The following is a 71,688-nucleotide window of genomic DNA, read 5'->3' as shown; positions in this document are numbered from 1 at the left end:
TCCACTCTCCAAATGGAAATGTCTGCTGTGATGATCTCAGTCCATCCACTCATGGTATGCTGTTGGGTGTCTGTGTGTGAGAAGGGGGATAGAGGATGAGATAACTTGTCTTTTGGTTCATAAAACTCTGAATCCAGGAAAGCAGATCAAATGTGAATGGATACAACCACTTTAGAGAGCTGTTTAATAGGTAAATACAAATATGATATGAAAAAGAAAACAAACTCCCATCCTATAACCTAGCAATTTCACTCCTAGATAAAAAATGCAAGAGTGCATATAGCCACCAAAAGACCTGTACAAAAATGTTCACAGTGTCTTTATGATAATCCAAAATAAGAAACAGTCCAAGTGCCCATCAATAGTAGAATGCATAAACAAATTGTGGTATTTATACAGTAGAATAGTACTCAACAGTGTACAGGAATGAACCCCTACTACATAATAACGTGGGTGAATCTCACAGGTATGAGGTAGTGAAAGAAGCCAAACATAAAAGGTTGTATACTTTATGATTTTACTTCTATGAAGTTCAGAACAGGCAAGCTAATCTATAGCATAGAACAGCAGCTATCTCTCTGGTGGGGTTATTGCCTGGGAAGGGGCACGAAGAAATCTTCTGGGGTGCGAGAAATGTTTTGTTACACTTCAACAAAAAATTTAAAATAAAGTGAAATATAAACGAAACAAGAAATGCCACGTCTGGATCTAACGTAGAGACACACACCCGCCCCTCTGGTGTGAGGGCTGGCACCCATGATCCAGAGTCTGGACTGGGAGACTAACGCCAGGAATGGGTTAGCATCCTCAGGTTACATGAGTGCATTTTGTACGCAGGAAAGAATTTGAGTCAAACATTTAGTGCCAAGAAAAGTGGGCTGTGATAGTTGTTACGGCTGTTTACAGATGTGTTGGCTCTCTCTTCTCCCAACCATGCAATAAAATTGAACTTCCTTGCCCACGTGAAGTTCGCTACAGCCATGATACTTTCTACAGCCAATGAAATGTGAGCAGCAGCGTGGTGAGTCCCTTGAAAGCCAGGGCCGGCTCTGCCACGTTCTTCCCTCTGCCACTGTGACTGGCAATCACCAGGCATAGCTGCTCCCTCAGCCCAGGCCAGAGGGAGAAGGACAATGGCCCAGCAGAGACCCCACTGCCCAGAGAGGGGCATGGACTGTGAGATGAGAAATGGACTTGTTTTGTCTCAAACCACTGAGATTTCAGTGGTTTTAGCATAGGCAGACCCTAGCCTATCTTGACAGAAACAACTATTAAGTAAAAAAGGCAAGTGCCAGGAAACCTATATTTCTATGCTTCCTTATTTGAAAGAAGGGAGAGGAATATGAGCAGATATATGTATTTGCTTACATTTTGAAAAAGAAACAGTGGAAGAATAAAGTAAAAACTAAGTTTTAAAAAATTATCAATAATGAAAGGGATGAAGCAGAGTTAAGAAGATATGGATGGAAGCCAGACTTCTCTGATTATACCTTAACATACAATTCTCACTTTTGAATCATGTAATTATCTTCCATAGTCAAAACACAAAAGAAAATCAAGAGAGGTGTCCTTGTAGTGACGGAACCATTTAGTATCTTGACTGTGATAAAGTTATTTCGAGTTAAATACACACACACACACACACGCTCAAGAGTGCAAGTAAAACTGGGAGAATCTGAATAAGATCCACAGATTGCATCAATGTTGATATTCTGGTTGTTCTATTGTTTGACAAACGGTACCACTGGGGGAAACTGAGGAAAGTGTATGCATGATCTCTCTATTATTTCTTACAACTGCATGCAAATCTATGACTATTTTATCAAAGTTTCAATTAAATGTCAAAATAAATCAAGAAGAATAAAAAGCATTCCCTAAGTCTTGAAAGCAAATTGAATGCCACCATCCAACTGTATTTCAAGTTAGTGACATAATCATAGGAAGAACACAATTATTTCAAATAACTTTAGAACATAGTATTTTGATTGACTAGCCTTAGTGAAATATATTATAAGGGCAAATGAAACTATAAGGAAATCTTAAACTTCATTGAGTAAGCTTATCATCATTAGTAATAGTAGTATGGTTTCAGAATAAATTTTTCTAAATTGTTATGTTAAAGCAACTAAGTTACTGTGTTAATTTTGTCAGGAGCCAAGATTTTCAGCATTCAACAACAAAGCTGCAAGTACAGAATCAAAAAAGTTAAGTAAAAGTCGAGTAGCATTGCATTAAAATGAAAATAACACTATGAACTCCTTATTTTCTTTTCAAAAGCTACATCTTTCTTAGTTTTTTCCACTTAAAAGTCCTGGAGGCAATGACGACCTGGGAGCAATGAGCACCCTAAGCAAACAGATTAGAGTCTCTAAAGATTATTCACTCCTCTCAGAGAGTTTTTGCAACTGTGGTCACCACAGCTCCCCTTGGAGTCACACGCTTGAGTGTTGCCTTTGCTCCCTGAGTCTAGACTTGGCCACGTGACTTGATTTGGCCAATGGGACATTAGCAAATATGATGAAAACAGAGGCTTGAAAGCACTTTCTCCTTGAGATTTATTTTCTTGCTTCTCTTGGGAACTCTGTGACCACCACCATGTGAAGAAGCGCAGGTGAGCTGACTGGATAATGGGAGAAACACGGCCCTTTTGCCCCTGGTGCCCTAGCCAACAGCTCACCAAGGGTCGGCCATATGAGCAGGACAAGCTATGTGAATTATGGCATTAGATCAAAGTGAAAATGTGGGACCCTTTGTTCAGAATACCAATAATTTCAAAAAAGCAATAGCAGAGCACTGGGAACAAGTATGAGGCCTTCAGAGCATGGAGCCCTGTGTGCCCGCAGAGGTCACAGACCTAGCCCTGCATGTGAATAAGGCCACCCTAGATTATCCAGCCACCTGTGCTGCTTTTTCAGGGATGTATTAGAGGGTTCAGCAGAGATGAAGTGAGCTGTCCCAGCAACCCACAGAATTATGAGCCAAAAAATTGTTTTTTTCTGCTGCTAAGTTTTGAGACGGTTAGTTGCACAGCAGAAGCTATCTGACACAAGAACTCCATGGGCTCCTTGGAAGAAGGGTTGATTCCAGGTCTGGGGCAGGAAATATACAAGAGGAGACTAAGACTTTTTTGCCTGAAAACAAGGAAGCTCTCAAATACTAACGTTTAAAGTATTATGAACGAATGTCTAAAGAACATAAAACAATTATAAATAAATATTGAAATCTAGTTAGTAATATCCACAATGAACTATTTAAGGCGAAATATACTCATGTATGAAACTTACTTCAAAATTCATCAGAAAAATAATAAGGATTAATGGAACAGTATAAGAGGGATAGATGGACACAAGTGACAAAGCAAATATACTAACACGTTAATAGTAGTCTCTAGTAGATGGTTATACAGATGTGCACTGTAAAATTCTTCCAATAGTTTTTATTTGTAAAAGTTTTCATAATAAAATCTGGAATAAAAAGCACATAGGAATCAAAAATTGATTGAAACATTAAATACATAAAACCCTGTGTATTCATAATGATATTCAAAAAATGATTTAAGACTGATCACCATTATTGACAGCTGGGTCACCAACTCTATCTGAAAATTGGCCAGTAAAGGGAAAGAATTCCACATCTATCCTTCCTTTCCTGTATGACCAATATTTACTCTCATTGATAAGGACAAGTTTATCTGTTTGTTTTTTTACAGGATAATTCCAACTAATCAAAGTGAATGGAGTGATAGAATTAGAAACCCACTAGTTCGCAAATCCTAATGAAATAATTGATTCAGGCAAACATCATCAATAGGTGAAACCCTTAGATGAAAAGTTAATGGGGATGGCAGTGGAAAGATCAGATTGTCACCACTTGAACCCCTGACCAGACTTTGCATCACTGAGAGTGGGCCTACCACACATGATGTGCTCCTGATGTAATGAATTAAGAAGGACACATGACCATCTATGTATTAATTGCACCAAATACAATTGAATCTGCCTCTAATCAAGCTTTAAGGCTGACTTCCTGTTTACATGGAGGGGTACAGAAAACAAGCTAAATAACATCAAAAGGAAGTAAACACAAAAATTCAAAATGTAAGACATTCCACAGAACAACTGGTCAGTGTCTTCAACAAACCAAGGCATGATTAGCACATTCTAGATTAGCAATGTGTGGGAGACCTAATGATGAAGGGTAGTGTGTGTGCTTGGTTGTTTCCTGCCTCAAACAACCCAACTGTAAAAAGATATTTTAAGGCAAATAGAGAAATTTTCATTGGTATTGGGCGTTTGAGGATAACAAGGAATTACATGTTTTGTTGGATGTGGTGATAGCATTGTGGCTATTAATAAAAATGTCCATATTTGTAAGGGTAAAATGATAAAATGTCTGGGATTTGCTTGAAATACTTTAGGAAAAAAGGAAATTAAAAAAAGTAAAGATGAAGTAAGTATAGCAAAATCTTGATACTTGGCATATGGGGGAACTTTTATTATGCTCTTTTTTTTTTACTTTTATGTATATTTGAAAAACTTGTTCAAAATGTAAATAGCAGTCCCCTAGACATTCAGGTGAAATAGCATATCATCACAAGAAATTTTTAAATATGCAAAATACAAGGAGAGAACTTCAGAAGCCCAATTGTCATGGGAAGCTCTAATACATTACTCCTGGTCGATGACAACAGAAAAAAAACATTTAGATTTGACTAATTTTATTATGGTTTGGATCAATGGGTATTTATGAAATAATAAAGGCAAAATTCTGCTTAATGACTTGGACAAACAAAAGAGGGTAAAATCTACAAATAAGTAGAGAAATTGCTTCTTTTGAAGAAAGCATCATAACATGGAAACACATCTGTAAAATGTACTCAGTGTTGGTGATGTCACAGTAAGATGAATTTTCACACATAAGCCTGGGGAATTGTAAACTCACTTTAATAACTGTAAACATTTAATTATTGTGAACTCAAATTGTCACTCATTTTCATTTAACCCATATCGTCTTATGTATAAGATAGAGAAACGGGTACAGATATTTTGATCCCAGCATTTTGACACTAAGAAGTTTTTAAAGATATTCCATAGAGTAGTGTTCAAAGTGAACTCTGTTAAGTCCATTTAATTCCTTGATCAATTTTCTATCGACCAGTGCTGTCCAATAGGACTTTGTGAGAGGATAGAAACGTTTTGTATCTGTACTCTTCAATACGTAGCCAGTAGTCACACCCGGCAATTGAGGACTTGAAATGTGGCTATTGTAACTGAGAAAGCGAATTGTTAATTTTATTTTGATTCATTATTATTAATAAGTTAATTATTAGCCATTATTAATTTAAATTGAAATAGTCACATGTGGTTCATGTCTACCACATTGGACAAGACAGCTGTAGTCAAACCATTACCAATTACTTGAATATTTATTTTTATTTTGCTAAAATAATTTTAATACAGATGAATTATTTTCCATTAGTATTTTAAAATAAATCTTTGATTTATTTGGCTTTATTTGTTTCTATCAAATTTTACTCATTATAGCTTCTGCCACTGTGTGGTTTTTGAAGTCATTCTTTCGACCAAGTTGACTTTTTCCTAGTAAAAATGTTAAGATCTATATTTTATAAAGAAGACTTAATTCTTCAATTAATTTTTATTAGAAAACAAAATTTAAGGCCCACTCTGGTGGCTTAGTGGTTAAGTTCAGCACACTCCATTTTGGCGGCATGGGTTCAGGTCCCAGACACAGACTTACACCATTTGTCTGTCAGTGGCCATGCTGTGGTGGCAGCTCGCATACCAAAAGAGGAAGATTGGCAGCAGATGTTAGCTCAGAGTGAATCTTCATCAGGAAAAAAAAAAATTATTTTTGCAATTTCAATTGTCAGTTTTATTTTAATGATAGTTTTTAGAGTAGACATCGTCATTACGAATTGAATAAAAGACTACTTGTTTATGATTATTTCTTAGACTAAGAAAATTGTGAGAATTTTTATGAGAGAAAAAGATATATAAATAACAAGATAAACATATAAAAAGACACAGAAGCAGAGAAACAGATGTACACAGGGTGAGAGATGACAGAGAAGGACATGGCAATGTGGAGAGACAGATATAGAAACAGAGGAAAGAGAGCAGGAGCTGTAGCATTCTAGGCCTAAAGTGTGCAAACAACGTATAAAAGGAAAGAGGAGGTCCCTCCTGGAAGCTGTCCCAAGAGCCAGAAGTTCTTTCTGGAAGTCTTCTGGAAATCTCCCCTTACACGTCATTGGGTCACATGTGGAATCTCTGTAGCCAGGAGAATGCCATGATCTGATGGGCTCAGGCTTGACCATCCTTTGACCATCCCTGAGCCAACTTTGTGTTCAAGCATGAGGACGTGATCTTAAATTGCTTAAACTAGTCAGACCCCAGCCCTGGCATCCATGTGAAATGAATGGTTGCTCCCTCATGGGGTTTGGGTGCAATGGCGGCTTGGAAGATAGGGTGGATGATCCCTGTTTATGCCTGTTGTCCTGGTATAATTATTAATATATCCCTCTATTTCACTTTCAAAAGTGACTTGGTTTGGATGATAAAGTATATGGTAATCCTAGCATTAGGAGAAAATCACAAGGGCTATTTTATTTACTACTCTTTGCAGATACTGGTCCTGTAATCATGGGAAAAAGTATTGTTATCTCCAGAAGTTACAATGAGAACATGTCATTATCTCAATTTTCAATGAATCTTGGTATTTATGTTGTTAAAAGAGTCAACATTTTTAAAAGTCAAATACGCTTGGGATTATGGTCCAGGTAGATAGTTCCAGACCCACCTTGACCACTCACTAGCTTTGAGATCTAGTCATTCTAGGCCTAAATTTCCTGAGCTCCCAAATGAAGCCATTGGACAATCATTTCTTTTCAAGCTCTAACAACCTATTCTACAATAAATATCCATTCGCCATCTGGGAGGCTGGCCAACTTTCGTTCTATAGCATTAAAAAGTGCAGCTTTAAGATTAGCATATGCCAATGCTAAGGAGGCAATGAGGCACACAGAAGAAAGAGCCCGGGCTGGCTTCAGACACCAGCTCCCCTCCAGGAGCTCCGGGCCGTGGGCAAGTGTGTGATGTATTCGCTGTCTCTAGACCACAAGGCAGTCTGTCACAGTGATAAAGTCCCTAGGATCTAGGAGTAGAATCAGTTTAGGCTCAGATTTTAGCCCCCTCGCTGGTTTGACATTGGCAAGGCTCTGCTCTTGCACCTCGGTCTACCTCACGGGGTTGCTTAATTTTTATTGTGAGGCTCCATCCCACCAGGTGACAGACACAACTGCCAGTTCAGGGTTAATGGGTCTCACCCGCCTACTACACACACATCCGGCACACTGCCTTTCCCAGAGATGCCTTTCCTTCTTCTTCGTTAGTTTTTGGAGGGCATACCTACTGGTGTGTGAGAAGAGATGGGGCAGGCAGGGGCTGGGGGGCCCTCTGAGCAGCCATCATCCTCTCTGGCCCTTGGTCTTCTATCCACGCCACATGGAGCGTCAATCTTGGTTCCTGTCTCCCAGACCCTGGCAGGACCAGACATTCTGTGGTTCTCCACGATACTGCAAAAGGCCCCATCTGCATAAAAACACCACACAGCTGCTTCTTCCTGGACTCTTTCTGCCTCCCCGGGGCTCCACCCAAAAAGCAAGATTCCAGTCCCCCCACCAGGGACAGAGTTTGAGGCTGGGCTGCAGGGGGCAGGGCACAGGAAACTTTCTTAGACTCCTACTCTCCCCTCTGCTGGCCCATGGCATTTTATCTATTCTCTGGGGCAGGGACTCCACCTACCAAATAAACACGTGCCTTCCCCAATCTTATTTCCATGACTTTAGTTCTTTGCTTTCTTCTCGAAAGGCCAGGATTTTGAAAAGCTTTCTTTCTCTCTCTCTCTGCTTTCCCTTCCTTGAGAAAGTAAATAAAATGCTCTGGCTTTCTGGATCAGATGGAGGCCAAAAGACACAAGGAAATATCACAGAAAAAATAGTCAGTTAAAATTTTACAGCAATATACGCCATATACAAAGTTAATAAGTAATCTATGTACAACACTCTGCACTGTGCCTCGTGCATTGGACCCACTCAACAAACCGAAGCTGCGATGATTACTATCTGCTCTACAGTGCTACTTTAAACATTGTTTATAATATATGCAAAATGCTTGACATATAATAAGTGATCAATAAATGCCACCCGTCAGATTGAAGAAAAGTGGTTTTGAGCTTAATATAAAAACTAATATTGGTTTGAATGAGGAAGATAACTAGAAATAATAATTTTTTAAAAAGCTTTGAGAATTTGTCTTTCCATTGCTCAGTTTTACCCTCCATAAACCACATCCTATGCTAACTCAAAGTATATACTTAACTGCCCTTGGCCTCTATTCTGGAAGATTGTATCAGCAAAAATAACCATTAGGCCTTTGGAATGACACATGACATACAACACCGGCCATTAAATCATCAATACATTGGGCTGAATGAAATTATTTCCTTCATCTAAATGTAATGGCAAGAAAATGGGAAAAGGAAAATTATAGATGGGGCTGCGGTGAGGGTAGATTCAGAGACCTAGGCTTCTGGGCATGTTCCAGAAAAGTATGAAAATGAATCAGGCATCTCAGATTTCTTCCGGTTTCTGGGGCTACTTTCGTAAATAGGATGTGTCTGCTGGAAATGGAAGCCACTCTGGTTAACTAATAGGACACAATCCTATTGCCATTGCCAATGGTTTGGGTCAAGGACACTGGGTTGGCCCCTGTAACTAATGTGTGGGACTTATGTGAGGAAAACCAAGGAACCTTAATTAAGTCTAGGAAGTAAGATTGGAATAATCATAGAAAAATACGATGTTGCTACGTAGAAAGACTAAATATGCCAAATTCATTAAGTTTTAGGCTTAACATTGTCCCAAGTAAAATTCCCATGAATTCAGAACTGGAGCAAATGATTCCAAAGACACTTTTTAAAAATAAATATAGAGCTAATTTTTTGAAACAGAAAGAGTAATGAGGAGGTGTTCCATTCACTATGGAGTAAAAAGCATTCCAATGTTGCAATAATTAAAACGGCATTGAACTGGTTCACGAACAGAAAGACGGATATTAGGAAAGACCGGCCTGAGACCGACCCTCGCATATGTAAGAATTTATAATGCAAATGTGTGTAAATAACTTAAATAGTATTAGGGAAATTAGTGAGGTACCTGAGGGAAAAAAATCATGTTAAGACTCTGCCCATCTATCACATATCAAAAAATGGAGTAAAGAATTGCAGATGGAGTAAAGAATTGCATGTAAAAACACATCAAGTGATAGAAAAATTGAAGAAATTATTTTGTTAATCTGGCAACATGAATAAGGTTATAGTCATAAAAATAAAATCAAAGTAAGAAATTCCAAAGAAAAATTATAATACATCTGGCTTCCAGCCTGAGATTTCAAAAAGAGTCAAGCTGAAACTGTTGTTTCTTTTCAAAATCAATTTTTAGTTTCTCCCCATAAATATTATACTTACTCTTCACTCATTCTTTTTAATGAGCAAAGATGTTCCTCTGATACCAACTTGGTGCAACATCGTCCCACGTCTTCCTCTTGGTTTAACCCTCAGGCGCTATGTTAGAGGGTGCATTTCTTTTTCTAATAGGAGTGATACTTGGGCCCCATCCTCTTGTTTCATTAAAGACAGCTTGCTCTCTGTCTCCTTCGTCATTTTGTCAAGAGTCTCCTGTTTTACTGGATAATTCCCATGAGCATAAAGACATATTTGATCTCTCAGTTTTCAGCGCACACCCACACACACACACACGCCTGCCTACACACACAGGCCCTTTAATCCGCTATCCCCCTCTAGCTATTGCCTCATTTCTCTACTCCCCTGCAGAGGAAAACTTTTGGAAAGAATTGTCTAGGAACACTGCCTCCACCTTCTCAGTCCATCCACTCTTCAGCCCACTCCCATCTGGCTTCTGCCACCAACAGTCAGATGAAATCGCTGTTGTCCTGTCACAAATGAATTCCATTTGCCACAATCATTGGGCCCTTTTCTGTCCTCATGCCAGCCATTGACAGAATGGATAACTCCCTCTTCTTGACACGCTCTCCTCTCTTGGAATCTGTGGCACGACATTCTCCTGATTTCCTCTTCAGTTTGGGTTCTCTTCTTTTTGTTGAGTACTTGCCCTGCATAATCTCATTCATTTCCATGGCTTTAAATACACTCCATCTGCTGATGGTTTCCAAATTTACATACTCACATAGCCATTCGCTTTCTTGCTCTCTCAGCTTGGATGTCCAATAAGTATTTCGAATATAACGTTGAAAATGGATATCTTGAGTTTCCCCCATAACCTGCCTTCACCTCACACAGGCTTCCTAATAAACATCCCCTGTGGTGCTCAAGCTAGAAACCTAGGAATCTTCCCTGATTTCCCCCTCTATCGCATCCTTACAAGTCCCATCTATTCTGCTTCTGAAATATCTCAATTTCCTCTAGTTCTCTCTATGTCCACTGCCACCTTCCTGGTCGGTGCTATATCATCTCTGGCCTGGATTACTGCCAGAGACCCTTGGCCTGTCTCCTGAGATTCAATCTTGCCCCCACCCCGCATGCATTCTCTTCGCAGCATCCCTGCCTATCACTCTAAACCAAATGCCACTCAGGACTCAGGGTATGTTATAGGAATAAAGTCAAGAGAGGTTGCTTATGCATCGTATGATGAGAAGGAAAGAGAAATCAAGAATGACTAGGGTTTTGCTAAAGCAGCTTCAGGAGAGGTGATGACTTTTATCAAGGTGGGAAAGTTTGGGTCAGGTACAGGTTGGGCTGATGCAGATGGTCAGGAGGGGTGATCAAGAGTTTTCAATGTGCTAACCTGAAATGTCAGGTAGCCAAGCAGAGGTGCTATAGTTGGATAGAGATACTAGACAGGATAGATATTTGTCCAATGAAGAAGTTAATCAAGCTAGGCTACCAGACAAGGAAGTTTAGGGAAAGATTTGGAAGAGTTGTTAAGCTGTGAGGCGACATCCTAATGGAAATCTGTAGTACTATTTGGATATACAGGTCAGATCAATAGCAAAATTAGACCTGGAAGCTTAGACCTGAGGGTCGGCCTGAGAGTTTGAAGTATGGAAAAGATAAGATGGAGGGGAAACTTCTAGGAAAAAAAGTATTTTCATGTCACATATTTTATTCAAAATATAATTAGTTTGAGTCCGATGGGAAAATGTTTAGCATCATCTCTGTCTTCTACCCACTAGAAACCAGTAGCACCCCCCCAGCCCCCAGTTGTGACAATCAAAAATGTCTCTAGACATCTCCCTGTCTCCTGGGGTGGGGCAGGAACGGCCCTCAGTTGAGAACTACTGGATTAGAAGAATGGCGATGAGAAAACCGGTACTTCCTTTTAGCCGCTGAAACGCTACTATTCGAGAATATTGAAGAAATACCTACAAAGGCAGTAGCATTCTGAGCTTTTATCCAGCAGAAAGCTCTTGAAAGGATTTGATAATTAAGGTGGCAGCGTGCACCTCAAAGGTGTAGGGTGGGGAATTAAGAGGGTCGTGGAGGGGAGCTCCTGCAGGAGAGCCACCCTGAGCCCCGGGGCAGAGGACAGAAGGCTGAACCCCTTCGCTCCGCCTGCAGATCCCTCCTTCCCCCGCGGGAATGCTGTCCGCCCTCCCCAGGGGACCGCGTCTGTAGAAACAGACGCAATGTTCCAGCATTGCTGGCCCCGACGGGCGCCGATTTCGTTGGAGACCTCGTGCAGTTCACCTGCTGCCCCCTAGCGAGGCGGCTGGGGGCTGCCCGGTCCGCTGTGGCCCCTGCCGGCTTAGGTTTCCAGGCTGCAACTGTCAAACTGGCTCTGAGCTTGAATAAGAGCGCCCCGAAGATCAGAACACGTGGGCCTCCTAGCTTCCCTCCCGTCCTTGCTCCAGATTGCATCCCTAACACTCACTGGCGACTTCACAAACGTGGAGAAGGGGAAGGCACAGGAGGTCAACGGGACAGGAGAGGAGCAGGGCAGGGTGACAGAAAGGCACGGGCCACTGCGGGAAGGTAAAGATAGCCCCGTGAAGAGTGGCTCGGGCAGCCCCTTGCACCAGGGACGTGCTCTCCGTTGCCCTCTGCTGCAGAAGCGAGTGAAGACAGCGCTGGAGGAGACAGCGTTCTGTTAGAGGCACAGATGAAAATGTTATGCGCCAATATAGGCCACGGAATGACACTGCTCCTTACGAGTTGCAGCTAAAGACAGAGCATCTATTTTTGTGTATGTCAGGAAAAGAAAAGCTAATCATAGGCTGCAGAGTTCCTTAGCACAGATTTAGAAATACTGAGGGACTAATGCTGCCCCTGAAACATGACAACTGCACATGCGAGGGCGGGGCAGGGAGAGGAGACACCTCTGAGGCCTGTTACAGTGATCCCCACGCCAGGAGAGTCTGAGAGGCCCTGCTCTCCTTTCTTCTTCAAAGAAGCAATAGGGAATTTAAAAGTCACACCACACAAATTGTGAAAATAGTATTCATATTTTTAAAAGATTTATCACAATTTCTTTAAATGGGGGTCACCCATAGTACACAAAATATTTTTGATTTACCAAAACAATTTATTCACAAGGTGTGTATGTGTATATATATATACGTACACACACACACACACACACACACACACACAGAGCATAGAACAAAAATCCTCATGCATGTATCTGCATGTTTCCTCTGAGTTCAGGTTTTGAATAAAGGAATTTGAAGAAAGGAGAGACATGACTTGACCTGTTCTGAAAAGATTCTGGCTGCTGGGTTGGGACTAGACTAAGAAGGCCAAGGTGGCAGCAGGGAGACCACTTAGTGGGGGGCTTCGGTGTTCTAGACAAGATGATGGAGGCTCTGACTGGGGTGGTAGCAGCGCAGTGGTGATGACTGGGAGAGAAGAGATTCTGAGCTGGAGATACCGACTTTCAGACGTCTGTTAGACATTCGACTGGAGATGCCAAGTAGGCAGTTGAATATGAGTCTGGAGTTCAGGGCCCAGGCCCAAGCCAGAAATATCACATTGGAAGATCTCAACATATGGCTGCTATTTAAAGCCATAAGACTGGAGGAGATCACCCAGGATGGAGTCTTGGGCACTCTGAAGTTAAGAGGTTGGGGAGAAGAGGAGGAATCAGTAAGGTGCCTGAGAGGGAGACTCAGTGAGGTAGGAGGAAAACAGTGAAGCCAAGTGAAGACAGCGGGAGAGGAGCAATCCATGCTGCGAAGGTGGTCAATAATCTCTGCTACACATGGTTATGACTCCAAGAGCCTGAGGGGTGGGGTGTGTACTTACTACACTGTGGTAGAAGGGGGGTGGAAAGATTGACCAGATCACGAGGACACCAGAGGGGGTTTAATTAGGAGCTTGGTTTTGATCAGGGGAGTGATATGATCAGAACTGTGTTTCAGAAATAATGGTGTGACAGTGTGGCCTTTAGAAGCATATACACCATGGTGGTGTGGTGGTAGAGAAATGATTTTTTTTTTTTTAATGATTGGCACCTGAGCTAACAACTGTTACCAATCTTCTTTTTTTTCTGCTGTATCTTCCCCAACCCCCCGTACATAGTTGTATATCTTAGTTGCAGGTCCTTCTAGTTGTACGAGAGAAATGATTCTTAACTTTTTGCTTATATACTTTGAGTTGCTTCATCAACTTCACTGAAGATGTGTTACTTTTCTAATTTAAAAATTAAATAAAGCTAATTAGAAATACGAGAAGACTGGAAACTAATAATTGGAAAGTGCATTTTAACAGCTCAGGAAAGATGATTGGGGTAAGAATAAGGACACTGGCAGGGAGATGGAAGGAAGTCAGACACTTTAGATTTTCAGAACCTGGTGCTCTGCTAGGGACTGGTTAAGGAGACAAGCAGGAGGGTGGTGCTATCGAGCTCAGAGGGCACGTGCACCTCCTCACCCACCTCTCCCACTACAACCTAACTTGAGCCCCTCCCTCCAAAAGTGCCTAGCAAGTGTCTCCACATCCTGATGTTGTAGGGTTGACAGCAAGGACGGGGTTCATTTCTAAGGCTGACAACATGAATGAATCACTTGCATAAATCATTTAATTCAAACTCATGATGCTTTTTTTTTTTCTCAGAGTAAAAACTAGAGGTATGAAGCGATAAAATATAAAGGTAACTTTGAGGGGACAACCTTTTCAAAAAAAGGGCTGACTCTCCCTTGTGACATGGCTTTCCAACAAGAACTAGACATCTGCTTTGGCTAACTTGGGGAGGCATTTCTTAATGTCTCTCTGTCCATGAATAGCACAGACAAGTGACCCTGCCCACATATTCTCACTAGGTCTACCTGCACGTACAGCTTTCTGCTAATTCAAAGGACAAAGGTGACGAACCGAGGGGGACACTTTGCAACCTGCTAGAGTCAACTGAGATGCCGAGTAGGCAGTGGAAGAGATTCAGGCACTTACCTTGTTAGCCTTTTTTTTCATGAATCACTGATTCCACGTCAAGTATATCGACCTTACGTTTGACATACAGCACTTCCAAGGCTTGTCAGAGTAAGAAATGATTATTGGCAGAGGATTGTCTTAATACGAATATTCAGATGACCAGTTCTTCCAGAATCTCAACTTTAAGCTTGGATTGAGCACAGCCTTGAAAGAGCTGTTTACTGGGATTCCAATACTTAGCAAGTTTTAAAGATTTGCTTTTACTGAATTGCACTGCAACATCTTACTGGTCTATACTGTGCCTTATGAAATTGGTCATTTTCCTTCTAGCAATGTTAACATGGATTAAGCATCACAGAATCCTCGCTATAAAGCCCCACGGGAGCAATGTCCTCAGGCCTTGGTACCAAGATAGTGGCACACTTCTGGATTATGTGTCTTACCTCGTGGAGACTTATCTGTGTAAGTGCTTTCCAAGAAAAAGACAGCTCAAAGTTGAATTTGCTGCCTAATTTTAATAAGTATTCAGGTTATCTTGGCATGCATTTTGTTTTAAATATATCCCTGAGCCTCCCTTACATATTTACCTTTGTGTTTTCATAAGCTGTCTTACTTTTATTCTTTTAATGAGGCAGGAAAGAAAACAGCAAACCTTGGGCTCAGGGTAAACACAGGAATGGGGGAGGGAGAAAGACACGTGAAATTAATTGTGTTAAGTTAAAGGGCCACTGCTATAGAGATAAAAATGCTAAAATATAAAATAAACTAAGAGGATATACTGGAAGGAAAAAGCAATACAACATCCTTAGCACATTTTCTGTGTACTACTGAATTCATTCATAACTCCTTTTAAAAACCTCTCCCCCAAAACTATAATACAAATCTCATGAGCCATGCAATGAATTCTGGATGTCATTTTGACTTAACGTAAAATGTCAAGAACCATTTCTATCATCTAAGTAAATTAACATAACACGTTCCGTAGAAAGTGAATTCCACCAAAGGCCACTTAATTTGCTAAAATGAAAAACACAGAATGAACTTTCCTTACTGCCACAACTACCATCTTAAAAAACAATACCAGGATTCAAATAAAAATCTATTGCTAGGCGCTACTTAAACGAAGATATCTGTGTTAAGTATCTTGTGTAAGAACCACTGGCAAACAAACAAAACCAGAGCCAAAACACATACTTCTTGTGATGAATTTTAAATTATTTGTTTTATTTTTCTGTCCTGGAAATGTTATGTTCACTTAGAAGAACCTTATAGTATAACGGAAACAGACATGAATTCACCGAGTGTCTGCACAGACATTTTCAGAGTTTACTCATGACATATTCTTCAAATTCCCCATACAAAACTAACTACTTAGAAAGAATTGTTTCAAACTAGATTGATGATTTAAAAACAAGCACAAAATCAACATAAAAACAAGAATCTTCCACTCTTTCAGGAGAAACATTTCATGTGAAATTATCCTCTTTGAACATCTTTGGTGTCAATTCTGGGTGAACCAGGACGGTCGCTTCCTGTCTCGTTCGATGATCCTCTTGCCCTGATCTCGCTCAGACGCTGCCTCTCCCGTGTACAGCACCACAGTCTCTACGTTAGGAGCCTTGAAAGGGCCGCCTTCTTGTTTCCCTATGTGTCTTCTGATTTCTGCAGTCTCCTTGCACACCTTCTCATAGCAATAGCCACAAAGGACATGTTTCTGTTTCAGGTGACCACACTCAGGACAAACATCTATATTGGTCTTTAAAAACAAACAAACAAAAACATATTTAACAAGAGGCAAAATAATGCACAAATCATCACTGACAGGAGTGATGCTTATACTTGAATTTTCTTGGAATGTTCATGATACTTGAGGTCATAGACCGTCTAGTTCAACCTCACTTTAATAGGGACACTGAGGACAAACGACGAGTTTGAATTAGTAGAAAAATTGGACTAGAACTCAGGTCTACTGACTCTGAATCTGGTACATTTTTACTTAAACACAGTGGTCATACTATGAAAAATGGTACTCTACTCCCCACCTTCAAATACTAAGCATATAATAAGGATTCCATCACCACGATGGGGAGATCCCTACAGGCAGCATCTTAAACAAGAGACTAAGGAAAAGGGAATTACTTTTTCTTTCAATCTATCCTGGGGAAAACAAGATGACAAACACATTACAGGTTGGCTTCCCCCGATTTATCAGTATAAGTCAAATTCCTGTATGAAGTATAGTTGATAAATGGTGTTATTTTTCTTGTTATGCACAAATGTTGATTATCCCTTAATGTAAAACTCCCTTGTTATGTACAATTTGGGGGTATTTTAATAAGTTTTATATATGTCTATCCAACTTTAATAAGACGATTATAATCTCTAAAGAAACATATCTTTTTGATATGTTCTAAAGGTAGTTTTGAAATATAAAGAAAAATGGTAAACAGGAGCATCAAAGAAACTCCAAACACTTCATAAGATTACTATATGGACATCTGTGAGGCAGATGTCCATATATTAATTATTAATAATTACATTACAATTATATTAATAATAAAGTAAAATTATTTTATTAAAAATAAAAATAATTATACTAATATATTATATTTATATTAATTAACAAAAAGAATTTCATTTTCTGAAAGGAACAAAAAGCCTTGCAAATTACTTGCCTTAGCAACTTGTCACTTTACTCTGCTACAGAGGAAACCTGACTGCATGTCCAATTGGAGGTATAGAAAATAGAGCCACAGTCAGCTGGTGCTCTTTTCCTGATCAAAGGCCCCAGCATAATATACACTATGAGGTAAAAAACAATTCAGTGGAGAAAATGACTGCGCAGGATAAGAGTTGTTCCTTTCCCTCAGAATAAATGGAGTCAGGGAAATCATGTGATAGATTGGTACAAGACCTCATTCCTAAAAATCTTAAATTCTCTTAACCAACTCTATGAGTTATTGTTGTTTTAATTAATGAAGTATTTTTCGGTTCCAGATTTTAAGTCCCAACTGTGACTCAGTAAGACTTTTTGGTTTAAGTTCTAAGAGTTTGGTTTGATACTAAATGTGGAAGCACGTGAAAGTCAATTCTGTGTTCTTGCACTGCTGTTGTGGAATGCTACGGAGGAAACCATAATTCAAAGCATGGCTGTTAAAGACATAAAGTAACAGATCAAAGGTAATAAACACTACAACTTTTGTTTGTTAGACCAATGAAGAGAGTGTACGCATGGCAAGGTGGGGCAGGGGAGGAATCTGGAATTGTCTGAGGACAGGAACACACACAAAAAAGTTTCAAGAGACGAACGTGAGCTCAAGAATCAGACCATCAGGGCTCACTCCTGACTCCACCACTTAATTCTTGCTGCCTCAGTTTCTTTATCCTAAAAATTAGCAAAGCAATATTTACTTTGGAGGGTTGTTGTGAGGATTTGACAAAATAATTCACATAAAGTACTTAGATGCATCAGAGGCACTCAACAGATATTAGCTTTTATTATTACTTCTCTAAGTATTTTCCTTCACAGTATTTTATCAGACACCATGAAGAATAGAATAAATATGTAAGGGCTAGTAAAACCCAAGATCCAATATGTCTACTGCTTCCGACTTTAATTTTAGGCTCTGCCATAGTTAAGAGATTTACTCACATATGGTTCAAAATCACATAGCTCAGGACTGGCACAGTTCACAATTCAAAGTCATGTAGGCTTTTCATAACCTGGCTCTCTGTCCAGACTCCAAACTCCCTCCTTGACTGTGTTCCTAAATTTAGGCTACAGGATAGGAGATATACATACATAATAAGAACACTGTATTTTATTTAGGGCAGGGAAAAGCAGACATAGAAGATCTGAGAATAATTTACCCATAGGCTATATGAACATACCAAGATACACCAATGCAGCGGTGGGCATGAAGAAAAGCACGCCTGCAAAAATCAACGTATTACCTTAACTTTAATAAGCTTCTGAGGGTTTCTTCGCCTACACCGGTTAACTTCAATGCTGCGTCTGCTTTTGGGAGCTGCCATCCAAAAGATACTACCCAAAAGGCTGGAAATCTCCTTACTTCCATTGGTATCATTTGCTGGTTCTGTAAACACACCTGGACCTTGGACCACTAAAGCTGGTCCTACAAAAGAAAACATGCAGATACAGAATCGGTTTCTAGCTTCTAAATGACTATTTATAGATGTCATTCTCCTTAACAATCAACAGTGACAGGCCAACAGACATAATACAAACAGTTAATTTAGAATATTACATTCAATAGACATTTACAGAAAACCTTAGCTATGAAATATACTAAAGCTCATACATAAAGCAATCAAGGAACACAGAATTTTTTCTTAGAAGCACCTGCTGAAATGAAATCAGTGAAATTCTACCAAGAGTTTCTCACCTTATGAAAAACAGAACTTAAGGGTTTAGTAGCAAACATGAATAAAAGTCTGAAAGGCACCTAATTTAAACAAAACAAACAAACAAAGCAAAAAAAAAAAACCAAAAAAACTAAACCACTCAATTGTCCAGTCTACTTGGGGGCACTACCTAATTATTTTACAAGTAAATCTAAGCTTGAAATTCCCAAAATGCACTTCCGACCTGCACTGAGATAACTGCCTATTGGCTCTTTTTTATTACATTCAAACTGAGTTAGCTCCTTTGTTACATAACGTGGTGGCCCTTGAAGTCACTTAGTTCTTCATAATATTAAACTTGATTCCTGTCTGTTTTCTAAGGAAAACAACTAATTCACCACTCTCTATTTACGACTATCAACGCTTCACTTCTGTTTTTCTGTCTTGTTTATAAAATCAGAGTCTTTTCCCCTCTCCTTGCTACTCCTCAGACTTGCAATACTTCTTTTGATTTTAGGAACTCTTAAAACGATACAGAGCCGTCTAACACTTGACAACTGATAGTCCTTTTCAATAGACCTGAAAGCGTCGCTAAGCATAGCCCAGTGGTTAACCGCACGGACTCTGGATGGCCTGGGTGACCTTGGAACCTTTCTGAGCCTACTTCTTCAGCTGAAAAGTGGAGATACTTAATGGGACTGTTGTGGAGATTATCCCAGGAAGCACACGTAGAAGGCTCTGGCATACAGTGGGCTCTCTGTTCACACTGTATTATCACGTGCGGAACCTTAGAAATCGAGTAGAATGTAAACGTCAAAGCAATGACAATCTTAACATCCGAGACACTTCCAATTAAAATTAGTTCCCGGGAGAAACACGGGGATCAGGATTCAAGTGCACAGAGTTCAACCACCACAGGAGGACAAATTGCTTTAGGAAGCGGGAGGCCCCGAAAGGAAAGACAAGAGGATCCAGGTAGTGGCGGCCCTTGATGTCAAGCTAACGCGCTTGAGTTACAGTCTGTGTACGAACGGAGCAATCAAACGACTTTTTCTTTTTTGCGGGGGATGGGGAAACAAAAGCAGCTGTCTCTTGCATCTAAGCAAGTCAAGGTCTGGGACAACGTCCCCTACGCGCGGGCGCGGATCACAACGCGGGAGGAGGGCACCGTATGCGCTGTGTCCACCACGCTGCCTGGGGTCCCCTCATCCAACCCCTTCTCCACGGCGGCCTTCTTTACCTACCCCACGGAGGACTGCACAAGCCTGGCTGGCTCTGCTGAAGTTTCCGCTGCAGCCGCTCCCAACAGTTCCGGAGGAGGCCCCGAGCTGCGGGCCACGGCGGAACCACCAGCACCAGCATGGCCGACGCCATCTTCCTCGCCCGAAGAAAGCTCCCACCCATCTGCTGGGTCCAGCCTCTACCTCGAGCATGCGCACTGACGCAGAGTCAGGCGCCCTCCACTCCTGGAACTACATCGCCCAGCATGCCCCTGGAGCGGCTCCGACTCTCCTCCAATCACAGAGAGAGAAAGGAAGGAGCGGGGAGGGGAAATGAGAAGAAACCAGCCGCAGTGCGCATGTGTGCGGAAGTGCTTTGGCTCTTTGGGTAAAGATGGCGGAGCGCGGTTACAGCTTTTCGCTGACTACATTCAGGTATGGAATGGGCCCTGGAGGTCCTCCGCGTAGTCGAGATTGCAGGAGCTCTGCCGACTCGCTTTTTTCCGTCCTGGTCTCTGGCTTGGTGTTTTCGGAGGGCCTGTTAGGAAGTGGAGGTGGGAATGCGGCTTTGCAAAGTCATTTGCCTGGCCCGCCCGGGGTTCCGGGAGCCCCGGTCCCGGGAGGCCGCGGGACCTCGGATCTGGGGATCCGGGGCGACCTCGGAGCTGCGGGAGGGTCAGGCCCTCAGCCAGGATAGGCTTTCGCTTTGGAGACTAGAGAAGAAGGCAGTTTTGTATTAGGTTCTCCGGCTGTCCCGTTCAGAACTTAGGCTATCTTTCCTGACCCAAGTAGGCCTGATTCGGGAGCTTCTGGACCTCGGAATCTTGGTCAGATCTGTGGGATCCCTTTTTCTCGAAAAGCCTCAACTTTACAGTTGGGTTTGAGTCTTAGTCTCCCTTTGGCACTGGTGTCTTTGGAAACCTCCTCCTCCCGCTTTCGGTTTCTTCGTTGCTCCTACTAAGGAGCATGAAGTCTAAAAATGAAAGCGCTAATTTTTCTATGGTGAGCCCTAAACTACAAGACTACAGTTGCGTTTTGGCCATTTTTTTTTTTTTTTTGGAGGAGTATATGTTTTAAAAACATTGTAGGCTTTTCTGTTTTAGAACAAGAGATTGAAATAATAAGTATAGTCTTCAAAATACAATTGAGATGAACCATCGTCCCCAACGTGAGGAAACTGTCATCGAAGGACTTAAAAAATCGACCAGGAAGGATTCCTTTGACCATTTTCTTGCGGATCAGTAATGCCTCGTGAAGTTAAAATGCAGTCCCAGCTGACGGCGGAAGGCAGGCAGGATCTAACTTGTTGAGTACTTTGTGTGTGGGATGCAGCTGAACCTCTCCGTCTCCTTCCACTACCTTGTGTGATACACGTTATCTCAACATCTAGCGGTGAGCTCACCACAGCTCGGACACATTGAACAGCTTGTCCAAGGTCATCGTGTGTAGCGGAGTTAACATTCAAACTGGGTTCTCTCTAATGACAATTAAAACACTTCCCATAACTTTGTCTTCTTAAAATGCTAAAATACCTTCCTTACTCTTGGTTTTCATTAATAAGTATGCAATAGTGTTTTTTTAACTCTCGAGTGAAATTAATTTAATTCTGTAATAAAAGATCTCATCACATACAATTCCAGAGTACAGGCTGTGCCCCAGGGAGTCACTGTTCATCTTTGAACAAAGCAAGTGTGTTCCCCAGAGATATTTGAACTAGGTATTAAATAATAATTGACAGCTGGTTAGACCCAGAAAGTCATGATATGATTATTGAAATAGTGACCATTAAAGGAAATCAAGGACAGCCTAATTTTTTAATTTAAATGCCTATTGATGTTATTCTGGTCTAGTCACCTACTTTTGTCGTTTAAGAGTGTTTAAACTGCTGCCTTTGGGCTTATTTCTTAAATAGATCTGATATGTCTCTGTCAGTCAAAAGCTTTCTGGGTTCCTGGTACTACGTTATGTGCTGGAATCCTGACTGAACAGATCTTATACTTCGTTGAGGAAGACAAATAATGTAAAAATAATTCAAGTATGATGACCCTTAGCCCAAGAGGAAGCACAGGACACCGTAGACCTGAATAAATAGCATTCGACCTCGTCTGGGTGGTCAGGGCAGCTTCCCTGAGGACATGACATTAAGGATTGGAGGGTGACCAGAAAGAGTTCACTAAGCAGTAGGGTAACACATTCCAGACAGAGGGAGGGGCTTGTCAAGCATGTTTTGAAATCTGAGTAGTCTGTGTGTCTGGAGCAAGGTGGCATTGTCCGAGTTGAGACTTGAGTGACAAAGGGAATATCCATAATTTGATGAAGATAAAACACATGACCTTCTGAAACTCAAGATTATCTTTTTAGTAGGAGACTGGAGATATAGACCTGGCTGTGTCACTTTAGACAAATTACCTTCACTCAGGGACTTTTTCTTTATCTATGAAATAAGAAGCTTGGTCTGCAACGTTTATGATGATTCTAACTCAACTTGATTGAAATAAGTATGACTTAAAAGGCCAGTTTGAGACTAGCATTTGACCAGCAAACCCATGGAACCAGATTTGTCAAGTATAACCAGCTCACGACTTCTAGAAATAGTTATATATTATATTGAAAATACTTTGTTTTGACTGACATTTAGGTCTTACATCATAGGCCATGTGTACTTTCTGAAATGTATGGCTTCCCCACATGAAATATATGCTATTGCTTGGGTTTTAACAAATACGTACATGTTCTTAATAATATTACTATTCAGTGTTTACGTCAGTGCTAATTTTGTGCCAGGAACTTTTATAAGCATCACTTCATTTGATCTTCACAACCTTGAAACAGGCAACTACTGTAGTACTATGATCCCCATTTTACAGATCAGAAAACAGACAGAGGTTAAGTAACTTGCCCAGTCACAAGGTTGGTAAGTGGTGACAGGCAACAGTGATGCTGCTGCTTTCAGTAACAGACTAGGAAAAAACCACCAAAGGAAAGAAGTGCTTCACTGTGAATATGTTCACATCTCCTGGTAAACTTAGTTTCTGTCCAACTTCATAATAAATTCCAAAGCTCACCTTTTCCTTGGTGTTTGATTAATGCTTTTGACCTATATATCTGCCTTGTCTCAGAGATGGTCCTGTAACAAATGTTTGAGAATGTGTGAATTTACCTTTGTTTCTTTTTAAGCCCGTCTGGTAAACTTGTCCAGATTGAATATGCCCTGGCTGCTGTAGCTGCAGGAGCCCCTTCAGTGGGAATTAAAGGTAATTAAATGCTTCATTCATTTCAGATCCCTGGTAATAGTTATCCCAACATTCTTTTGGAATTAATTAGTAATTAATTTATAAATAAACAGCCGTGGCAGCATGATTTTTAATAATTCTTTTTGTTAATTTACAGGATTCTGAGGTTTAAAGAAAGTAATAAGCTTTAGGTGATTAAAATTTGTTTTCAAAATGTAGTGCCTTTATGTATTAGTTGTGATAATCCATAAATAGTCTTTCCCATTCAAAAAACTGAGTATTCTTTTGTTTTTCCTCTGATTATATATCACTATTCTCTGGTGGAGAATCCTTCTTATAATTTAGAAAAAGTTAATTTTAAAACTTAAACTAGAGCCAGCCCTGATTGCCTAGTGGTTAAAGTTCAGCGCTCTCCCTGCTTTGGTGGCCTGGGTTCGGTTCCTGGGCGTGAAACCACACCACTCGTCTGTCAGTTGCCATGCTGTGGTGGCGGCTCACGTAGAAGAACTAGAGGGACTTACAACCGCAATATACAGCTGTGCACTGGGACTTTGGGGAGGGGGATAAAAGAGAGAGGAAGATTGGGAACAGATGTTAGGCCACGGTGAATCTTTCCCAGCAAAAAAGAAAATAGCCTATCTATTAAAAAAACCCAAAAACTTAAAGATATTATAATTGTTTCATATCTTAAGACCCTTTAAGAAGAAAGTCTGTATTATTGATTTTAAATTTCATATTATAGGAAGAGAAGGCCAAGTAGGCAGAATTCCATTACTTTAAAGCATGTGGACTCTCAGGTGTCCTAGAATGTAATACCTTTAGCTGTTGGGATTTCTTAGTGCAGTATAGATGACCAATGAAGGGAGAAATTGATATCCCATTCCTTAGGTAATTTTGATACAGAAATCCAGAAGAAAAGGTTTTATAAATAAGAGGAAATAAAAGAGTTTGGGTGAAATGCGTTCATGATTAGAAAACTTGAAGCAGAGTCTTTAAATGACTAAACATAATTTTTTTTTTTAAAGCTGCAAATGGTGTGGTATTAGCAACTGAGAAGAAACAGAAATCCATTCTGTATGATGAGCGAAGTGTACACAAAGTGGAATCAATTACCAAGCATATAGGCTTGGTGTATAGCGGCATGGGCCCAGATTACAGGTACTTTATCCTATTTCTTGTTTTTCTCACCATCTCATGAATTGCCTGTAATCTATACTTTGAGTAGAAAAATTGAGAGGTGTCTTTTCTTTAATCTCCCAACTTGTCGTTTTTGTGTTTTGTTGAGCAGCAGCAGCATCATGAGCAGTGGGATTTAGTTTGCCTCTATCGGACAGACTGAGGGTTACTTTAAGGACTCAGCGTGACTCCGTTGTAAGAGGAGATAGATGTAGCACTGGTTCCTCTTATCTCTATGTAGTGGTTTTTCCCTTCTGATTACGATCCCTCTTCTACCATCCAAGGGCTGGGCTTCAAGGGCTTTGCTTTTGTCAAATGAGTTTTAAAAATGGTAAAAGCAGTACAAGTTATAGTAAACTATATAAAAAAGTCATCAGGCAGCAAAAGGAAGCATCACCGTCCAGAGTTAACTTCATTATGTTTATTTCTGTTCTTTCTTAGCAATGGGACAAAATTCTTAAAGGCCACAGAAAGTTGCTCAGTATGGCGGCCAGTCAGAATCCAGATGCTCATAGAGTCACTCCCTTTATATTTCACAGGAAAAGAGAGAGTGATCCTGTTACATCAGGGTACCAGCAAGTTGAAGGCAATAGATCATTTTCTGTGTTTATCATTTAACAAGTGAAGGGAGTATTATTACTTCATTCTTGATTTTGTGGAACACGATCATCTGTAGAGCCAAATTTCGCTTTAATGAATTTAAAAGCAACAGTGTTGCTGGAATGGGGTCAGGTGTCACTGCGGTGGATCCTGGTCCTGCCCTATAGGAGGGATACTGCAGTGTGCTCCCACTGACACAATCAACTGAGAGGGACAGCACGGGAGTGTGGTACAGAGGGATAACGTGCATGGTTGAGATCAGTAGTACCTGAGCAGGTAAAGGATCCTATTTGTCTTGCTAATATATTTGATTGTTATATAGTATATTTTTAGTATCTTTTGACAGATTTTGTGTTTTTTAAGTCATAGGTAGTTTCTTGCTGTTTGTTAATCTCCATTAAAAGGTACTCTTTAAAGTGCAGTCTATAGAAAAGATTGAGGCAGAATGAGGAAAAAACGCCTGAAATTGTGTGTGTGTGTGTTTGCTGAACTGGGATCTAAAAAGACAGGGTGGCTGCCCTTGGGATAAGGTGGCACAGTCTTGAAGAGGCCATAGAGGGAGATAAAGCTCTCCTGTGTATGTATGCTAAATCTGTTACTGCTAAGCTAACTGGTACCCCTACTCCCTAATTTTCTTTCTTTTGCCTTGTCCATCTGCTATGGCTCAGTTCCTCTGTGATGCTCTGATATTTTCTTATAAATTAACTGGAATCAGATGACTGACTTTGAGCTGATAGCTACTCTTAAAGAGATACATGTAAAAGTTGAGCTGTACGTATACGCCTCTAGGAGAATGAATCTTAGGTGGTAGAGCATCGTAATTTTAATGAAACCTCCTTACTTTCTTGTTTGTCAGAGTGCTCGTACATAGAGCTCGGAAACTAGCTCAGCAGTACTATCTTGTTTACCAAGAACCCATTCCCACAGCTCAGCTGGTACAGAGAGTAGCTTCCGTGATGCAAGAATACACCCAGTCAGGGTAAGTTGATTTTATTACTTGAAATGTGTCCTGAATTAGGATGAAAAAGTCATTTTAGAAGAATAGATGTATAAAAAAAGAGGACCTAACTATTTTTCTGTATTTGCTTAACAAGTAAAGAAAATCACAATGATGAATACTTGTGATCTTAGAATATTTTCTTAAGGGAAAATATTTGAATGTTTTCTTGCTGTTCATATAACAGCAGAAAGCAGCTTCTAGATAGACAAAGTCCTTTTGCCAGTGATTAAGTGCTTCTTTTCAGGCAAATAGTCATTGCTGCTTCCAAATTTGTATCTTTCCAGTCAGAAGTGATGGTAAGCACATGATGAAGGCAATCGTTCTTTGACACATCCATATTCATGTTAATTCTCTTGAGTTTGGGGTGAACATGGAAAAGGTAGTATAAAGGTTGTTGCTGATCTGTAAATCCATTGGAAAAGCTGCATTTGTCGTTTTGTTAGGACACTTAGTGTTACTTCACACTTATTAACCTCAACATTTGTGTCACTCCATTTACCAAAATGATTTGACTACTGTTTCTTAGTACCATAAAGAGAACTCATTTTGACTTAATTTGTTCAGAAGGGTGTTAATACTTTTTAAGGAACTTACAAGTCTAATTCAGTTTACCTGATAATTTGCTTTACTTGAGATTATTAATAAATTCTTACCCTAAGTTGACGTTAACACCATGAAGATGCCAAGTAATTTTCATTTTCCTTTCTTCAGTGGTGTTCGTCCATTTGGAGTTTCTTTACTAATTTGTGGTTGGAATGAGGGACGACCGTATTTATTTCAGTCGGATCCATCTGTAAGTATCATTGGATGTCTCTGAGGGCTTTGTTAAAGTGCTCTTTGAGTATGTAATAAAAGCAATAACCATAAAAATTTTAAAACTTAGCATTATTTCTCTGTTTCATTTGGGCTTCAGAGAGTATAAGTAGTGCATATTCATTTGCACATTTAAAATGTTGGTAATTGAGTCCTCTGATGTGGAAGCTACATTAGTCCTGCCCTCTGTTCTTCTGTCTTGTTCATTAACTTCACATACTTGAATGATTGTGACTCTTCCCGCACACACATTGATGTAACTGTCTTGAATTCAGTGTTTTGCAAAATGAGTGAGTGGTCTGCTCTAAAGCGGAAGATTGGTATCTGAGTTAGAAGCTGTTCATAGAGGATACTGCTGCTCCTCATCTGTCTCATTTGCTGTGAGGAGAGCCGGAAGAAAAAATCCATGAGTAGGAACTGATCTTCATAGTTTATGAATCATTAGATAATTGCAAGTTCACTCAATTCAACTCTTAAATGATCTAACCTTGTAATCTGAAAAGGCAAAAGAAAAATATATGGTTGTTACTTAAATCAGAAAAATTAAATATTTTGGAAACTTTGACCGTGTCCAATACCCCATCTCTGAGCTTCTGAAACTAAATGACAAGCCCTCTTACTCTCCTTTCCAGTGGGTAGCAAAAGCCACCTTCACTGGAATCCAGGTCTCATTTTTTGCCCTTTTTTCCCTGTTGTATCTAAAAGACAGTTGTTTCTTTTAAGATATATTTGATATGTGTCTTTCAGTATTTTTTGTGTGTGTGCACGTGTATTTTTTAAACAGATGAGGCCATGTAATATATAACATTGTAGCTGCTTTTATTATCAAAACCTTTGAGGCTGCCAGCCCTGTGGCCAAGTAATTAAGTTTGTGCGCTCTGCTTCAGTGGCCCAGGGTTTCACCTGTTCAGATCCTGGGCACGGACATGGCACCACTTGTCAGGCTACGCTGAGGCAGTGTCCCACGTAGCACAGCCAGAAGGACCTACAACTGGAATATACAACTATGTACTGGGGGGCTGTGGGGAGAAGAAGAAGAGGAAAAAAAAAAAATTGGCAACAGATAGTAGCTCAGGTGCCAATCTTTAAAAAAAAACCTTTGAATATTTTTAATGAAAAGCTGTCTCTGCTTAATTTGTTCACTAATGATGATGAAGAGTTGCTCACCATTTTTCAGATACATATGACAGATTGTTAGAGCCCTCCAGTCCTCATAAGCTGAAATAATACTCTTGATTATTTGCTTTAAGTTAATCTCACTTTCTCTCAACTGGCTTTTTTACATAAATTGTGTACAGTAAATTGCACCTATTTAAAGTGTACAGTTTGATGAGTTTTGATGTATGTAAATACCTGAGAAAACTATCACCACAATCAAGTACTGAACTTTTCCATAACCTCCAAAAGTTTCTTCATGCCTCTTTGTTATTTATCCTTTTAACCTTTTAAAAAAAATAACCTATGTTGTGACATGTTCCATTGCATTCCAGTAGATATTCTGTGACCGTCTAGAGACAAATTATGGAGCTAAAACATAAATGGCAGGGCGAGATGATTAGATTAGTGTTTAAAAGAGTTTTTCTTCTTCCCTTCCTGATTAGGGAGCTTACTTTGCCTGGAAAGCCACAGCAATGGGCAAGAACTACGTGAACGGGAAAACTTTCCTGGAGAAAAGGTGGGCTCATGGCGGCTAGATTGCTCAGCAAACTTACTTTATGGTTTTCAGCTCTTTTTAATTAATACCGTGAGTCTAAACAGATGTGTTGTTACTACTCTGTATTTGAGCCTAGTTACAGATAAAACAAACAAAAAACTTCTCTCCCCCCTGGATCCCTAGCCTTCAATATACTAAGGGGTAATATTATTCACTTCTGAAGAACTTCTCTTTCTACATTCATATGGTTGTTTTCTCAATGTTATTTTTACTTCATTTTTCTTACCATCTCAAAAAAGAAAAAAAGACCATTGGATTTGGAGTAAACATTTCGGGAGGAAAATTTTTAAATGATTTAAGTGATAACAGTTTACATTATGACAGTTACAGAAAAAAAATTGTAAAGCCAAATACTTGGTTTGATGGTAGATTAAATATAAGATGTATGTGCTGGATAAAAAGTGGAGCGCTGTGTAAAAATCTTCTGTCCCTGCCGTAGCACAGCAGATTGCTGTCACTTATTTCCAGCTGCATTCTAGACTGAGCATTATTACTACAGTCCACCCAAAAATGCCCTACATTTTGAATGGGAAAAGTTTGTAATTGACTTTAACCAACAGAAAAACCTTCTCAGTACATTTTTCACATAATATTAATGTTAAGGTTACTAAAAACTTTTACTTGGGATTAATTGGTAAACTTAAATATTCTTAAGATCTTAAAGTACTTTCTGTTTCCTAGTACATATTATTAGTGAATATTTTGAACATTTCACATGATGTTATAAGAACAAACATAAGAAATTTTAGCAAAGATTCAATTTCTCTGCTTATTTTTAAAAATTAATATAATATTGCCACCACCTTCCGATTATATTAAATTATTTATACTTAAGGACGTTTCCTGAAATAAACTCACGTTAAGATTATACTCTTCATGATGTTGGCATGCACACCAAATAATTGTCAAGTTTTCATTTGGGGACAGCTATCTCAATGAGGTGACTAAAAGAATCTGTAACTTAGTATTTTTAAGAGTGTTTTAGTTGTTTAAAAGATCTTAATGCTGTTGCTTTCATTGTGTTTAAGTAGTCATGAATAATGTAAATAGTGCCATAAATCATTGTTTTCTTCAAAAAATTCTTTAGATATAACGAAGATCTGGAACTTGAAGATGCCATTCATACAGCCATATTAACCCTAAAGGTTAGTTTACTATCTAACAATTGGATTTATAATGATTTTATAATTAACTGCTTAGAAAGTTGACCCTTTTTCCTCCCTCTTCGATAGGAAAGCTTTGAAGGGCAGATGACAGAAGATAACATAGAAGTTGGGATCTGTAATGAAGCCGGATTTAGGAGGCTTACTCCAACTGAAGTGAAGGATTACTTGGCTGCCATAGCGTAATAATGAAGTGACTGAAAAATCTGGAATTTCAGATGATCTCTGTACTTAAACATGTTTAAAGTATGTTTTGTTTTGCAGACTTTTTGCATACTTATTTCTACATGGTTTAATGGACTGATGTTTTTAAAATGACACTTATAAATCATAATAAACTGTTAAATCCAACTTCTAGCTTTTTAGGAGTTAGTAAAATTGCAACATAATTATGTCCTGCTTTTTATCAGTTGATGTCTGGAAACTACATTGCAAAGCAGAATGGTGAAGTCCCTCTTTAGTCTTCGTGCAATTTTGGTTAAATCAAATCTTGTTACCCTCTTGACTACCAGATACTGTCTGTGCTTCAGTAGAGCGAAATGCTGATTTGGGTAGACATGGCTGCTTTCAGAGCTGGGAGGGTCTGCAGGCTCCCATGGATTCATGAGACACGGTAGGAAGCATAGGTGTGTTTTAGGCACCATTAGCTGTGGATCAGTGAGACCCTAGGATGCTCTGTGAGCCTGCGCTGGGGCTGTGAAGAGTGCTAAGCCAAACAGTCTCCTATTGGAGATAGATTATGTAAGTAAATAGAAAGTGGTCTGCTTCTCGTTGGTTTCTCCATCACAGTTAGGTAAATGTGTTTACAAAGAGCCCCCTAGATTCTACTAGACCTTTTTAACTCGAGGATGAACGTGAGTGCTGGAAGCAAAATACTTAGACTTAAGCGTCAAAACTATGGCTTAAGGCTCTCCCTCGTTCGTGTAGTCTCAGTTTAATCAGAACCTTCGCTGCACATGAAGTCCATACAAGCAAGCAAATAATGGGGTGTCTGAACTCTTTTCATTATATGTGAAGGCATATAACAAGGTGCTTAGTTTTGTTTCTGTGTTTTTTAAGGCATCCTAGGATAAGAGAAATCATGTCCTTGGTCTCGCTCACAAAACATAGAGTCTGTGAACATAATTATTCTTATCAACAAAGAGATAGTAGGCATTCCCATGATTTAAATGTAGCTCAAAAGATTTTGATTAAGATTTAGCCAAATTTAGGGGAAAACAGCCTTATCTTGGAGCATTTTTGTCAGAATTCCCAGTTCTACCCACTATTACTCTATCACCCCTATCTAAAATTATAGGTGACAGAAGCGTTATTATGAGAGATGGGAGACGCCGACTTGACCTCTATTTCAAGAGGTTTATCTTGAAGTCTTCCTCTAATAATCATTCTTGATGGGCTTTTGGTATGTTGGGAATCCAGCACACTAGAACAAGAGCGTACTGGGAAAATGGAATGGTTTTTGGAGTCAGGTCTCAACTCTTCGCTTGCTGCCTGAGTGACTGCACAAGGTAATTATCTCAGAGGATTTTCTAAGGGCTAAATTTGAGAAGACAAGTGAAAGGCCTGACATGGTTAATCGGTAAGTACTCTAAGTTTTAGCTCCCTTTGAATTTGCTTAGGCCCTCTGTAATGTCCAGTGTTAAAAAACCAGAGGATGCCAGAAGTCTATAAATCGAAGGGAGCAGTAAAGGCCTTTATACTTAAGACAGAAGGAAAGCATGTGGAGGTGCTTACTGGGTGCTAAGAGTAAGTCCTACAGAATAAAGGGGGAAGATTAGCTGAAGTTGATTTGTGTCTATTCTCTGTCTCTTGCCCCATTAAATACAAAGCCCAGTTCACTGAAGTTGCCCAGAACACTTCTCCCTTTGTTCTCAGTTTATTCTTTTCATTGACCTTAAAATTAAGCTGTTGCTTTTTGTCCCAGTTCCTGGGAAACTCAGTTCTTTCGTCTCACAACCCCCATTGCATGCGTCCCTAGACGTTCGAAAACTCTTCAGTCATTTCTAGCCTGCGGATTCTAGCTGCGTTTAATCTTACTTAGGTTTCATAATGCCCCTAATGTTTGTGGCCCCTCTCTATTTTTGGTTCAGTTTATATCTTCTTACTCTTAAAGATTTTACCTCCACTTGTTCTTTCCTTTCTCTTTTCCAGTTCCTCATTGAACCTTGAATTTAAGTTTGCAAAACAGTTATAAGCAATGAAACATGGAAATGTTTAAACTTCACAGATGTGGGAGCAGGAGGGAGTCAGAAAGGAAAGGGGAAATACAGAAGAAGACTAATAGTGACCTTTATCGAGTGCTGATTCATTGGGCACTGATTAAGTGATGAGGGTGATCAAAGGACTTTTCATTGATGGCTCAATTATGTGCATGGACTGAAACTGCCAGTTCTCAGTCTTTGACCTCACCTCTTTATCAGGTGTCTCCTTGCACTGTAGGCAGCTCTCTCAGCCCTCGTAAAGAAATGCCAACTGATACTCAGTGAATTGCCCGAGAACCTACAAGAGTTGGTAGCTCCCTTGGTTTAGAATTCTAATTTCCTGAAACCCAGTCCAGGGTCCTGTATTGTCACATTCCCTTGCGTGGTTCCTTTAATTCAGACCCTGCTCCCAAGGACCTTATAGAACCAGCAATACCTGGCTGCCAAGAAAGTGATAGCTTCCTAAACATGAACATATTTTAAAAGTTAGATAACTTTAACCCTTTATCAAAGGCCATGTCCCTGAGTTTCATCACTTGTAACTTTTTTAGGTATTCTATCAGGTACGGGCCTCCACGTTTCATATGGTTGTTTCTGATTCCTGAAGTGTAGCCACCATGTAAACTGACTATTCTGCACGATGAGAATTTAGAACTCTTACACCGCCCCCACTTCTGCTCTCTGCATCAATGTAATTAGATCGCAGTGTTCAGTTTAAAAGGTGGTTATGGCTGTGTAAGTATACTATGGTTATGTTTCCTAAATTTTCCTAGAGGTGATACTGCCTCACTTTTTTGTTTGCTTTGCTGTCTGTGTAGCTGTCACTAATTTTTCCCAGTTACAACAGGAGTGTAAAACCCTCTGCGTATTCTTCATGAAATTAACAGTCCTTGCCCCAACCCTCCAACCCTCCCCTCCACACACCATTCCAAGAAGTTTCTCTCTTGGAACCCTTTGTCTTCCTGCTCTAATCCAAGCTAGTTGCATGTTTGAAACTATCTTTATTGTCTCTTTTTTGATTAGCTGGGTTTAAAAATTCTAGGTTAGAAATAATTATCTCCACATTTTGAAGGCATTACTCTAGTCCCTTCTAGATTCCAGTGTTGCTGATGAGACGCCTAATGCTAGTGTATATGTGTGATGCTAAATCTTTTGTTTATAACTTTTCCCCCTCTGCAGCTCTTAGGATCTTTTATCTGCAGTGTTCTGAAATCTCACAAGGATGTGCCTTTGTGTAGGTTTCTGAATAACTGTGCTGAGCGCTCAGCCCCTTTCATAGTAGAAACAGATTTTTCACTTTTGGTTAATTTTCTAGTATTTCTTTGAGAAATTTCCTCTTCATTTTGTTTTTATTTCTAAAACTCCTATTAATTCGATACTGGACCCTTTTTTTCCCCCTGTGTTTTTCATCTGTCTTTTTATTCTACTTTCTAGTAGATTCTTACCCACTCTTGCTACTTTTCTATTGATGTTTTAAGATTTGGGATATCATTTTTAATTTTGAAGAACTCTTTCCTATACTCTGTCACCTCTTAAAAAAATCCTCCTCTTGATTCATGGCTGAAATATCTTTTATCTGAGGATGCTAGTTAAAGAATAATTTTAAAAACCATTTTGTTCTCCTTTCTGTTTTTTTCAAATTCCAAACAGAAAAATGTTTGAAGGTACTGTATTTGTGAGTTGTGAGTCCCGAACCTACTTACTGGGAGATGCTGAGTATCTGAATGCTGAAACCATTTCTCCATTGGCTTTCATGTGCTCAGTTTCTCCAGAGAAAAATAGGGTTGGGAGAGGCCGAGCGGGGCGCGAGGAGGAGTGCCGGCGTTCTAGGAGAGGCAGAGAAGAGGCCCATAGCATTTCATCATGTAGTAGGAAAACTTCCACTCCTTTCATGTGTCTAGAACCTCGCTGATTCCCTATCTTTAGCATGATAAACTCGAGTCTTCTGCCTGGGGAAGGATGGGTAACGGCTCAGCTGCCCTGGACGGAAGAGAGGACTTGAGTGTCTGTTCCTTATCCAGGCTTAAGCAATGCCCATTTTCACTTCTGCCGCTCTGCTCCTCTCCCTTCGGCCTTCCAGGCACCTGCAGCTCCAAAGCCTTTCTGGGCTTCTGCTTTGTGAGTGACTTGATGCAGACAGTTTTCTCCCCTCTGCTAGCTCCTCCAGCTGCAGAGGCTGCCTGCGTTCAAATAACCTCTCTGTGGCGGAATAACCTGTGAAATGTATTTACCTTTTAGGTTGTTAAAAGGATTGAGGAAATTAATATGTGAGAAACACTTAAAACAATGCCTTCCATATGGTAAGCATTGAATAAGTGGTATTATTGCTGTCTGTCTTCCACAAATGTGTTGACATATCTCTTGTGCAGTCATCTCCTGTGTTTTTGTGTGGTTTGTGTGTGTGTGTGTGTGGGGGGGGGGGTATTCCTTTTTCATCCCTTTACTGTCATTTAAGTAGCAGCAGGTATACACAGGATTCGTTGTAATTTGAAGTCCTCTTTGTTAAAATTAGTCTTGCTTTATTAAAGCCCTAACCTTTCTGGGTGACTGGACACTCCACTAGGCTAATATAAAGCTCCCAGCTCCTCGGAAGCCACCGGATCGTCTGTCCTCCTCGGAAAGGCAGCTCATCTGTATAATGTCACACTTTCTAGGGAGAGCCCAGGATGGTACAGAGGAAGGTGCTTTGGCTCGGGGTCAGAAATCCCGGCCCCAGCACTTAGCACTGTGTAACTGACAAGCCTCTTCAGCCTGTTTCTTCCTCTGTTACAATAAGCCAAAATTTTTTCTAAGACTGGCAGGGCCTGGTTCCCGGCAGGGGTTTGAGTTTGAGAGCAGAACTGTGTGCTTGGGTCGCAGCAAGGCGATGGGGCGCAACCGGGAGATTTTCTCCGCCAAATGCCGCCCCGGCTCCAGCCCCAGGCAAAGGCCAGTCAGGATTAGGTGGGGGGGCCCTGCGAGCTCCGCCCCTCTCCTCCCGGGGACCGCGGGGCACGAGCCGGAGCGGCCAGGCGCCCTCAGCAAACATGGCCGCCGCGCCGGCGTCCGCCCGCTGGGGGCCGCGCTGCCGCCTGGGAATCGCGGGCCCGGCGTCCCGCGCGGTCACGTGACGGGGCGGTGCTCGCGGCGGCCTGCGGAGTGGGGGCCGCCGGGCGAGCTTCCCAGGGGGCCGGGCCTCGCGCGTGCACGTGCCCGCTGCTCGCGCTCGCCGTCCTGGGCGCTGCCGGTGAGGAGCCGGGGCCGCGGGAGCGGGGGGAGTCGGGGGAGCGGGGCGCCGCTGCCGAGGCCCCGGGGGCCGGGCCGGCCTGGGGGTGGGGTCGGCGGGCCTGCGCCCCTGCCGAGGCCCGGGTCTCCGCGCCCGGACGTTGGCCGCGGGGCTGCCGGAGCCCGAGCTGCCGAGGGCCGGCCGGGCAGGCGCACCGGTCAGGGCGCGAGGGCCGATTTCCTCCCGGAAGGCCGCGGGCGCCCGGGGAGTTCATGCCTCCTCGGGCGTCTCCTGAGTGGGCGCGGGCGCGGCGCCGGGGGCTCCTTCGGCCTTTCCGGATGTGCCGGGTTGACGTCCAGTGCAGGGACGAGCCGTCTCGGTACCTCGGCGGGTGTGCCGCAGCCCTGGGCCGTCACGAGGCGGCCGGGTACCCGGGCCCCACTCCTGAACCGGGAAGGGGGAGACAGGCTTCGCGTGCTCAGTTGGGGGGACCGCTCTGCCTTTGGACAATTTGCTAACCAGCTGGTCTCTGGATGTTTTTTTAATCATTTTGTCTTTACTTTCAGAGCCTTGTATCAAAATTTCCTTATAACCAAAGAGTAAGGCCGCTGATAGGGAATTCCTTATATAGCAGATTGCTAACTCCTGTATTGTGTCCTGAGCTGGGGCGTGCTGTGGACCCCATGATCTTCACACTGAAGACGTGAAGATCTGAAGTGCGTCAGAGTCCAGCCTACCTAAAGAAAAGTTCAAAAGGATAGCCATCATCTTCTCCTTAGCTGCCAGAGGAGGCAGGCACTCCAAAATCAGACTTGCAGAAGCCCAGGTTCATAGGCTCAGTCTCTGTAAGCTTTGTGGCTAGATTGGTTTCATAATCCTCAGAGAAGAATTGCCGTAATTTTTGAGGACTGTTTCAATTTGCCTTGTTCCTTTTCTTTTTGCAGGGAAGAAATAATGCTCTCAGCATGTCTGCACACTCCATGCTCTGTGAACGAATCGCCATAGCCAAAGAACTGATCAAGAGAGCAGAATCACTTTCTAGATCAAGGAAAGGTGGCATAGAAGGGGGTGCAAAACTGTGTAGCAAACTGAAGGCAGAATTAAAGTTCTTACAGAAAGTAGAAGCTGGGAAAGTAGCTATTAAGGAATCCCATTTACAGAGCACTAATCTAACACACCTAAGAGCCATAGTGGAATCCGCTGAAAACCTGGAAGAAGTTATTAGTGTTCTTCATGTCTTTGGTTACACAGATACCTTGGGAGAAAAGCAGACCCTTGTGGTGGATGTAGTTGCAAATGGTGGTCATACTTGGGTGAAAGCCATTGGTCGAAAGGCTGAAGCTCTGCATAACATTTGGCTGGGCAGGGGCCAGTATGGGGACAAAAGCATCATTGAGCAGGCTGAAGACTTCCTCCAGGCCAGTCGCCAGCAGCCAGTGCAGTATAGCAATCCGCACATCATCTTTGCATTTTACAACAGTGTCTCCAGCCCCATGGCAGAGAAGCTGAAGGAAATGGGCATATCTGTGAGGGGAGACATCGTGGCCGTTAACTCCCTTTTAGGTCACCCTGAAGAGCTGCAGCCCAGTGAGAGCGAATCCGATGACGAGGGCCCTGAACTTTGGCAGGTGACCAGGGTAGACCGAGAAAATATACTGGCAAGCGTTGCCTTTCCAACAGAGATTAAGGTCGATGTGTGCAATAAAGTAAATCTGGACATTACTACTTTAATCACATATGTGTCTGCCCTCAGCTATGGAGGTTGCCACTTTATCTTCAAAGAAAAAGTCCTCACGGAACAAGCAGAGCAGGAGAGGAAGGAGCAGGTTCTCCCACAGCTGGAGGCATTCATGAAGGACAAGGAGTTATTTGCTTGTGAATCTGCTGTCAAGGACTTTCAGTCTATTCTAGATACCTTAGGAGGACCTGGGGAGAGAGAGAGGGCCACTGTGCTAATTAAGCGAATTAATGTGGTGCCAGACCAGCCTTCTGAACGTGCCTTGAGACTCGTGGCCAGTTCAAAAATCAATAGCCGTTCATTAACGATTTTTGGGACGGGAGACACCCTAAAAGCCATCACGATGACTGCCAACAGTGGTTTTGTCAGAGCCGCCAACAACCAAGGTGTTAAATTTAGTGTGTTTATCCATCAGCCCAGAGCACTCACTGAGAGCAAAGAGGCTCTAGCCACCCCCTTACCAAAAGGCTACACAAATGACAATGAACACTGATGCTCTCCTTTAAATACTGTAATGGGAATAAGTTATTTATACCAAAGGCTGGGTCTTTCCATCTTAATTGGAAGGAAAAAGAAGTTCTATAGTAAAAATAATACTTAGAACTCTTAAACCAGTGGAGTTGATTGAGTGTTTCATCTGTAAAATATATAATCTCCTGAAGTAAAAAAAAAGCACTGGAGATGACCTTGCTTACCAAACTGTATGCATTATAGCAATTAAGAGCGTAAATGCCTCTATATAAGGCTGTATCACAATACTTTGATTTGTTTGGTTCAGTAGGGCTACAATCCCCCTACTGATAATTGCATTTTCTGGGATATGGCTACACTGCATCTTGCATTAAATATCTGGAGAAAACTGAAGCTTGTTTTTCGTTATATTGGTTTATCGGTTGATAGGAGTTGAAGCTGGAAGGTAATAGTTTATAATTGATTTTAGATTCTAAAGTTATGGCCATTATTAATGAAAAGAATCTTATTGCTATGTCAGGCACAATCTGGTGGATGTGTTCCCAAAGAGTCCATTCATATAGAAGGAAATAAAGTGAGTTCTGATCACATGAGTCTCCTGAATCTGTTGATACACTTGTGAAAAGAAGGCCAACAGTCACACTACTATGAACCTAGGACATTAAAGGTAAAATACTGATTTGAATAAATTGAAAAAGAATGTATAAAACATTTTAAAAGAATTCAGATTTTACTTTTAAGGACAAAGAGTCTCCATGTTGCAAGTATTTGAATTATGAATACTACCTTGTTCCTTTTGCAAGTGACAGGTGACGACTGCCTTACCTGACTTTCATGAGATAGTGGTGGGGGAGATTCCTTGCCTGTTGCATGACCCAAGTTGTAATTAAAAAGAAATTTTTATGTCTCAATTGCATTAGGTGCTTTATTAATTTGCAACAAAGCAAGGAAACGAATTGGCTAAGTACCTATGCATTCACCACGTTTTAAAAATTGGTAAATTGAGCCTTAGAGCTTTAAGTATTAACTTAACTTAAGCTAAGGGTGGGAGCCAGTATTAGAACTTGATTTTGTGTCCTCACAGCCTGATTTCTTTCTCCTCTGCCAATTTTCCTATTTTGTGAGAAGGGAAACTCAATTTCCAGCCACACTGTTGGGGAGGTGGAATTTGATTATTGGGGTCCATAAACACCCAGAAATGAATGTGATATTAAGTGTCTGGGAAGTTCCTCTTGGGAAAGATTCTGTTACTAACTCAGAACACGTTTCCTAGGGGAGAAGGCCATGATTGGGGTTCCAATTTAGTGTGGAGAGGTATATTTAACTTGTATCGCAACTGAAATTGTCTAGTGTTAGAAATTGGACTTAGGTCTTTTTGAGCTCCCATTAAGGAGTACCAAGCATTATTATAATAATTTAGTGTGAAAGATGAATAATTGATCTTTGCTCTAAGGAATTAGTCTGAAATGGAGGTAAACAACTCAAGTGTAATTAATGTAAAGACTAAACTAGAACTAAACTTTAAAAGAATTATGTTTAAAAGACTATGGGGACAGAGTAAGGAAGGAAGTCTTGTATGGGGTCAGGAAGTCAGAGAGGAAGTGACATTTGAGGGTTTTTAGTGGGAGATTTTACAAGATGCGTACAGGGAGTGGATGGAAAAGTGCAGAAGCGAGTGTGAATTCGAGGGCCTATTCAGAGTCGAGGCTCACATGGATAGTTTATAAAACTGGAGATGAAGCTGGAAAAGTAGACAGTTCTCTGAAGAGTCTGGCATTCGAGAGCCATTGGCAATTCTTAAGAAGCAATGGGCAGTGACCAGCTTGCTTAGGAAAACAAAAACCTGTAGTGTGGAGGAAGAATTAAAGGAAGGAAAGATGAGACTACATAATGGCCTTGGGTAGAGCAGTAACGTGATGTGAAGTCACGGGTGTATGCTACATTTCTTCAAGGCAGAATTGACATATTTATTCATTCGTTCATTCACTTAATAAATAGTCATTAGTGTCCGTCACGTGCCAGACACGGAATGAAGGGCTGAGCTCTCAGGGAGTAGCGGGAAGAAGGTAGCTTGCTGTCCTTGCCCACTGTGAAGTGATGCCCAAGAACTTAGAATCTGCCAACCGGACTGTGTACAGCACAGCAGTCTTTGAGGAAGCTGCTTCCTGAAGTGGCCATAGCTGGGCCACTTTTTCTTATGTTTAGATATCAATCCCGTTGCTCTAAAAAATAATATGGAGCACAACACCATAAGTACTGTGAAAGTATTTAACATGGTAAGATGTGTTCCATTTACTCCCCCTGTCTCTGTCCCAAGATGAGAACTTTGGCATGCTCTTGTTTGGGGACAGGGGGTATATCCCAGTTTGTGTACTAGCAGCCTGGTCATCTCAGATCGTTACTGTATTGGGAAGGGTTTCAGATTCGTTTTATGTTAAAATCCAAGGAGGCAGCCTTAAAAAAGTTGTAGCATGGGGCCAGGCCCTGTGGCATAGAAAAAAAGCTGCAGCAAAAATTCAGTTTAAGAATATACACGCAAACATCCCAGATAAAATGGGTCCCAGTCGCCCTGTGGGAATCTTGTTCCCAAGAGGATAAAAGGCAGAGATGAGTCCCCAACCTTCATATGAGGGACTCGGGGCTTAACCTCCATGCTGGCTAGAATCAGAGGCACGAGGCCTCCTTGAGATAAAGAGGTAATCCCAAGACCCCCACATGAAGCCAGGACAGTTGAAAGGCCAGAATATTTTACGTGATACTGTGTTCCTCATTTTAATTACGCCAGGGACCGTATAATATCTGGTTGTTCCACTGTTAGTGATGTTAAGTATTGTCCCGTGAATAAGGTGGTGACAGCCAGAGCTTTCCATTGTAAAGTTATGTTTTTCCCCTTGGGACTAGTAAATTAATAGGAAGTAATATTTTTGTACGAATGTGAATACTCAGCTCCTCACTGCCCTTTCACCTCGTGATTTTAGCATGCGTTGAATCTGAATCAGTTATTTCATTCAGAATGACAAAATGATGATTTCCCTAACTGCCATTTCCTTCACACTTATTAGCTATCATTCTTCCATTACAAAGAGCTTCCCCTATGAACTGAGGCCATGTGGTTCCCATGTAATACAGCTCTTTCTGGAGTGGCAGGATATATCCTTAATTCCTCCTCTCACAAGTGATTTTTAGAGTAAGGGGTTGGTGTAATAGTCACCTCCAATAGCAGCAGTGAATTTTTTGGAAAGAGATTCTATTTGTGAGTACCATATCAGACTTAGGAATTACATACTGTCATGCATTGCTTAACGACAGGGGCACATTCTGAGAAATGCGTTGTTAGGTGATTGCATTGTTGTGCGAATACCATAGAATGTATTACACAAACCTAGATGGTGTAGCCTACTACACATCCAGGCTGTATGGTACTAATCTTATGAGACCACTATTGTACATGTGATCCAATGTTGACCAAAATGTCATTATGGGATGCATGACAGTATTCAAATGTGCCCAAATCAATTACACTTATTATTCTCTTTTTGTTATAATGATTTAATTCATTTTATTTTATTTTTAAAATAAGGCTTTTTTTTTTTTAGAGCAGTTTTAGGATTATAGCAAAATTAAGGGAAAGGTACAGAGATTTCCCGTATGCTCCCTGCCCCGGCACATGCATAGCCTCCCCCGTTATCAACATCCCCTGCCAGATGGTACATTTGTTACAACTGATGAACCTACCTACATTGACACATCATAATCACCCAAAGTCCATAGTTTACGTTAGACATCACTCCTGGTGGTGTACATTTTATGTGTTTGGACAGATGTATAATGACATGTATCCATCATCATGATATCACAGGTATCACAGAGTATTTCACTACCCTAAAAATCTTCTGTGCCTCCTCATCCCTCCCTCCCATTCCAAGCCCCTGACAACCACTGATCTTTTTACTGCTTCCATAGTTTTGCCTTTTCCAGAATGTTATATAGTTGGAATCATCCAGCCTTATCAGACTGCTTCTTTCACTTATTGAGGTATATTGGACATACAGAATCGTAATATATTTAAAGTGTATATGGTAGTGATTTGATATATGTGTACATGGGAAAGGATAACCCCCATCTAGTTAATTAACACACTATCACACATATTTATTTTTTTGGTGAGAACATGTAAGTTCTATTCTCTTACTAAATTTCACTATATTATTAACTATAGCAACTATCGTCACTATGTTTTAGATTAGATCCTCAGACGTTATGCATTTTATAGCTGAAAATTTGTACCCTTTTACCAACCTCTCCCTATTTCCTCAACCCGCAGCACCTGGCAACCACTTTTCTACTCTCTATTTCTATGAGTTTGACTATTTTTTAGATTTCACATATAAATGATACCCTGTAGTGCTTGTCTGTTTCTGCCTGACTTATTTCATATAGCATAGTGCCCTCAGTTTCCACCCATATTGTTGCAAATGGCAGGATTTCCTTCTTTCTCATGGTTGAATAATATTCCATTGTGTGTGTGTGTGTGTGTGTGTGTGTACCTCACATCTTCTTTATCCATTCATCCATTGATGGACACTTAGGTTGTTCCCATATATTGGTTATTATGCATAATGCTGCAATGAATGTGGGAATGTAGATATTTCTTCAATATCCTGTTTTCATTTCCTTTGGGTATATTCCAAGAAGTGAGATTCCTGCATCATAGGGTAGTTATATTTTTAATTTTTTGAGGATCCTCCATATTGTTTTCCATAGTGACTGCACCAATTTCCATTGCTATAAACAGTGCGTAAGACTTCTCTTTTCTCTCTCCACATCCTTGCCAACACTTGTTATTTCTTATCTTTTTCATAATAGCCATTCTAATAGGTGTGAGGTGATATTTCATTGTGGTTTGCATTTCTCTGGTGATTAGTGTTGTCAAACACTTTTTCATGTACCTGTTGGCCATTTGTATGTTTTCTTTGGAAAATGTCTATTCAGGTCTTTTGCTCATTTTTTAATCAGACTTTTGTTCTTGAGTTCTTTATATATTTTGGATATTAAGCCCTTAACAGAGATGTGATTCACAAGTATTTTCTCCCATTCTCATTTTGTTGATGATTTTCTGTGAGATGCAGAACTTTTTTAGTTTAATGTACTCCAATTTGTTTATTTTTGCTTCAGTGTTCTTTGCTTTTGGTGTCAAATCCAAAAAATCATTGTCAAGACCAATGTCAAGGAGCTTAGCCCCTGTGTTTTCTTCTAGTAGTTTTATGGTTTCAGGTCTTAAGTTCAAGTTTTTAATTCACTTTGAGTTGATTTTTGTGTATGGTGTAAGATAGTGGTCCAGTTTGAGTCTTTTGCATGTGGCTGTCCAGTTTTCTCAAAATCCCTTAGTAGAGACTGTCATTTCCCCCTCGTATATTCTTTTGGCTCCTTTGTCTTAAATTCATTGACCATATATGCGTGGGTTTATTTCTGAGCTCTCTATTCTGTTTCATTGATTTATGTGTCTGTTTTTATGCCAATACCATACTGTTTTGAATAATATAGCTTCATAATATAGTTTGAAATCAGGAAGAATGATGCCTCCAGCTTTGTTCTTTCTAGGATTGCTTTGGCTATTTGGGGTCTTTTGTGGATCCATACAGATTTTACCATTGGTTTTTCTACTTCTGTGAAAAATGCCATTGGAATTTTGATAGGGATTGGGTTGAATCTGTAGATTGCTTTGGGTAGTATGGACACTTTAACAATGTCAATTCTTCCAATCAATGAGCATGGAATATCTTAACATTTATTTGTGACTTCTTCAATTTCTTTCATCAATGTCTTATAGTTTTCAGCATACAGATCTTTCACCTTCTTGGTTAAATTTAGTCCTAGGTATTTTAGTCTCTTAATGCAATTGTAAATGAGTTAGTTTTCTTAATTTCTCTTTTATTAGTAAATAGAAATCATTATAACTTCACATGCAATTGTAAGAAATGATACAGAGAAAATCCAGGTACGCTTTACACACTTTCCCCTATAGTAACATCTGGCAAAACTATAGTATAATATCACAATAAGAATATTGACATTGATTATATCAAGATATAGAATATTTTTATCACCACAGGATCTCTCATGTTGCCCTTTTAGTTATTATTCTTGTGGTTTAATTCTGTGGATGTTGACTGGTAGAAATCCCTTCGAAGTCCCTGTGTCCTTTTGACATAATCCCGTTATCTTTGGTTTCTTCTTTTCTGAACAAACAAGATTTCTCAGAATTACCTGTACTTTCCTACCAGAGGGATCTGGAATCAGCTGTTTCTTCAAGGAGACTTTAATAGCCAATGGCATTTCAAAATAAAATTTTGATGGCGAAGCCTACTCATCAATACTTTGTTGTCATTTCTCCTGGCCTTTCAATGCACAAAGGTGGAAATGTTTATATGTTTCAAAGTACTTAATTATGTTGGTATCTTCAACTCAAATCAGCATTGTAAGATTTTTGCTTAACATTAATTTTAAACTCTTTTCTCTTGCTCTGCAAATCTTCTTTCCTAACGTAATTTCTTGTTTGATTTATACTATGGTATATATGAAAACTTTTCAAAACACTAATATTACTGATTACAATAAAGTCCCTAAATGAATGTAAACATTTCTTCTTCTCATTACATCCCATAAGGATATATGGTTAAAGTACTGTTTTAAAGTCATATAAATATTTTTTTCCTTGTGAGGTTATGTGACTAATTTGATGTACAGTTAGGTTCATGGGTATGAGTTTATTATCAATTTTAGTGTTTTTTAAACAGTTTTATTCTTTAATATATATAACATTTATGTAGTTCAAGAGTAAAAACTAGGGGCCGGCCCTATGGCTGAGTGGTTAATTTTGCATGCTCGGCTTTGGCACCCCAGGGTTTTCACTGGTTTGGATCCTGGGCGCGGACATGGCACTGCTCATTAGGCCACGTTAAGGTGGTCACATGCCAAAACTAGAACACCCACAACTAAAAATATACAACTATGTACTTGGGGAATTTGGGGAGAAAAAAGCAGGAAAAAAGTAAAAACTATATTAAAAAATGTCATCAGAAAAGTATTCTTTCTGGATCTTTCTTTCTACCCCAACATAAATCCATTTTTATTCATTTCATAGTTTCTTTTCCTTCCTTCCTTCCTTCCTCCCTTCCTAAATGTCCTCTCCAGGCCTAAATTAATCACTTATAAAACAGAGAGAGAGAACTAAATGAATTATCTTCAACTTCAGTCAGTGGCTCCATTGTTTCAAGTTTTTCTTTTCTTTTTCCAAACAAGGCGAGTAGAGAGGTGGTTTCATGATCTGACATTAACCCCTGAGGATCCACTAGTCATTTGTGAGCCCCTCGATGTGAAAGACACTGTTCCTGATGCCAGGAAGGCAAAGGTGAACGAGGGTGTCTCAGGTCCAGTCCTCATGGAGCTTTATGTATATCCCCATAATTCTATTCTCAGGACTAAGATGTGATCGTGCTAATTAGTCCTAACATACAATTCATAAATCCAGCTGAATGAATTGCTCTCCATTTCATGAGATCAGGATACTTAGGAATCAATTTGTGACATGGATGTATTTTCCTAACCGTCGTGCAATTAAGAATGCTGGAGATAAAAAGCACTGTGGAGGTCATATTTGCCCAACCCATCTTATAGGTGAAAACAGTTCTAGAGAAAGGGTCAGAGAGCCAGAATTCAGTTTGCTAGTTACCAGCTCTTCCCACTGGGAGGCAGCACAACGTAATGGTTAGACCTTGGCCGTGGAGCAGGCAGGCCCTCATCTGATTCCTCATTTACCCCTCTCTGTGGGAGCCCTGGGCCAGTAACCTAACCTCACCAAGCTTTAGCCTCCTTATCCATAAAATAAGATAGTATCTATTTCATAAGGTTGTTGTGAGGGTTAAAATGAAATAAGATACCGTATGTACACCATTTAAAGCAGAATCTGGCACAAAGTAGAGGCCTAGTAACCATCAGTTCTTGTTAATTATACTTCCTGTACCTTTTATATGTAATTGCTTTTAATTTTCATACTAATTATTTGGTCTTGGAATAATTTGTACATTTGCAAATATACAATATAACATTTATAATAAATATACTATACTGTACTATACTATGCTATACTATACTATAATATATATGCTACACACACGTGTGCACACGCACAAACTTTCGGAACCTTTTCTTTCGCATCACTTGACCGTCTATCAATTTGCATCTCAACTACTTTTCATTTTGAGAATTCCAATTCCTTCTGATTGTCTGAATCCTGAAACAATTGCTCCCCTTCCCTTAACTGCTGGTAATGATTCTGGCAATAACTCAGACATTGCAAGTAGAAGACCATGTGAGGCTTGAGAATGACGCTCCATGACCGTACACTGCCCAGAACAGGAGTGCTAACAATTTTTAAAGAAGTCTCTTTTCTGTTTCTGTGATGAAGAGCACACCGGTTTGGGATACCTTTCCTCTGTGTCTGTGTGTACTTTGGGCGGAAGGTGTGGCGTTGGGAGGCTGGAACTTTTGTGGGCAGGTAAATTGCATGTGGGGGGAAGTTTCAATGCTGATGGCATACAGTTCCAGCACTCCTGGGTGTACAGACAGATCTTGGTCCCCAGATTCAAGACTGGTCATCTACACATATGCCGCTTGCCACCTGTTCACCTGATTCTGAGTTTTCCTCTGACCAAACACACTGGAGCCCTCGAGGAAGACAGTGATGGGAGGGATGATGAAGCCCCCTACTCCGCCAAGGTCACCTGGAGAAAGCAAGGAGAACTATGTGACATTTAGTTCTTAAGGACCAACTTCAGTTCTGATTCTAGTTGAAGTTCTTGTCTTTGTTCATCCTTTTTCCTTACCTCATAAGCCACCCTAAATCCTTTTCTCAATCGAAGTGTTGGTACAAGTAAAATAAGCCCCTACTAAATATTCTGTGATTTTAATAACCATCAATTTGTTATTTAAAGAGATGTATGACAAAAGGAGTGAATCATACAGTGTTGCCAGCAGAGCATTTTTGGATGTGATGTGTGATTCTATTTTCCATATTTTACCATGAATAATACGAAGGAAGTGAAAATTTTTGGTACATAAGCAGAATTTGGGAGGGGGGAACCATCTCACAATATTTATATTCCCTGTGTCATTTTCAGACTTGATGTCTGTGTCGTCAGTTCTAGTTTGCTCCATTATTAATACCACCATCTGGTGAGATTCTAGTCCTCCTGGCATTTCTGCTGTTGAAGATTCTTGTGATCTTAGTCCATGAAAGAAACAAATGGGCAATGCGTGAGTTGGGACCAGAAAGTAAACTTTGTTCTACTGGCTTACGAGGGTGTCTGTGCATTCTCTGCTGTTCCTCTTCTCTTTCTGTTTTGCACAATGTGTACCGAACTAAGGGAACATATCATACTCTTCCATGTGATTTCTAGAATACGGAACATTGATTCAAAAGAAAACAATGTGACAGTGGGACAAGGTTACAACCCTAAAGAAAATCCTGCAGGAAGAAAATCAGATGGGAGATGCTAATAGATTGTACTCATTTTTGAATTTCTGAGAACTGAGTTGGGCCATGGTTTCACTACAGCAGAGTGGTTGTTTTTCTTTCCACTTTATCGAGGATAAGATGGGAGCCAAGCAGAGTGGTGGATTAGAAAAGTGCATGAATGAAGAGGGAAAACCAACAGAAATAAGCTAATCAAAACAAAAGCAAAACTCGAGCTGGAAAGCCAACCAAGTGTCTCCACGTAAAGTTAGGGAGCAGAGTGTGCTCACGGGCAACGGAATCCCCAGGTAGGTCTGTTGTTGGTGTTTCCTCAGTGGGGTCCCTGGACTCCGAGCAGCTGTCATCCAGGTTAGTAACATTGTTGATGTCTGATTCCCAGATCAACTCTTGACTGGTCTCCTCAGTAGAGAGGGGTCCCTCCGTGGTTGCTTCATTTTCAACTGGCTCGGTAACCACAGTGTAATCATCTGCTGAGCTTTGGCTAGGTGGAAAGTTATTTCTTCTGTAAGCATTGGACTTATGTTCTCACGGGGCAAACTTCGAGATAACTCTGAAAAATAAGTGACACGTGGCTCTATATTAGATTGTTTTCTTCATTCTGCTAAGTTTATCCCATTTTTAAATCAAGGCAATTAAATAAGAGAAAAGGGACAATGACAAGCTATTTTAGGAAAAATTTGCTTTCCCTTAAGAATCATGCCTGCATCACAATGATCCAATTAAAGCAAGCCCCTCTTCCCTCCCTTTGGCAAGAACTGCTCTTGAGCTCTAAGTATTGATACAAGGTGATCAGATAACCAGGTCTGGAAATTAATGAATTTGTCAAATCTGTGCATTGTAAGGCAGTTGATACATTAAATCAAGGCATTGTCTTCCATAAAACCAACATTGGTATTTGAAAGTTTCAGGAGAAGAAATCATCTTTGCTACATCTAGAAATCAGCAGAAATATACGGCAGTCAACCCAACACAGTTAAATTTCACCACAATTTCCCTCACGACCCTTGCTTTTCCTTGCTCAAATCTGTCCAGACAGTGGTTTAGGTGACTGAAGTGTTCTGTGCCTTGCCGGGGATGGGACTGTGACAGGCCAGCAACACGGAGAATGAACTTTTCATTAAGGAAGAAACAAAGTCACAGTGAATAAATTTTCTTATCAATGAACTCCCAAGTGGCAAAGTAGAGAACGACAAAAAGTTTTCAACTTCAGAATCAGCATAGCAAAATACAAGCTGGCAAAGACAAATAAAGATTAAATTTACCTCGCCCCCTTTACTGATACCACCCAAATCAGAGCTGTTAAACCCAAAAGGCTCAAAATAATGCCTCAGTGTTTTGGCAAATGTTTGAAAGTGTGAGGAATCGAATGGAACTGAAGCACATGGCAGCTAATTGAGTCAGATTAGACGCATTTAATGAGACTCTTGTCCTTTAGTATTAGTTTTCTCCACCCATTTTGAAATGTTGCTGCATGCATGAATAGACTTTGTAAGTAAAAGTTCAGATTTCTTCCAGTTCCATCACCACAGAAAAATCTGGAAGTTTCACTTAGTTCCCACACAGAAGAGCTCGGGTGAGGTCAGAGGGTATGAGAGGAGAGGTGGCCAGCAGGATGGCAACTACAGAAAAGGCCAGGAGGGGGCGCAGGCCAGGAGATCAGGGCATCCTCGTTGGTGCTGCTCTAGGATGCCCTGGATGGAGCAGCAGTTCACCATGGATGAGGGAAGCTGAGCTTCCAGAAAGTCTGCATTTTGCCTCTGCCTCCTGTGTGACCCCATCTCCTCAGGTGTAGGTGACAGAGGTAACCACTCCCCGGAGGAGTGGGGGTCAAATGAGCTGTGCCCATCCAGGGCCTGATCCTGTCACAGGCTTGGTGAACAGGGCCTGTTCTCTGCTCAGACCAATGACAGGTGGGGCATAATCCAAAGACAGCAAGGCCCCATTTTAAACTGTATATTTTTCCTGTAAAAATTGATTTCTAGCACTTACGGAATCTACACAAGGTTGGAAACTGGACACAGACCATTTCGTTTTTAATCTCTGGTAATGGCCATTGTGCCACAGTCCTGATTTCAGCTATAATTTTTAAACTAAAAAGAAAAAATTACTAGTAAATGATAATGACAGAAATAATCTCATTCAATGTAAAAACCGATGCTATAATTCCACAGGTTTTCTCTTCCCAACACTTTTGTGGGGCTGGCTACTCAAGGAGGCACCAGAGGCAGAGGATGATGGAGTTCTCATGACTGTCCACTTCGCCCCTCCTTCATGCTCTCCCACTTTTGCTCCTGCGTATTTTAATCACGAGAAAGAGGTGTTGGCCATTAGAAGTCTGCGTAGCCCCTCTCAGGAAGGTGCAGTCTGCATTTCATGTTGAGAGGCAGCTGTAGGATTGAAGACAGCACCAGAGTTGAGGATCACGTGTCATGCTATAACAGGTCGGGGCTAGACCACTGCTGAAACTATGGTCAGACCAGGGAGTGAGAGCAGACTATCGGATAGGAGCATCTGAGCTGACGTGTATGTGTGTTGAAGAGGAGGTAGTATTTGATATTATGCAATTTGCTATTGATTGCAATAAGTAATTATAATAATTAAAAGTCTAATTAATACATACTCCAATAATTTAAAATTACCTATGATTCTAAAATCTCATCTAGAGCTCATTGCACTGTTGAGGGGGGAAAACAGATTTGCAAAGCAAATTAATAATGTGAAAGGGAAGAAAACCAACAGGATGTGCTGGGCATAGTGCCAGACAATTTCCTGTCCATTATCTCCTCTAATCCTGACTAAAGCTCTGTGAATTGTTATTTTTATCCATTTTTTTGTAGATGAGGAAACTGATGCTCGGAGAGATAACTAAAGTTAATATTGAGTTAATACTGAGTGGAACCTGAAGCCCATGGCTTGTAAGTCCAAAGCCTAAGTCTAATCATTTTAAGAATTATGGACAACCACCTGTTTTCAGACGCTAAGTCTCTATGTGACAACACAGCAAGTACTCATTACAGTATTTTAAAACATGGTTGATAGAAAGCTAAGGTGTCTGGCAGCCAAAAGTCAACTAGAATGTAAAAGCACTACTTTTTGAGGTCTTGAACATAAATTCATTTGCTCTGAAAATGTCAGCTTCTCTAAAGAGTTCCCTGTGAGTAGGAAATGAAAAATTCATATTCAAATTTGGCAGCAACTCAGTTCAGGTGCTGGACTAGGGACTTAAAGATACCAATGGTAGGCGAGAGGGATGGCTGCCAGGAATTATCTTGCTCCGGCAGCTGATAATTGATATCGTGCTTCGTTCATAACGTCTGTGACCTAAGTCAGCCCGGGCAATCATTCATCAACTACCTTTCCCTCCACCTTTCCTTAGTGGGGCATGAGGGAACCACCTCCAAATTTATCCTGTCTGGGAGGATGTGTCCGGAAGGCAGAGGTGTGAGGGAGATAGATGAGGTGTATCTTTTGAGCTCAGTCTTTATTCCCACTTCTTCTCTAAGTTGGATATTTCTTCCCAAATCTAGTGAATAATTTCTCCTGCCTTAGTAGCACTCCTGAGGCCACCTCCAGTGTTCAGAGCGTTTCCTCATCTGCTGCAATGGGGTTGCCCTCCAAGGACAGCAGGCTCAGCCTCCTGTGTGCCACGCCCCTCGCACCCTTCCTGAGTCTTGTTGGATCCTGTTGCCTTTGCAACCCAAGAGGGCAACGGCCCAGGGTCAGAGACACGCATTTAAAGAAGCACAGTCCAACGGACGGGAATCACAAGAGAGGACATTGAAGGAATTCAGTTCTTCAACCCTGAAGCACTGTGAATACCTCTTTCTGACCTTCCCCAATTCTTTCACACATGGCCAATCCACAGTCCTTCATTCTCCATGTTCCACCCTCACCCTCCTGTCTTCTACTCTTTCTCCACTGGCTCTCACTGTCTCTCCCATTCTCCTTCAATCTCAGCTCTCCTCCGCTTTCTCCTTTTTCTCTTCTTGCTGCCCTTCCCTGGAACCGGTCTCCTGGGGCAGACCTTCCCAGTTAGCCCAGGGGAGGCTGGATGACAGCGGGATGGAGCGTTGGATAAGGGCATAGAATGGGGAGCTGAGGCTGATAATGGCATGACTCTCTTAGGCAGGCAAGAGTTGGGCAGCTTGTCAACATTCTCCAGTTAATGAATCTATTGACAAAGGCCTGCTGGCAAAGCCCCCCTGCCCCTTACCTAGCTTAGCACTCTCCCCACCGCCATGGCTGTCCCTCTGGCCTGATGGGTGACGGCATGGTCACAGCAGGGCTGGGAGCAGAGGTATGGTAGGAGCGAGCCTCCCAGCACATGGGTCTTGCCATGCGGTGTCCACCTTCTGTACCTCCACGCAGGGCCAAGCTTTTCTAGCCTAAATGCTTAGTGGGCAGATTCCTCTGCTAGTTTCCTTTGTGTGGGCAAGTCTGTACTTGGAAATGAGATTTTCAAACTCAACCTATTTCCAATGCCCATAGTGTAGAGGGCCTCAAAGTAATTCCAACTTAAAAATCTTTATCCTCCCTTTTTTTCTGATTACAAAAGCTTAAAAATGGACAGAGAAACAGAAACAGGTAAAATAAGACCTTGAAAGTTCCCTTTTACTCTCCCCCTCAAGGGTATTTTTTGTCAATTGTTCGGTTATACATCCCTCTATACGTTCATCTCACATGTGACGTTATCATTATAAAAGAGGGAAGCATTGTAGCTATTGCTTAGCAATTTGGTTTCTCCCCCCAGTTAGAATACATATATCTTGGGCATGAATCATCTCCATTGCAAAAACCTTTCTTCAGGCATCCTAGGGAAAAGGGCCAATTTCTTCACAGCAAAAAAATTTTGTTTTTTTCCTGTAGAAGTGTGCCTTTTCCTTTTTAGAGAAGATTTTTGTGTTATGTAAATAGAGTCATTTCTGGGGGGTTTCACCATCACGTGGTGCTGACTGAAGACCCTGTACATCTGACCTTTATCTCTAGGATAACGAGGCCTGAACAAGGATAAAGTAAGAGCCTTTCTGAAAACAACTCCCCCCACCATCCCCAGACCCAGTGGACTCCCATTTCTGAAAGTTTTATCTTTTCTTTCCCTGAAATTTTAGATACCATTAAGAAATTCAAAACATTATTGTCTGCTCTCAAAGTAGCAATATATTTTCCATAAAATTTGTAGCAATTAATAGACATTTGTGTGATCATTAAATATTTCAGGAAGGTAACATTCCAGACGGGCTGCTTTGTCACATACATTGAAAGAATCCGTGAGAATTCTGAATGGAGCAAAGAGTCAGCATTGTACCCAAACCATTTTTGATTTCCTTGCTGAAACTTTTGTTATCTATTCAATCCAATCTTGCTGTCACTTAGCCTGTGAGATTGTTGCTGATCATGCCGATTCTGTCAGAGAAATCTCCTCCTTAAGAGGTTACTCAAGACATCTTTAAATAAACCAAAGGAAAGTTGAAAAGGGCATGAAGACGGGCACTGTGAAATGGCTCACCAATCAGCCATCTGGGTTACGGATTCAGGATATGTGAGTGAGGGAGTCTGGTTTACGAGTACTTTATTTTTCCTTTGAAAGATTATTGTTGACATCCCCAGCCCCTAATGTGCATCTGATCCTTCTAGAAGATCTCAGTTGTTGGGGGGTTTGTCTTGCTCCGTAGACATAATAGAAACCCTTTAACTCTTTGAGTGGCGATGTCCATGCTCTGACCAGCCCAGCGTGTCCTACCGAAAGGTCTCACATTTCTCTCTGCTCTAATCCCATCTCACACCTGGGAAAATACACACAGCCGCATCCCTACCAGCGGCTTTCTTATCACAATATTTTAGTAGGGTGTCTGCGGAGCCGGGCGCAGCAGCTACAGCTCTTCACCTACAAATGAACCGGAGACCCTCCCCCATCGCACGGTCCCTCAGGCTCCTGTCTGAGCACAGCTGTCTCTGCTTCACTGAGAGGAAACAGGAGCTGCGCCAGACGTCCTGAGCGGCTTCTCAGGAACTTCAGCCGGGAGCTTGCCAGCCACTGTTCTGTCCTCGTTGTCCCAAATACCATGGCCCTGCCTGTGTCGCTGGTCTTATCGGAGACTGCTTTGTGAATGCTGTCTCTTTATTCCTTCAACTGCCCACTGCTTTGGGAAAGGAGACAAGCAAGTGTTCCTCCAGTGCATTTTTCCTTTCTCCAGTCTCTCCTTTGCACCCATCAAAGTCCCTTGTTTCACAGCACGTTGTTACCTTCTGCAGCTCTTCTGGTTTCTGTGTTTTGAATGTCTTCTCAAAGCCTCTTGAAGGTACTGTCTGCTCCCGGGGTCTCTGCGCTGTCCCCTAGAATTAGTTCATTTCTCAGCGAAAGGGACAGAGAAGTCACAGCCGCACTAGAGGTGACCAGGTCAGATGGCTCCCTTTAACAGACACGGGGCTCTCGCAGCAACGCACCGAGGGCTCAGGACTGTCCAACTCAGTTTTCAGGTGAGGAAGCTGCAGCTCTGGGCGGGTGAGTGACAACCCCACAGTGACAGGGTCCTCAGTCACGCTGCTGGGACTGGCGACTCGCTCCCCTATTCCTGCTCACTCCATTCTCACCGCCTTCTGCAAATACAGCTCTGCTGAAGACACATAAAACCAAGGCGGGATGGGAACATTTGTGTTACAGAGAATTTTGAGTTCAAAACACATATATGCTTCAGAAATGATGGAAATGTACATGTGTCTCTAAATCAGAAAATTCACCAGGAATGTAAGACTTCACCAAGTGACACTTTCTATTACTTAAGATGTGTGTATAGACAAGGGTTTGTTTTTCTAAGAATTAGCTAGAATTCTTTTCTACTGTAGACAACACCTAGAAAGATATCTTTAGTCTCTTAATTATAGATTTCTACTACTCTGACAATTTCCAAGTTCCTGTCACATTTAAAAGCATTATAATAGATATTTTTGTTTTTGAAAATTCAAATTTGGAACATTGTCTCTAAAAGTGCCCTGTTTTACTGGTTTTAGCCAGGTTTCATAGTTAACAGGCATTAATATATTAAAATATATAATTCTGTTTATTTTTATTTTTCAAATTATAAAAGCAATGCGTGTTGGGGCCGGCCCCGTGGCTGAGTGGTTAAGTCTGTGGGCTCTGCTTTGGCAGCCTAGGCTTTCACCGGTTCAGATCCTGGGCGCAGATCCCGCTCATCAAGCCATGCTGAGGTGGCGTCCCACATGCCACAACTAGAAGGACCCATAACTAAAAATATATATATATATACAACTACGCACTGGGAGGCTTTGGGGAAAAAAAACGAAAAATAAAATCTTTAAAAAAAAAAGTCATATGTGTTATAAGAAGAAATTCGGAAACTGTAGAAAGTAGAAAGAGCTTTGAAACATCCCATAATTCTACTCCCATTGTTAACATTTTATTACTTTATTCTAGTCTTTTGTCTTGATGTTTAATACTATATATGTAAAAAGTATATTGTATGTAATATATATAATTTCTATGTAAATTTCATATATATGAGAATCACTGTGTATATGTGTATATATGGTAATTCACACATTTCTAATACTAATAACATTAACAATAAAATTACCCAAATGTTATAAAAATATAGATAGGAAAAAGAGTTAGTTTTTAAAATAAGGAAAATGGTTAAAATGTTTGAGTTTGTCTTCAGATATAAGTAATTATACTGATGAACTCAAATAGCTATATTTAACATATGATAGAGAAAAGTTGTACTTAGTACAGAAGTATAAATATATGCATACCAGAAACTTAAGGTGGAATGTAAATAGTCTCTATTTACAAAGCACTGTGTTCCAAAAGTTCATTTGTAGATGGTGCTCAGACATCAGAGATCGGAACTGGGAGCCCGAGAATACCTCCCCCGAAGAGGGGTGGGTACTTCCATGTCCAAACACTGGTTGAGGGCCCGGGGTTGGCCTGGCCCGGCTCCAGAGGTAGAAGCAGGTGGAAGCGAGGAGCAGGCAGAGGACGCTGAATAGAATAGGGCTCAAGGGAGGGTTTTCTCTGTGGGCGCTTCTCCTCTTTGCTTTCCTCCTTCCCTCCCCTCTCTCCTCCTGGCCGCTTCTGAGCTCAGCACTGAAGTGGTGGCGGTCAGGGAAGGCAAATAGAGGCAGGGTTTCCCTTCCTTCTGTCCTGTCATTGTCTTCTCTCTTTCTTCCTCTCCCCTTTTCCTACCAGATCAGCCTACGGGAGACTCAGAGTGCCTGCCCCAGGACCCAGGGATTAGGGCGAGAGAAGAGCAAGGATGGTGACAAGCAAGGACGGTGGTGGCGAGCTTGAGTCTGCAGATAGGCAGCAGGGTGGGGCACAGGGAAGAGACCCTCTTGGGCTTCGGAGAGAGAAGGGGGGTCATTTAAACTGCCGTATGTATGCAGACAGCCACTGATCTATAAGGCGCACGTGCGAATTGTGGCAGACAATCCAAGCGAGTCACCCCAAAATCCTGGTCACATCAGTCAGTAGGGACTGAAATTAGTAGGTATATCCAGCTCCAGGAGGTGAAAAGAAAAATGCTAAATTCTACAAAGTACAGGGAATCGAGGTATTATTCAAGAAGTTGAGAGCAAATTGGAAATTTCACAGATTTAGAAGAAAGTGACTCAGACCTTACAGACTGACTGAGGAAATTTTAATTGGTTCTTCCTCAATGGTTCTCACACCCCCAGCCTGCTCGCCATTTTCTTTTAAGAGATTCCGGTGTGTCATCTTTCTCGGGTTTAACGTTCTTGTTCATAGATGCTTCCTGTCATGTTTGGCCAGATGACACCAAGTAATTAACTTTGTCCCAATTAACTCTCCAACATCACTGAGGGCCCCGGGGGGTCAGCCCTTAAGTTGTGTCACAAAGCATCAGAAAAAAAATTATAGTGGGATAGTTGAGGGAAAAAAAAGTTAAAACATTCTATTATTTCCAGATTCTCCTGAGGGTGGAAGGAAGGTAGGGAACAAGTGGTGATGTGGCCTCGCAGGAAAAATTACAGAGCTTTTGGGTGAAGAGGTTCACTTACAAAGTTGAACTGAGACAGACACAGAAAATGCAAAAATTATTGAAATCAGGCATGAACAGCCAATAACTCTTTCCTAAGTGCCTACAATGTGTTTAACGTTGTTCCAAAGATATGATACAAACTGTGAAGAAATTGTCCCAAGTAAATCTTCCTAAACGATTTGGTTGGTTTTATGGTGTTGGAAAGAAAAAAGCATCTTTACTGAGTCTCCGTTCCGAGGCAAGCAGATCTTGTTCTTGGCTGGAAAACTGAAGTGAATAAATAAAGTTCTGAAACAGTGAGGCCTTGGGGAAGGCCAGGGAAACTGCACTGAAAAATCCGACAAACATGGGTTGTTTTGAAGCAATGGTTCAGGCAGCCTGGCCCCAGGGGGCTTGAGGCCCAGCACTGAGTTTGGGTCTCAGCTCTGTAGATCTGTACATTTAGTCTCATCTCCATCATGGGCAGAACTGCCATAAACAAATCCACAAGAAAACGATGACAGCCAGGGATGCTCAAGTCCTAGTCTTTATCAAAGATTATGGCTGTCAAGCTGGCCAGAGGGCTCTCGTCAGCTGATTGCTTGGTGTCAAGGAGGCCCTGACACCCAGGATGCCCAGGACCCCTAGGAGTCCTGGGAACGAGGGATCCCTACTTAACTGGATGCTTGTCACGACTCATGCTGTTCCCTGGAGAGGATCAGAAGACAAATCTGGCACCCTGACTGGCTTTTCTATTTGTCATTCCTTCGGTTCACGCAGCCTTTCTCAAGGTTAGCTGGAGTCCGTTTTCTTTTCTGTTGGGTCATCTATTTCATTTCTTAGCTTCTCCTGATTCCACCTGGGAGGTTATGCACCTTTTAGAAGCACAGATGACACGTTTCAACAGATCTGTTTTGTCTTTACTAGTCGACTCTCAGGTCTGGGGCTGGGCACGCCTCATCCCCAACCCTGGGGACTGATGATAAGCAGCATCATCATGGAGGAGGAGATTGAGGCCGGGAGGCTGTACTTTCTCTAAGGACTGAGAGCAGAACTGAGCAGGGGTCAGGTCTGCTGCCTCGCAGTCCTGCATTCTCTGCCCCACATGACACTGTTGCTCTGAGAAGGCCAGACTGGAGGACGGCGGGTTGCACTTCCACTGGCTTTGTAGAAAGCGCTTTCTGCCGAGCAAAGTTGATAAGCTCTGAGGAAATGTTGGGAAAGCTCTAATAAGCTGGTTTCTCTCTGGAGACTCAAACACAGGGAATCAACATACTACAAGGTAGCTGGGCTTCAGGGCTCATCAAGGCGCAGTTCAGGTGCGTGTTTCCATGGATGGGGGCCCCAGAGCCTTCCCAAGGAGTGGGAAGAACCCAGAACAAGAAATTATGTACCAATATGCTCTATTCTTTTCCTAGAACAGGCGCACAATCACATACCCCAAACCTTTGCAGTCAGATGTATTTTGGACTTCAGAATATTCTGGATTGTAGGAAAAGGCATTACAGCATGCATTATGTACCCCCTAGTGGTGTCTGGGCAGCACTTTGTTAAAAAAAAAAACCACATTAATATTTCAGCAATGAAACATATGGTCACATTAAGTGGGACATGTAACGTGTATTAATAGTTTTTTCTCAGTCCAGTCCGCGTTCTGCGGCCACATGAAATTATGCTTATGTGGTTTTAAGGGCATTGTGAGTCTCAGAACTTCGGATGAGGAACTGCGGACCTGTGTTACTTTTTATGTGACATTTTAATCCGGACATATTTCTTATCAGTAATGACCTGCAAAAGTAATATTTTCAAACATTTGCATGAAAAAACCCCAACATTTGTAATTCTAGCCTGTTTCTCTCCTTTCCATCCTATGACATTGGTTCTCAAACTATATAGTACATCAAACTCCTCTGGAGAGTTGGCTACACGTGTTTACTCCTGGGCTCCACACCCAGGAATCTACATTTAAAATCAGATGATTCTGATGCAGATTGAATTGGACCCTATAAAGAGGCAACCTTGCCATGTGTTGCTCTAAAGTGCAGTTGACAGGCCTGGAGCAAAGGGGCATCCTGCAGAGGTCACTCCATTTCAGCGGCAGAAGATGTCATATGTCATTTGTGCGTATTGAATACCACCCACTCCTGGCAGTAGACCATGCCTGGAGGAGCTTGTCCCCAGTCTCGCTGGGTGGCCTAGCCAGGCAAGGACCCGGCAACCAGGATCACGAGGAGGCAGCTCAGTCTCAGAAGGGGAGAGAGGGAATGAACGCTGGACTCCTACCCTGTGCCAGATGCTTTTCAGAGGCGGAGTCACTGAATAATTACAACAGTCACGCACAGAGAGTATTTCTCCATTCTTGCTGGAGAAATAAGATCAGAGAGGTTAAGTCAAGTCCCATTGCACCTCTGTGGTGGGATTCAAGTATTTTGGGTCCAATACCTCTATCCTTGTTTCCTTCCTTCTCTCCCCTTCCTTCCAGCTGCAAACACAGAGACTTGTGTTAATCATACTCCTCCATTCATTCTCATCCTTGGTCTGTGTGAAGAAGTGAATGAATGAGTGATCTTCCTTGTTCCCCATCCTCACTTGCTTTTCCCTCCCTCCCACATCACCATTCTAGTGGTCTGCAAGGATCCTCATGAACTCTATTGTGCTGTCTGGCATGTATGTGAGTTTCTAGGAAACTATGCTAAAGCCCTTGTTTTGGTCTCTACTGTTTTCACTCAATACTTTTTTAAACAACTATCCGTGTTGCTTTAGTGACATTTGAGTTATTGTTTCCAAATGCATCTGTCATGTTTACTTACTCATTCTACTGTGATGGACTGCTAGGTTGCCTCCAATTTCCATGACCTCCGCTAACAGGATAAGAATCCTGGTGCGCTTAAGGTCTGACCCACGAGAGTTTCTTGGGGGTACATCCTGGGGAGTGGGATTTCTGGATCCCGGGGAATGAGCATACTCGAATTCCTGAGGGACGGTACCCTTTACTGTCCCTACCTATGCCTACCTATGTGGTCAATGAGTGTGTTTTCTCTTTACTGTACCCTATGATCTGGAATAATGTAGAAGCCCACTTTCTAGAATGGAGCCCAAGCTCAGCTGTTGGCTGGCAGTGTGGAAGTACCAGTTGGATCCCTTCAGATTAAGGTCAGGAACAGATCCTGGGGCCAGCTGAGTCTGTAGGTGGCTCAGGCGGCCTCAGCTGGAGGAGGGCGTATACTTGAGGCCATTTTCTCACCTGGGGCTGTCCTCGATCCACTAAAAGAGGCTCTCCGGCCCTAGGATCTGTGTTTGTCACAAGCAACACCCCCCTCCCCGGGCCGTTCACCTCCCCTGTGATTCTGCTACACATCACAGCTCGAGAACCACTAGGTTAGGTCAAGCTTTAAAAGAACAGAAATAGTTAATCTGATGAGGTGGAACATTAAGCCATTAACTTTCTTTCATCATCATTATTATTGTCACCATCAGCACCATAACGATAATAGTTTAAGAGCAAAGAAAGCTGTTAAGCTGCTCTCTCTGTGCTAGGCACCCGGCTAACCAACCCCTCACTCCCCCTAAAGTCCAATTTACTTCTTATAGGAAACTACATCTGAGTATCACTCCCACTGAGATGGAGACCCTGCCCGGGGAGATAACGGTCTCACATACGCCCCCAGGACACCAGGCTCCTGGGCCTCTAGAGCCCAACTCTAGTCCCTCTGTGCTGTCTTGGATGAGCTCCCTCTGAGATGGAGGTTTGTGTGTCTGAGGAGGTCTACTGGGGTGTGCCCTTGGGGGTCAACATCATGGGGGAGGGGAAGAAGTAGGATTGGGTAGAGGAACGAGTTAAAATTTGATACGGTCACAGCTGAGGATTGAGGAGGGGCAGCCCTGCAGAAGTGCCACACACGGGGCAGGGGGGCCGGGTCTCTGTGCTCTTCTTCATTATGGGGTGTGAGCTGCTTCCCGAGGGGAGCAGCACTTTAGGTGGGGCAGCTGCTGTTAGCCCAGATCAGTTTATGAGGAGGTGCTCATGTCAAAGAAAAACTAGAGCTGGACAGGAGTTAATGTGGTAAAGACAGATTTTATTCGGGACTATTGCAACAGGGAAAAAGAGACCTCAGTATATAGTGCAGAATACAGCGTGGGCAAGAGAGGATTTCTAGCCAAGGGGCAGGGTCGGGGGCATTGGCTGGAAAATCACTAAGAAGAAACATCAAGGTAAGGGGGGACTCTTGCTAAATGGAGTTAGGATCTTTGCTGAAGGCAGGCCAGGGTGATCAGACACAACCTGGGGGATGGTGGGGGGTGAGGAATCTGATCAGATGTTGACGGTCTGGATTTCTTGTTAAAATGACTCAGCAGATTTTGTGCTAAAACTGGATTTTATAAGGAAGCGCACCGAGGGGTCAAGGAGAAGTCTCAGGAACCTGACTTGGTCAAGCAAGTCAGTGTGGTCAAGTTTGGTCAAGCAAAGAGTCTTTGTCACTCGCTGCCTGTGTAGCCAGCAGTGGGGCAGAGGGAAGGAAGACTGAGTCCGGAGTGGTCGGTCCCTCTTTCTCTGCTGAAGTCCAGCCCTGGGCTCTTTCTGCTGTGTGAGGCCCCCCGTTCATTTATGTGGATGGCTGTGCTCTCCAATAAAGTCAAATTCTTTACATTCTTTATTTTCCAGGATTCTTCTCTTTGTATTTGGACGCATCAATAATTTATTATGAAACAGAACAAAGTGTCTTCACTCTTTTACATGTCAAAGAGTTTAGTGGAAATCACCTAAGGCATTTGCAAAGCTGGCACCTAGGACCATAGACACACATAAAATATCCAAACCTTTTGGAAATATTATTATTGAAGATTTTTTATTGTTGTTCCCTTCCAAAGAAGAATAATTTCTTTGGAAATTTCTTTTTCATTGCTATTAGGATGGGAGATCTGGATTAACACTTAAGAGCGTATCAGACCTGCAGAGTAAATGCTCTTACAACATCCCGGCTACATCTGCCTCTTTGGGCCAAAGGGATAAGGAGGCGCCAGGCCGCTTCTGTGCTTTAAGAAGGCACGGCTTGTTGTAACCTGTATTGGCCACATGGGGGTGCTTTAAGCCTTTTTTGCATCGCCCACTCGTCCTTCTAATATTAATAGCCCAGGCGCCAGGACTCGGACCACGTTTTGACCAAATGGATAGCCCCTCGGACAGGATCACAAAATCTGGTCGTGTGAGGTGGCCCTTGTCACTAAAAATTAGTGTCAGTTTAAAGTTATGTAGGAAGACAATGCAGACATGGCAAGACTCCCTTGTGGAAATGGCTTGTGTGTAACAGCTGAAGAATTAAATTTGCAGGGCTGGCCCAGTGGTGCAGCAGTTAAGTGCACATGTTCTGCTTTGGTGGCCCGGGGTTCACTGGTTCAGATCCCGGGTGTGGACATAGCACCGCTTGGCAAGCCATGCTGTGGCAGGTGTCCCACGTATAAAGTAGAGGAAGATGGGCATGGATGATAGCTCAGGGTCAGTCTTCCTCAGCAAAAAAGAGGAGGATTGGCAGCAGATGTTAGTTCAGGGCTAGTCTTCCTCAAAAAAAAAAAAAAAAAAAGGTCAAATTTGCAAATAAGCCCCAGATTGCATATGTTCTATTTTACAGGATCAGTAAGTATTACTTGTCCCCACATTTCAAAGAAGGAGAAAGATGCTATTTTATAGGAGCCTTGAGCTTTTCTAAAACTTTTTTATTATTGAAAATTTCAAACATATATGGAGAAAATAGCACAGTGAACCTGATATATCGTTACTTATTCATACAAATCATGTACAATTGTAATTATCGATACCTGGGCAATCTTGTTTCAACTATACTCTCTTCAAAGTTATTTTGAACCAAATCTTCTCATTTCATCTGAATACTTCATTATGTACTTCTGAAGGACAAGATGCTCACAATACTATTGTCCACCCAAGTAATTAACGTTGATTCCTTAATATCATCAAATATCCAGTCAGTGTTGACAGTTCCCTAATTGCAAATTTTTTGATCGTATGTTTCAATCACAGTCAACATATAGTCCGTATGTTGTATAATAATATTTCTCTACATCTTTTATGAACCAAATGTTCTTTTTGTTGTTGTTGAATAAACCAGGCCTGTCTCATCCTGGAGGATTTCCCACACTTTTGATCTTGCTGTTGACTTCGGTGTTATTTCACATTTTCCTACCTCCTATAATTCCTGTGAGTTGAGAATTTAGACTTATAGGCTTGGTTAGATGCAGATTACCTCTCAGATCATTACTTAGGTTCATTAGTACTGAGCAGTTGCAAAATAGTGATACCTTGATTCTTTTTCTGTTTATCAGCTTGAATACGTCTATAAAGAGACATTACCCCTCATCAACTACATGGCTAGCTTTGGTTCAAATCGCATAGAAAAGATAGGAGAAATGGTTGAGGATTTCTCTTTATTTACCAATTTCCTCAACAATGTGTGAATTCCCTAGTATCCAACAAAGGTGATCCATAAGGTTTTTGTTGTTTCGTTGTCATTATGAATTCACGGATTTAAACATATTTGATGTATTTCAATCCGTTGCAGTTGTGGTATCTTTGCTTGGTGGGGGCTTATTCAGGTTGATGTCTGGGTCCTTTTGTCACGATCCTAGTTATCACCGAGAGCTTTGTTGCTAGTTGGTATGGCAAGATGGCCCAGGCTCACGTTGGACTCCTGGTTCCTTTGGTGAGAAATGGTATTTAAGGACCATGATCTGGGTGTGCCAGACAATTTATGAAGAGGAGCTGCTTTGCATCTCTTGAGAGTCATGAGGAGAAGGGGACCAGGTGTCATCAACCCACCTGTAGATCTGCCTCATTTTTTTCTTTGTATGACCAGCCAATGCTGCTGAGACAGTGCAGTCAGCAAGGGATGGAGGACTGCTACCGGTCAGTTCTGCACAGGACTTGTTTGGGACTTGTTGGGTGCACTGGTTTCCTCTGGGAACCTAAGAGGAGACTGACTCACAGATGCTACCTTGACATTGTGGGAAGGAGCAGAGCCTTGGGCTCGCTAACACCTCCATTCGGTCCATGGCCAAGTTATGGAAGGTCTCCGAGCCCCAGTCTCTTAATCTGTAAAATGGAATTAATAACATTTATACATTTTTATGGGGATTAAAATAGATGATCTTTTCTAGCTAGTAAATTTAACCTGTAAAGAGCCTAGTACTAGATACACATTAAATATCAGCATAAGCAGTTAATATAGACTATTGCCTTACACCCCAACACAGTAAATTGGGCATGATCATTTTAACCCTAGCTGGGAATTAGATACTCCACTCCTAATTAAATCAAGCATTGTGCTGCTGTGAAAACAAACAAACAAGCAATGAAGAAGAGGTCTGGACAAGGAAGCAGGTGAGCTGTTTGCTGATCTGACGTAATCCGTTAGACTGAGGTCGAAAATAAATTTGTCTTTAGATAAACTTGTTAAGATAAGTACCTTTCCATTTCTCCTCTGCCAACAAGTTAGTTGTAAGCATATAACAAGCCTTCAATTTATAAAATCAGGCAGGAGTCCATTTCATAAGCATTAAGCTAAAAAGGGCCATGTCTTGGTGGAAGGGCACCAGAGACCATAGGCCTCCTAGAGTCTCTGACATGGCGCCATCTTTGTTCCTGTGTGGTGATCTGGGAAGGCACCTTCCTCAACCCCTGCTTTTTCTCTCTAGTATTGCCCAGTGACAGTACTTCCTTACTTTCCAAAGTCCTGTTCTTTGACCCTATTTCTCACACTCACAAAAATCCCCAGAAGTGGGGCCGGGACCATTGACATGGAAATACCTCTATACGAACTCAAGCCTGGGACCAGCACTCCTATGCCTTTTGGGGAAAAGAAAAAAATCAAAGATTACAAAGGAAGAAATGAATGCAGGTAGAAGTATTCTTGTGTGTCACATCATCAATATGCAGATAATATAGTCCGAGGCTCAGTATCATAGTCAGGATGAGTTCCCTCGACTGCTGGACCCTCACAGTACTGTGTACACATAGCTGTGCACACTTACCTCACCACACGGCATTCTTTGTTTCATTGACTGAAGGCAAGGACTATTTTTTTTAGCGTTAAGTGCCTAGAGCAGCAGGTGTTACAGAAAAGCTTAAAGATACTTCTTTAATGGTGGTCACGGGTCTGTTAAGGTTCCTTCAGAAAGACATGTTTTCATTTTAAAATAATATATTCAAATTGTACAAAATTTGAATTTAGAAAATAGTGATAAGAAAAAAGATAAATGATAATCTATCTCATCATCTACATAATTACTGTGAACGTTTTGCTCTTTTTCTATACATAATGAAATTTTAGAAAATATAGTTTATGCATTTTCTATATTGTATTTTTCTAAACCTAACATATCATAAGCGTTATGTTGTTACATGGTTATTATAATCATATTTAAATAACTGCACTATTTTGGACATTTAGTTTTCCATTTTTCTGATATAATAAATAGTACTATAATAAATATGTTAGTGCATATAATTTTAAAATGAATTTTGAGTTATTTCTCTATGAAAAAGTTAAAGATGTGGAATTTCTATACTAAAGGATGTGAATATTTTTGTGGATTGTGACATATTGTCCAATTATTTATAAAAATTTTATATCATCTTATAGCTTTATCATACTCATGTATAAATATCTGATTCATTACACCTTGATGAGATGTGGGTCTTTTTTTTAAAAAAAAATGCTTTTTATAATAATATTGTGTGAAAAATGGAATTGCGTCTGATGATTGTTGAGGGTGAGCATTTTTTCATTTATTTCATTATTTCCTTTTCATTTATTAATAGCTGTGTTTCTTTAGGTTATACAATGACGTACCTTGACTAGATCTGAGCAATCATCTGCTCCTGTGTCCTTCAAGCTTTTTTAATAAACAGCAGTGTGCCTTTTTCAAATGAAACTGTACACACTCCAATCTCTAGAATAGGTTCAAACGCAAGCGCTCTGGTTGGAGTGGGAGTCGAGGGCCCCCTAAGCCCTACTCCTCAACTTTCCCTCAACCCGTGAGACTGCTCTACCAAACCCTAGGCCTCTGAAACAGTTTGCAAGCCACCCATTTGCCTCCAGCATAGTCTTAGGCCATTGGCAGATGTCCCTGTGGAACCTCTGAAGATGTCCTTCAGTGATGTGTGGAGCCGCTGCCTGTGTGTGATCTGGGAAGGAGCAAAGTGCCATAAGGGCTGCCAAGGACCATCCACAGAATCCCTTTGGGGAGGTAGGCAAGGAGTGGCGTTGTGAACGTGTGTGAGGGGGTGGTGCTGGGAATATTTCTGTTGAGGAGATGTGACCTTTCTCTAATAGAACAGCCTTTGACATGACTAAACACTGCCCCTAACATTGATATCTAAACATCTATGTTACAAAGGGAAACCACAAAGGGTGTAATGACTCACATACAAAAGGACCGTGGGGTCTCTTTAAGTGACATCTTCTCAGGAGCTTATTTGCAGATCATTAAATACTTAATAGAGGAAAGAAGAAATAATTGATGTGTTCTGGGCCACTGCTGTTTAAGTAGCAATCAGATATAAAAACAAAGTGGATCTGAACTTACACTGATTTATGTGTCTCATTTGGAAATTTTGCCTTTTACCATCCAGGGAGCTAAAGAATGAAACCATGCAGTTCAATATCTAGGTACGTGCCAATCTCCAATAGGTACGTGTCTCTCCAATCTATACACACCGGTTGGTGTTGCCTATGCAGCGCATCTTCAATGTGCGTACCAGGCTCCTGGGGATCTTGTTAAAATACACACTCTGATTCAGAAGCTCTGGGGTGGAAGTGGGGCATCATCAAGTCTAACAAATTCCCAGGGGGTGCCAATGGAGTTGGTTTCTGGACCACACTTTGAGTAGTGAGGGGCTGGGGAACCTTTCAACAGATTAGTAAGAGTCAAAATTTCCTTCATCTTTCCTCTCTTGGAACAAATTAGGACTACCTTTTTTTTTTTCCCGTACAGAGAATAGCATTCAAAAATTAGAATCACTCACTCAAATTAAACAAACAGATACCACTGACTAACCAATTAATCGATAAACTAACCAAATACAGGCAATTCAGGAAGTTTTTCTGCTCCTTATAATGCTCTCACGCTCTTCTCCAAATCCCACGTTCATACTTAGCTCTTCACCTCGTGGGGTTAGACACAAACAACTCACAGAGCTAACGAGCCGCTCGATGAGCAGGTATTGAGCACACTGCGAGGTTCTGGGGTTTCTCAACCTCGGCACTATTGACATTTTGGACTGGTTGGTTCTTTGTTGTGGAGGGCCATCTTGAAGAGCATCCCTGGCTTCCACTCACTAGATGGCAGTAATGTTCCAGCTGCCCCCTCTCCCACTAGCCAGAGGCTGGTTCCTGACAAAAATGTCTCCAGATATGGACAACTGTCCCCTGGGGAATGGAGATTTGGCCCTGGTTGAGAACCACTATTCTAGTCTATTCATGGCTCGGGGAACAAACAGAAGAAACTTTTGAGGAGAGCAAGGAAGAAAGCAACATTTTTTGATTGCTGATTCTCAACACTGACAAAGTCAGGGAGCGGGCACTGGGATCTCTGCTTCAGCCACTGCAGAGTAAGGACAACTGCACTTCAGGATCTTCACTGGCACCTTCCGAACTTCGTATGGTTGCATCTCACTGGTGGAACCCAAATCACTTGCCCAACTCCAGTTGCAAGGGCGTTCAGGAAGTGCGGTGGTTAGTTTTTCACCTCTGCTGCAAAGGAAGGCTCACTGGGAGAGTCTAGAACGGACATAGAGTATTCCAGTCCCAGACGCACCCCTCTCCCAAGCCTCAGCCTTCCCAGTAGCGACTAAGCCTGGAGAAATGGAGCTTCGGCTACAAAAAAGGCCCATTAAAGCTTTTTATAAACAGCAAGGCAATTCTCCTGAAAAGCTTTCACATGATCATCTTCTTCTCTACAAAAATAATTATAGTTCAGTAAAATTAGGATTAGTAGAGAAATAGACAAGTCCTATCTAGACATCTTTCACTAGGCTCATTTTATGGCTGGTTGTTTATGATGACAAACTGGGCAGACATTCGATCATAGAATGACCTCCCAGCCTGGGAGCTCATGAAAGATGAACAGTTGTTGCTAATGCTTATACAATGCTTCCAATGTGCCAGGGACTATTTTAAGGGCTTTTGCTATTCAACTTATGTGAACCTAAAACAACTCCTGCATAATAGCTTTTACAGATGAGAAAACTGAGGCAGTGAGACCTTAAGTGTGCTGCCCAAGGTCACCCAACTAGGAAACAGCAGGGCTGGGATTCCAACTCACAGAAATCTTGTTGCAAAGTCGGTTTTTAATAACTATGCTATAAATAGGATTCCATTAGACAGCATCTTATTTATAAAGGCTATATGGTCCTAACAGGGAGAATATGAAAAAAAAAAACCAAGAATCTGTCAAGTTCAAGGTCTTTACAGCTTGTGAAAAGACATTTAAATATTGTAGGAAGGGAAGAAATGGAAAATCCAGCTAAGTGATATAGCAGCATGAATGGGGGAGTAGCAGATTTTCACTGAGAAGAATTCACCCAGATGTAACTTGTGCCTACGATACATAGTCTTTCTGTGATGTCAACCCCTTCACTATGCTATGAAGTCCCCGTTAATTGTATGTGTAGTTGAAGGTGGCCCACTGGTGTCCTTGGCTGGAATTTAGTCATCTTCTTGCCTGATACCTCTAGCTGTTAAGAACTCTAGCTGTTAAGAAGATATTCCCTGAATTTTGGAGAACAGTGTAATTACATTTTAGGTGGTTAGCATCTTCTAACCAAAAAAAAAAAAAGATTTAGATTAAGTTGAAAAATATTAACAGAATCAAAACCCTTATGTTAATATTTTTGTAATAAGGAATCTGAATAGGTTTATAAGATTTGGTCTCTTAGAATAGCAGTCAATCTTGTCAATGAATTAAAAATGTGCAATTTAGTAATTGATTTAAACATAATTTCTGGGTTGAAATTATTCCAAGGTAGTAAATGATACTAGGTCATTTACGAAAACCTAAACTTATTTATTTATTTATATTTTGTGAGGAAGATTGGCCCTGAGCTAACATCTGTGCCAATCTTCCTCTACTTTATGTGGGATGCCACTACAGCATGGCCTGATGAGCAGTGCTAGGTCCCCGCCTGGGATCCGAACCTGGGAACCCCAGGCTGCCAAAGAGGAGTGCAGGAACTTAACCACTATGCCACCAGGCCAGCCCCCTAAAGTTCTTATTGTAACTTTCATTTATTAAATATGTAGTCTAATATTTATACGTTTAGGAAAAGGTTGTTCAATCAGACAATTGTGTTATCTAAATAGGAATCGATTGTCTGAAATTTATAAATGCCATTATACATATTTGAAGTTTTAAAATTGTTTGTAAAGTACGAGCAAACAGGAACCAAAGCCCCTTTAAAAGTGATTGTTCAAACTTTTTAGACATATATAGAATAAGATGTGTAGACTGAACTTGAAAGTTTAAGGAAGAACTAAATGTTTTGAATTTGTAACTTTAGTAAATTGAATATCGACTTTTAAATAGCAAAATAAACCTCTGATTAATCCTTTCTGTCTCAGGCACTCTCCTTGAAGACGTTATACCTCCCCCAGCCCCACATGCAAAGCCTGAAATACAGTCACTGAAGAAATAGCAAAAAGGTTCTTGGTGTAACCAACAGGAAGGCAGATGAACTTAGAAAAGGACGGAGACAACCCGTATCCTTTCTCTAAATTAGGAGTCTAAGCTTTTCAATACGAAAGGAAAAATCAAGTGGGATATTTTGATCAATAAAGTATTTCAACACTTTTGCATGTCATACCCTGCTCTCTTCTTTCAGAAACACTTGGATGAGTTTCGCCATTCAAAGATCAAAACGGCGAAGCAACTCAATAGCAATTATGAAGTCGATGTATTTCACAATAGACTCTCTAACGCTGCCTGTAAACGCTTCTCAGAATCTTTCCTCATTTACTCGTGCAAAGTGAGGCCTTCAACTTTGGTAACTTCAATCTGAGAACAGGGCTAAATCAATCCATTACTCACAAAAATTTCAGAATAAGACTTTATCCATTTGACTTAGAATGTAATTGTTGTTTTAGTATAATTGTTTCCTGTCTATTTTACAGATTTTGGAAACTTCCAAATATAGGACTGGTTTTTATTAACAAAATAAACAAACATATTCAATGGAAAAATTAAATAATATATCGATAATAGCGATATATGAATATTCTTCAGTTATAAAAATTAATGTAATTCCAGAATTATATATATGAACATGGACCTATTTCCTCACCGAAATTTTGAAAATTCCCATCTTCTATGCATGTGCATTTTGGTTTCTTTTCTAGAATCAGGGCTGGCTCTCGGTCCAGCCTTTATAAGAGGTGGGGGCGGGGTGGTCATTGGAGGAGGCTTTTGCCCCATCTGGGTTTCAAGTTCTTCATCTCTAAAGGGAGGGGATTAAAGATGACCTCGGAGGGGGTGTCCTGGCACTCATAGGATACTGTTCTGGGGTTTAAACTTGGTTTACTATTCAGAAATAGTCCCTGTTGGTGGCAAAAGCAGTGGAGAAATGTAATGACACCATTCATGGCTATTTGAGGAGCCACCATTTCAGTGGCACAGACTTTTCCGCAGAGCAAAGCTACTTATCCCTGGGTAAGAGGCCGAACCTTAGTTTTCCATCTGTGAGATGGCAGGATTCACAGCTCCTCGCGGGATTCAGTGAGGGGGGCCTGAGCACACCGTCTGAGTCATGGCACGGTGCTCAGTACTATGACAGTAAGGAAGAGCCACCGCCAATCATCAAGGACAGAAAACTGGGGCCTGGTTCGGCAAGACTGGAAGGTGCTCCAGTGCTCCGGTTAGCAATGCCAAAGCTCCCCTTTCCAGAAATCTTCTCCCACTTGCTGTTGTCCCCAGCTCCTCTTTGGATTAGATACCAACGTCTTAGGGCTCATTTCTTCCTTTGCTCCCCTCCTTCCTCTTTCTCTCTAAGCTGTGGTGGACTAAGCCCACAGGTGGCCTGTAACTGAATTGTCCGGGGCACTGAGGAAGCTGAGGGTCCTTGGCCTCAGCTAAGACGTGGCCGTGGGACCAGCTGCTCTTTTTAAACAAACGTTCCAGCTGATTCCTAGTGCTCCACACTTTGAGTCATTGCTCTAGGTAAAATGCCTTCACAATGTTAAATATAAAAGAATACTTAAGAGGGATACATGGCTTTAGGCCAAAAGAGTGGAGCTTAACTTCTGCATTTCAGGCCTAAGGGAGAAAGCAGGAGGGCAGTAGAGAGGGTGTCAGAACTCTGGAGATTATACCCCAGGCCTTCATCACCTTCTCCGCCCACTTGCAAAACCAGCCTTCCCAGACCACTGATTTCTGGCACCCTCCGCCCCAGCAAGCCTGTTTCTGAGGTTAAAGTGACCTCTTAAGAAATGAGTTATTCAGGAATGACAAATCTTTCAGAAGGCGTAAGCCAAAATCTGCGGTCGAGGTGGGGGTGTGGAGCAATTACTAAACTAAATTTTTAATTTGAGTACGCTGACTTTACAACTTTGCAAAATAAAGGGCTTGATTTTGTGTGTGTGTGTGTGTGTGTAGTGTGCATGCGTGAACAAGTGTGTGTGAGTGAGTGGTAAGGGTGAGCGGGAACCTGTGGAGTGTGTGTGTGCAAGTGTGTGTCTTGAGCGAGGTGTGCCTATGAAGGTGTGGCGTGTGTGCATATGTGTGCAAGTGTGTGACTGTGTGTATGGTATGTGTGTATGGGAGGGGTGTGTGTTGACTGCGCGTGCGCGCCATGTTTTAACCTGTGCTGAAGCAGCAGTTCAGTGACGGAAACCTCCTGTCGAACCATAGAGCAGCTTGTTTTCCTCCGAACCGCTCGGACCTGGCTGGCGCTTGGAGCCAGGATCACTATCTCCGCCATAGAGAGCGAGTTCATCCTAATAAACACCATCTGTAAGGCTGACGGATTCCTGAAATGAGCTTTAGTTTGGGTTCCTATTTACTCTAAGTTCCTAAGAAGCATCTTTGAGTACATAGTGTGTATTCAAAATGCTTTGTTTGGAGTAAGTTGTAGGATGGAAGAGGTGATTTGAGTGTTAAATCTGGAAAATGCTGCATGATGTCTTTTTTTTTAAAGATGTTTTTTAGAAGCAGCTCAGGCTACATCAGTAGCATTTTCTGCCCTGGCCAAAGGCCACTTGTTCCTTTTTCTTCTGTCTTTCCTTTCCGAACCATCACCCATCATTCCTGGCATTGCTAATGGAGCACGTATGTGCCATCCTAAAGATTCCATGAGCTTTGACTCAGACCTGCCAGGCAGAGTGTATTGTATGCTTCTAGGGCTGAGAATGAGGAGCTTTGGGGCCAGCAGAGGGCGCTTTCTATCCAAATTGGAACTGCCCACAAACATTCAGCAAGGATTCATACTCTCTCTCCTTTTAAAACTTTAGGAGGAATTTTCAGGCAGCCCAGCTAAACTTGAAATTCCAGCCTGGCTTTGTGCATCAAATGGCATGTGTCATTCCATATCTGAAGCTTGTATGTGATGTTTCTTATGAGCACCTTCCATGCGGTAGTTTGCCACTGAGGGAGGATGCCTACCATTCACCTACGTCTTGACTTCAGGTTGACTTTCCAAATTCTGTTTCAGCGTCCTGCCCTCATCATAAAACCGTGGTGTGAGATTGGACTCTTGTTGAACTTTCTTGTTCTTTG

The 71,688-nt window shown here is 41.5% G+C and overlaps 3 protein-coding genes across 4 annotated transcripts; 2 read left to right on the top strand and 1 right to left on the bottom strand.

Moving 5' to 3' along the window:
• Positions 1–15,678: 15,678 nt before the first annotated feature.
• MRPL32 (mitochondrial ribosomal protein L32) lies at positions 15,679–20,237 on the bottom strand. The gene is made up of 3 exons (XM_046668894.1): positions 20,094–20,237; positions 18,439–18,620; positions 15,679–16,240 (listed from the first exon to the last, which is right to left on the bottom strand). The coding sequence occupies exons 1-3, from the start codon at positions 20,221–20,223 to the stop codon at positions 15,986–15,988; spliced, it is 567 nt and encodes a 188-aa protein (XP_046524850.1). The 5' UTR covers positions 20,224–20,237; the 3' UTR covers positions 15,679–15,985.
• Positions 20,238–20,423: 186 nt separating this feature from the next.
• Positions 20,424–30,119, top strand: PSMA2 (proteasome 20S subunit alpha 2). Its single transcript, XM_046670610.1, has 8 exons — positions 20,424–20,504; positions 23,247–23,323; positions 24,328–24,460; positions 25,935–26,057; positions 26,790–26,871; positions 28,493–28,566; positions 29,693–29,750; positions 29,838–30,119. Exons 1-8 carry the CDS (start codon positions 20,464–20,466, stop codon positions 29,952–29,954), a joined length of 705 nt encoding a protein of 234 aa, XP_046526566.1. The 5' UTR covers positions 20,424–20,463; the 3' UTR covers positions 29,955–30,119.
• A 4,959-nt stretch (positions 30,120–35,078) lies between these two features.
• C8H7orf25 (chromosome 8 C7orf25 homolog) lies at positions 35,079–37,971 on the top strand. Of its 2 annotated transcripts, none has more exons than XM_046669639.1 (2): positions 35,079–35,195; positions 36,119–37,971. In XM_046669639.1, the coding sequence occupies exon 2, from the start codon at positions 36,140–36,142 to the stop codon at positions 37,403–37,405; it is 1,266 nt and encodes a 421-aa protein (XP_046525595.1). In that variant the 5' UTR covers positions 35,079–35,195; positions 36,119–36,139; the 3' UTR covers positions 37,406–37,971. The 2 variants fall into 2 exon arrangements, with proteins under 2 accessions (XP_046525595.1, XP_046525596.1); XM_046669640.1 differs by lacking the exon at positions 35,079–35,195 and adding an exon at positions 35,294–36,019.
• Positions 37,972–71,688: the final 33,717 nt, after the last annotated feature.

The sequence above is a fragment of the Equus quagga genome, chromosome 8 (assembly GCF_021613505.1).
Source record: "Equus quagga isolate Etosha38 chromosome 8, UCLA_HA_Equagga_1.0, whole genome shotgun sequence".
Lineage (NCBI taxonomy): Eukaryota > Metazoa > Chordata > Mammalia > Perissodactyla > Equidae > Equus > Equus quagga.
Note: the sequence above shows the minus strand (reverse complement) of the source record. Positions and strands in the feature narration are given on the sequence as shown.

Coding starts and splice junctions, on each gene's coding strand:
- MRPL32 (XM_046668894.1), bottom strand. CDS start 20,223: ATGGCGTCGGCCATGCTGGTGCTGGTGGTTCCGCCGTGGCCCGCAGCT. Junction 18,621..20,093: donor CTTGTGCAGTCCTCCGTGGG/GTAGGTAAAGAA, acceptor TTTCTTTTGTAG/GACCAGCTTTAGTGGTCCAA. Junction 16,241..18,438: donor AGAAGCTTATTAAAGTTAAG/GTAATACGTTGA, acceptor TTGTTTTTAAAG/ACCAATATAGATGTTTGTCC.
- PSMA2 (XM_046670610.1), top strand. CDS start 20,464: ATGGCGGAGCGCGGTTACAGCTTTTCGCTGACTACATTCAG. Junction 26,872..28,492: donor TATTTCAGTCGGATCCATCT/GTAAGTATCATT, acceptor CTTCCTGATTAG/GGAGCTTACTTTGCCTGGAA. Junction 29,751..29,837: donor CAGCCATATTAACCCTAAAG/GTTAGTTTACTA, acceptor CCTCTTCGATAG/GAAAGCTTTGAAGGGCAGAT.
- C8H7orf25 (XM_046669639.1), top strand. CDS start 36,140: ATGTCTGCACACTCCATGCTCTGTGAACGAATCGCCATAGCCAAAGAA.